The sequence below is a fragment of the Cyprinodon tularosa genome, unplaced genomic scaffold (assembly GCF_016077235.1).
Source record: "Cyprinodon tularosa strain WSP-4 unplaced genomic scaffold, ASM1607723v1 ctg710, whole genome shotgun sequence".
Classification (NCBI taxonomy): domain Eukaryota; kingdom Metazoa; phylum Chordata; class Actinopteri; order Cyprinodontiformes; family Cyprinodontidae; genus Cyprinodon; species Cyprinodon tularosa.
The window spans coordinates 34,594-106,682 of record NW_024039464.1 but is presented as its reverse complement, the minus strand read 5'-3'; the positions used below and the strand labels follow the sequence as shown (position 1 = coordinate 106,682).

The 72,089-nt window shown below is 35.9% G+C and overlaps 3 protein-coding genes across 3 annotated transcripts; 1 reads left to right on the top strand and 2 right to left on the bottom strand.

The window, feature by feature from the left end:
• The first annotated feature begins 2,453 nt into the window (after positions 1 to 2,453).
• On the top strand, positions 2,454 to 4,999 carry LOC119772505 (piggyBac transposable element-derived protein 3-like). The gene is made up of 3 exons (XM_038268946.1): positions 2,454 to 2,572; positions 3,379 to 4,870; positions 4,982 to 4,999. Exons 2-3 carry the CDS (start codon positions 3,380 to 3,382, stop codon positions 4,997 to 4,999), a joined length of 1,509 nt encoding a protein of 502 aa, XP_038124874.1. The 5' UTR covers positions 2,454 to 2,572; position 3,379.
• Positions 5,000 to 45,989: 40,990 nt separating this feature from the next.
• On the bottom strand, positions 45,990 to 61,091 carry LOC119772514 (ceruloplasmin). Its single transcript, XM_038268958.1, has 24 exons — positions 60,793 to 61,091; positions 59,560 to 59,804; positions 59,258 to 59,470; positions 55,894 to 56,067; positions 55,703 to 55,794; positions 54,897 to 55,059; positions 54,641 to 54,779; positions 54,406 to 54,545; positions 53,952 to 54,092; positions 53,813 to 53,857; positions 53,501 to 53,715; positions 52,943 to 53,093; positions 52,525 to 52,737; positions 51,837 to 52,041; positions 51,164 to 51,303; positions 50,145 to 50,273; positions 49,907 to 50,013; positions 49,771 to 49,826; positions 49,603 to 49,674; positions 48,128 to 48,219; positions 47,281 to 47,420; positions 47,113 to 47,169; positions 46,156 to 46,261; positions 45,990 to 46,070 (listed from the first exon to the last, which is right to left on the bottom strand). The coding sequence occupies exons 1-24, from the start codon at positions 60,945 to 60,947 to the stop codon at positions 46,045 to 46,047; spliced, it is 3,216 nt and encodes a 1,071-aa protein (XP_038124886.1). The 5' UTR covers positions 60,948 to 61,091; the 3' UTR covers positions 45,990 to 46,044.
• A 2,032-nt stretch (positions 61,092 to 63,123) lies between these two features.
• Positions 63,124 to 70,906, bottom strand: tm4sf18 (transmembrane 4 L six family member 18). The gene is made up of 4 exons (XM_038268948.1): positions 70,603 to 70,906; positions 65,787 to 65,855; positions 65,063 to 65,205; positions 63,124 to 63,950 (listed from the first exon to the last, which is right to left on the bottom strand). Exons 1-4 carry the CDS (start codon positions 70,780 to 70,782, stop codon positions 63,752 to 63,754), a joined length of 591 nt encoding a protein of 196 aa, XP_038124876.1. The 5' UTR covers positions 70,783 to 70,906; the 3' UTR covers positions 63,124 to 63,751.
• Between the last annotated feature and the right edge of the window lie 1,183 nt (positions 70,907 to 72,089).

Genomic DNA, 72,089 nt, shown 5'->3' with positions numbered 1-72,089 from the left:
TGCAGTAGGATCATTACACGGTATTTCTATAAATGGATATTTATATTTATATATATAATTATTACACTGGGTGTCAAATATAGAGAAACAGGTTTTTGCACGGGGTATCAAATAGTAAATTGCACATTATATTATATTATATTATAATCATCATCACTGTATAAGTCATTAGGTTAGGGGAATGGAAGGAATGGGAAGGTACCGAACAACCTGAATAGATATTATATTTTTATTGATAATAAACACTAAAGATAATCTTTTCAAGAGGCAGTCTGTGAAAAGGGGATCCAATGTCAATGATCCTGATGCAAAAGATCCAGCAGGAAATAAGATATGATGGATGTGTCAAATGTTTACATGTGACAGTTTACACCCACCTGCTGTATATGTCACCGAGGTATTAGGGCAATCGGGAATAGTTTTTTGAGCTCATCATTATTATTTTGATACCATAGTTGATATAATCCACTCTTCTGCAACTATATCATTTCCCTGCTACACTTGGAATAAATCATCTATGTTAGGTTTAAACACCAAACATTTTATTCAGTAACCTGTACAAAGAAGGACACAGAGAATTTAGTATAATTTACTTGCAAGGAGAGGGGGTCAGAAACTGCATTCAGTTACAACCTCCAACCCACTCTGAAAAAGTCTCCGCTCTACCAAGCTTTTATTAAGGAAACGCCCTGGCTACAATGTGGTTCCGACTGCTAAGGGGAGGGGGAAGGTTGAAGCCAGTCGGAACCAGAAGTTCTGCATCACATCATACAATATCATGAGATAAGAGCTTTCACTCCTTTCTCCGGTGTTAGTGAGTGCATTTCCCCGTGTTTTCTCCTTGCTGACCTTGAGCAGCCAGCACTCCATCTGCACACACTAATAACAAGCATTAGAAAGACAGCAAGTGAAACATTTCAACACTTTGTTTAATACAAGTATACAGGAATATGCAAATGTGTAAATATGAATGTATAAGTATAATATGATTAAAGTAGAATAACTTGTACAATTAATCCAACAATCTAACAGTTGTTTATTGTAAGAGGACGTGATATTTTAAGTAGAGACAAATCACTCTAGATATAAAGAACTGGAAAAGCCCTGGAGTATAAACACCCTTAGGGGGCCTAATTACTGTACAACATTGTTTTATTGTGGCGCAACGCAGCCAGGAATAAAATTATTGGTCAACTTAATGTTTCTTTTAGTAAATAAATTAATGAATTTTTTTTTTTTTTAAATATATGGTATCTGCGAAGATAAGATTGGACATTACATATATGTTTACAGCTATGGTTCAAAGCTGCTTCAGCCCCTTAGTGCCTAAATGTATTATGTATCTTTTTTTTTTGCTATTAAGCATCTGTTAAATGAGGTAGATCATTTATTTGAATATAGCTCATACAATAGATTCTAAAATTTTCATATCAGTTAAATTAGGGATAATTATGTAGAGCTTTGACCTCTAGAATCAAAATACATCCAACATAATCCTTAACTGTGTGAAAAATCTCTAAACCAGCATTAATTGGATGCATTAGCAAGTTTGACGTTATTAAGAGTAAGAACTACTTAAAGCGAGTTTGCAGTGATAAACCGGATATGATAAGATGCCAGACGACAATTGCAAAATCACTGAAGTTTTCTTGGGCTGTATAAAAAAGAAGAATAATTATTCAATGGTGTATAACCTGAATAATTAACCTAGAGAAATTAGCATTTTGAATTAATTAACTATATTAATTGATAACACTGTATGATGATTGTGATATCATTTATAAAAACTAAAGTTCTTTCTGTTCTAAATTAAATATATAGGATAATTTTATACTTTTATGATCTCAATTATAGTGTTTTATTTTTGGGGCACCATGAAACTATGATATAAAGTTATTATGAGCAATGAATAAGACATATCTTTTATTCATAAAACTTCTGTACAATCTAAGAAGTGGTTTTACTGGTCTCTGAGCAATAATTTTTCTGTATAAATAACATTTACTCCCATTTTAGCTTTATAATAACTCCTATTATTAATTCCCTTTGTTATTGCAGATTGTTCTTTCCTCTTTACCTCTATAAATATACCTCTATATAATATAAGTTTTATAAGCTTATATTCTATAAAGGCATACTGTAGTTATATGTGTATTTGGTCCGTAAGCATCAGTAGAGTCAAAGACTCACAAGGACATACAGTTATGGGGGGAAAAAAAATATGGAATAAACTATTCACTATTAAAAAATTTACACGAAATAGACGTTGAATCAGTGTGACTCAAAATTATATAGTTTCCAAAAGGTAAATGTACTTTTTAGGTAGCTTAACCCTGTAAGACCCACTGTTGCCGAATTACAACATTTTTTGTCCTCCCAAAATAAACCTTTTTTTTTTTTTTGGTTCAACTGCATTAACATACTCATTGAGTCATGTTGTTTCATCTCACAATGCTATTGGGTCCTACATTTGTATACAAGGCCTACCCTCAGGTGAAGAAGTCACACAACCTCCAGATTTTTGCTTGAGCATCATCCCCTCGATTTACTGGACTGGATTTATCTAATTGAAGTAAGTAAAAAGCTTTGCATATTTTTTTCTGTGTTTATTACAGTGTCTACAACATGTAAATATGTAGTTATTGTGGAAAATGTGCCCTACACTTTATCTAGAGCTTGTTTTGTAATTGTTGCAATATTACAACATTGGGTGAATGTGGTAGTCAAAACAACCCTGTTTTTGAGAGGAATGTCTTGAGAGGAAGTTTTCCCAATATAACTTTGAACCACACATAATTTACACAGTCTAGCCCTTTGCCTTATATTGAATTATATGTATTATTGTGTTAGAAGCTAATATACTAAGATATATTGCCATATCTAATCATTTTAATTTACTTATAAGGATTTCTAACCACCTTCAACACTTAGTATTTTTCCCTTATCACAGAAGGTAGGGCTTTCTAACATGTCTACAACACAACAGCCATGTTGTGCATGTCTGCCCTTTGTCTTGGCTATTGATAAGGTAATGTTCCAATCAATTCATAGTCAAAGCAGGTGTGGGGATGCTTGGAGGGGCCTTTGCATTACATTGCTCTGGAACAGGGGTTGATGTTCAGGAATGTAAGGTGTGGCTGTAAGTTGGAGGCTACTTGGATTCCTATTTTGATGATAATCAGAGTTTAGAATTGGTCGGCCACACAGTATTGTGTGACCAGTGAAATGTGTGAATGGGTTACTTCAGGGCAATGTGTAAACACTTCAAATTAACATCAATCTCTCCACCACCCAGTCTTTTCCTGCAGGTTATCTAGAATCTAAGTATGTGTACTATTTATATATACATTTGTTTAAATTTTATCTTTTCCATTTCAGAATGCCAGCAGCCAGGAAAGATCCTCGGTACAGTGTGCAGGATATCATTGCAATCATCCAAGATGGAGAGAGTGATGTGGACGTACCCCTTGATGACACTGATGCAAGTGATGAGGAGTCAGACAATGATCCCTGTGTGGACAAAGAAAACCAAGAGCCGTCTGACTGCCCAGCCAATGTGGACATTGAGCCCCAAGAAAATGAACGCATCATGCCCCGTGACAGATATCGCTGGCAAAAAAAGGATTTTATCAGTCCCAATACTGATTTTTCTGGTCCACCTGTCACAGACGATGTAACCTTCCTCCACACACCACTCCAATACTTCCAAAAGTTTGTGTCAGAGGACATGATTCAAGCTCTGGCTACAAGTACAAATGAGTACAGCATTCAAAATGATGGAAGATATGTTAACACTAATACAAAGGAAATACAGAAAATGTTGGGCATGTACCTGAGGATGGGCTTGGTACAAATGTCTGGAAGCCGTATGTACTGGGAGACAGATACACGGCACCCCCCTATTGCTGATGTGATGCCACGCAACAGATTCCAATCTCTGTTGACAAAATTACATTTTGTCAACAATTTGACAGTGTCAGAGATTGAAAAGAGGGACAAACTCTGGAAACTCAGACCATGGCTTGAATCATTCAGGGAGAAATGCCTGCAGGTGGTACCAGAAGAGCACAATTCTGTGGATGAAATGATGATTCCTTTCAAGGGGAAGTTCAGCAGCATCAAGCAGTATATGCGAGGCAAGCCACATCCATGGGGGTTCAAAGTATGGGTGAGAGCTGGAATCTCTGGCATGATGCTTGACTTCGATGTTTACCAGGGCAGCAAGAATGGAAAACGCGTCAAATCTGAACTTGGATTGTCAGGTGATGTTGTATTGAAGCTTGCCTCCACACTTCCTAAGGGTCAGAACTACAAGATCTATGCAGACAACTACTTCACCTCTGTTCCACTGGTAGTGAAGCTCCTTGAGCATGGAATTCATTATGTGGGTACAGCCAGGCAGGTGCGGCTCCCTAACTGCAACCTTGAAGATGAGAAGAGCTTGAAGAAGAAGGGTAGAGGAAGCTTTGACCACAGAGTGGAGGGGACACACAACATCTGCGCTGTGAAATGGTATGACAACAGGGCAGTCACACTTGTGTCATCCTTCACTGGACCAGAACCTGTGCAGGAGATTCAGCGCTGGGACAAAGCCACCAAAACCTACATTGACGTTGAAAGATCTTACATTGTGGCTACCTACAACAAATACATGGGAGGTGTGGATTTGTTGGACTCATTTACAGCAAAATACAAGATCACCCTGAAATCCCGCCGATGGTACATGTACATCTTCTGGCACACCATCACCCTCGCCGTGGTCAACGCCTGGCTCCTCTACAAACGGCACTGTCAGGCTCTCGCAATGCCAAAGAAGGAGATGCTAAACATGAGAAAGTTCCAGGCACAGCTAGCATCCTCTCTCATCCTGGTAAGAATCTATTTCTGCTATTTGCCATGTTTTGCGATATCTGCATGCATTTTTGACACGTGCATGAATTGATTATTAATATTAATATTGATTCTTCTCTTTTCAAATCAGATGGACATTTCCCCATGAAGGTCAAGAGAGGACGCTGCAGACATTGCAGTAAAGGGTATACGAATACCCATTGCTGCAAGTGCGATGTTCGCCTCTGTTTTTCAGAGGAAAGGAACTGTTTTTGGGACTATCATTGTAAATAAAAAGTTCTCTTTGCTGGAATAAATAAAAACAAACTGTTCATAACAACATGACTGAAGGTATTTTTCATGTTATACTGTTCTGGGATAAAAGCAAAACCCTGCAAATTAATCCGTAGTCCTATATTGTTGTTCAGACAATGAGTACACATACAGGAAATTCTGCTCCCCATTTGGCCCAATGTTGCAATATTACAACATTTCTGTAAAAAATTTCTAAAACATAAAATTTTTGAAAACACTTCATTTTCAGCCTCAAAGGCCTCCTACAACAACATCTAAGTGGTTTAAAAAAAATTTTTTAGTGTCTTTCTATATTTGGGTTTTACAGGGTTAAATGACACATGGAAATTAAGTCATCATCTAATGTATTATAATAACATTTCAATTAGAAAGTGATTGATTATATTATATCTATTCCCCAATGATTAAAAAATGAATTGCCTGTTATTAATCACACATATGCAATTACTTATTAACTAAGATTAAGTAATTACACATATGATTTAAATAATTGAATTAATTCTCAAAGGGCTGGAGAATAAACTGAAAAATAAAAGACAGCTATTTTGAATAAAATGTTAATTTCAGTCAAGTGGATCAAGTTATCAAGCCTTTGATGGCTCGACTTGTGCTGCTTATGGGTTCAATGAATTGAGTGGTGAGAAAATCCATCTCTGAGACTTTCTCTGCCATCTCATTTTATTCTCTTCCTCCAAGGCTCATTCTTAGAGGCATACACCTTACAGTTATTGTTGTTTTTTTACATATACAAGAAGAAGCCACTTTTTCTATTTTTACAAAATGTTGTTTGTTTACTTTTTCAGAGGGAGAAAGAAAATGCCCCAGAGAGAAATGATGAGCACAAAGAAACCAGAGTGCTCTAAAATATTCTTAAGAGTAATAATGTACAACGTTAAATAATTAAATTAATGCATAGGTAAACTCAGGATACGTTTGTGTGTTTCCTAATGGTACAAAATTCAACATAAAATACCATTACCATCTGCATCAAGGATGGGACACAAACTCATAGTTTGATAACATCATCTTCAAAGCCATGCCTGAAAATGACTATATGAGAACATTTCCTAAAGCTGTTAACAATAACAACAATGCAAAGAAATAATACAGAACCTTGCAGGGCATCTTTGTACATCTGGGTCACAAAAGGAAATACCACTATTTACAACTGAAAAATAATTTCGAAATATAGCAAAAGAACAGTCTTTGTCCAAAAGGCACTTAGTTGCATGCAATGGTCTGAGGTGTCAAATACTTTGAAATACTGCTCAACTTTAATCATTCATGTAAAAAGCCTACATAAATTCATTTAAAACTTTAATAAAAGCAGTCAAGTTGCTTTTTTTTTTGTTTTAATGCTTATTAACAGACAGAATGTTATTAGAACATCATATCATTCAAGGTTTTATAGCTTGAATGATAGTTTTGATTATGAGTTTTGATTATAACCCATAATTTTAAACAGCATTTAACATTGAAATAACCATATGTTTATGCATCCATGTTATACATTGACTTTTTAAATAAAACAAAAATAAAAAAAAGGAATATTTTTCCATTTAAAAATCTAAACAGTTTTTTTTTTTGAAGTAGAGAACAACAATCTTTCGGTTTGGTATATAGACATTTCCTGATTCACATATTTTATAAAAAAAACCAAAAAAAAACCGAACTGACTGTTTTTTGTTTTCTTCCTTTTTTATGGCTTAATGAGAGAAGTGGGCTTCCAGCTGCCATGCTAGTTCTATAAACCTAGGTTTGAATGGCGACAAAGCCATTCTCAAGCATATATCAAGGTGCTTATTCGTGAGCTTGGATTGATATTTATTTTTGATTAAGGTTATAGTGGGGAATCCTACTTTACAGCAGTAGTTTGAGCAAAACACACTCAAAATAAGCAGGGTCATCTTTGAACACGCCATTTCTATTTTCTTTCACCAGTTCACCGTGTTTCTTCCAGCAGTCCACACTTTCTCTGCTGTCTTTTTCTCTTCGTCTTCTCCTTCTTTCCCATCGCCCAGCTTGCCCTCTTTCTTTATAAACTTTTGAGCAGCACAGACACTATGACAGCCCTCATATGAAAAAAAGAAAAGAAAACAGTAATGAATTCTAAATTGTCTCTTTCTGGGACTGATTGAGGTCCTTAAAGTTGGCTGCCCCAAAAAAATTAAGACGGTTTAAACAATAAATTATTAAGACAATTTCATTGAGATAGATACATTCTGTTCAGATAATTCTGTTATGATACTCTCATATGCTATCTCCACTGATGGGCAACCAAACTACGGTACTTACAACAACCCATGGAGCAGCAAGTTTCATTAGGTTTTTATGCTGAAAGCAGTTGAAGCAGGGACGTGATAACAGTCATAGATATTATACACGTAGACGCCTCGTTGGACAGGGGTCCGCCTATGCTGCAGATGGGTCAGAGCGTCCACCATGTCAAATATGGCAAATCTGCTCAGAGACTACTCAAAGACTCAGAGACTTAATTAAAGCAGTATCAGAGGGACTTTAATCTCAGAATATACTTTATATTTGCTAATGAAGATTCTCCGTCATCCAGGTCATAGTCATTCCGTAAAAGTAAAAAAAAAAACTCCACTGGACTTGGATCTGCAGTGAGTTTGAGTCTTTATATAGACAAGGCCTTGTATTGCTTGGAAACAATACCTCCTCATAGACAGGTTTCAGGTATTACAGGAGACAATCCCCCCCCCCCCCTTTAATGACAACCACTTTAACCACAGACCTTCAGAATCATAGACAGGTTTCAGATATTACAGGCTAACAATAGAACCAAACGACCCACTTATCGGGTTCAATTTGCATGTTTCCAAGCAATACAAAGCCTTGTCTATATAAAGACTCAAACTCACTGTGGATCCTGACAATTGAATTGAGAAAGCTTCCTGGAGGGGAAGCGAAACGTCTTCAAAACTTGGAAACCAAGTCCAGTGGATTGTTTTTTAAACTTTTATGGAATACTTTCTATTTGTAATACTTTTATTTGTGTTATATTACAGTCACAGTTGAGTGGAGTTTTTTAAGGACCCAGATGCAGAGACCCTAAGAAGAAAAATACAAAGAACCAAAAATCCAGAAAACCTCAGGAAAAACTCACGTGGGTAGCCAGAGATGAGAAAGCAGCACTAAGTGACTGCAGAGGTGGTATATATATGGGGGGACAGAACAAAGGATGGGCTAATGAGCTGAATATGGATCAGGTGTGAGTGGAACTAACTAGAAGGAAGCCAAGGGCAAAGGAAACAAGCACAAGGGGGCAACAGAGACTACACAAGAACTAAACACTGACAGGAAACAACTACATATACAAATAATACAAAGAAACTACAGAGAAACTTAAATCTGAGGGCAGAACACTGGCAATTACAAGTGTATTCCTTTGGGTTCATTCTCCTGACTTTATTCCAGTAATGTATAAAAATAATTAAAAGAATCTAACCTGGACTGAAATGGTTGTGCAAACTGGGACCATTCTAGAAAGTTCCCCCTTAATTCTTATAATATGCACATCAAAAAACAACAGTCTGCACTACTGTATATGAAAGCTAAAAACTTCAACTTCAGGGCTTCAGTAGACAAGCCCCCTTTTCACTCGGTACACGCCTCTGAGCATAGCTTCAGATGGCTCATCACTACCTTCTGCTGAAGGTTGGTCCCCGGTTACACCTCCCCTGGTGTCTGCTTGGTCCTCACTTGGCGACCCTGTCAGCTCCTACCAAAGCCCTCCTTTCTGGATCCTCAAGAAACAAACACACCTGCCTGTTCAAACTCCAATGTACTGCTGAAAACAAAGAAAACTTGATCACTCCACCGATGACTCGCCTCCTCCTCTGATCTCACTCTGTCTCTATGGATACTATTACCCCCACCCCATCAGACTATTTCCAAGCCCAGCAATGTCCGCCATCTCTGGTTATCTTATCATCAGTTGGAACTCAATACTCATCTCTGTTGCCTGTTTTCCAGTGAGACCTGCATTGGATTTCCTGCTGTACACGCCATGTACTCTACTTTCCAGCCTAAGCTTGAATAAAAAACTTTTCAACTAAACTACTGTCTCCTGTCGTACATAATGGACACATGGAAAAAGTAGGTGCAAGTAAAAGACCTGAAATGTTATTCTGGCTTTGTCGATCTAAAACCAATTTCCCCTTATCTCTTCAATCAGAGAAGATTGAGGTTTTCATTGATACAAAGAGATGGAATGTTGTGCACACCTTAAAACAAATAACCACCCAAATTATAAGATAAACTTAACTTGAGATAACTATCTTACTTTAAGGACCCTCTGCCCCAAAAAAAAGTGATTTAACCAAAACAACTGAGGACCAGGGCCAGAGATTTAGTTGTCAACCAATGTAGTTGTAACACACTTCAAGCACCCTTTTTGCAGCTGTAATGGATGTGTTTCAGCTGGACTAATGCTTACCTGCATCTCATATCTAAAACCTTTCTTCTTGTACATCTTAGGGAGAAAAGGTCACAGAAGATGTTCTGCTTCAAAGCACTCACTTGAACTTTACTATGCAGATTTCCTAAGTTCACCTAATCCCTGCTTATTCTAGAGTGAAATTATTATTATTAATATTTACCCTTGATTTCCTAGTAATCACCACATCGATAAATTAGTGAGGATTTGTTATACACAATTTTATCACAATAAAACTCAATGACTTCCATAAAATACTCATACTCAATTATATTTTTCATCTTTTTTTTATAAAACCATATTTAGTTGAATGCATTTAAATTATATTTCATTGTTTGAATACAGCTGTTAAAGATAGTTCTGTGTCTACACCTTGAAGCTTTCTCTCTCTGGTTCTTTTTCCCGAAAAGAGATAACTCGGGAAAAACTCTTTAAATAACGCTTCATAACTTACAGTATATGCATTAATTAACCATGATACATGACAACAGATCAGAGAAATTGCTTAGAGTTATAGAAGGCAGCTGCATACCCCCGGGCTCATTTTCGGGAAGTGGCCCCGATTAACAGTTAAAAAGGCATTTTATACAATTCCAGTCTGCCACATTATCACATTTTACATCATAGACGTTAGCAGATGATTAGACATCCATGGCTCCAGCCTTATCAAAACATTACACTTTGTTCTTAGCTGAAGGACACCGCTTTCAATCCATTCCCAAATATTTGCTGTATATTCGGACAGAGTAACTGTCTTAATTAGATAAACTGCTATTTTTGCTCACTCATTTTCAGATTGCTTAAGGTTTTCTAAATAGATCATCGCAGGTGCAGAGTTTGAATATTATAACACATAAATATGCTGTTATCTTAATTATTACATAGTAATTTTCATTAGGCCAAATCCCATATTGCCCCTTCTCAATTATTATTGGTGCTCTTCTTTTGCTTTGTAGTTTTCGTCTGCCTTCAAATATAATATTCCATGCATGTGAAAGTAATCCCATCTCATCTGAGCAAAGCACCTTCTTAGATGTCTGCTGTATCTATAAAATGGATGAGGAAAACTTTAATATTAACCTATATATTAATGCTGTACCCATATGCTCACACTTGAGATTTAGTTCTCCTTCAGATAAATAAATGATGAATCACTGGAAATCAATTTAAACTCACTGTAAGGATAGTAACGTGTGGAGGTGTACAATTCTGTTGGAAAGGTTAGAAAAAAACTGTTTCTTACTCCACTATTAGCTCAAGGAAAAAGCAACACGAAAAAAATAATTAACATTGTCCTTCTTTTTTTTACTCGTCCTGAAATGACAAGGGTCTATGGAAAATGTTTAGTGAGCACTGACAGGAGAAAATAAAAGAGAGAAATACTTACAAGACCTGCTGTGCAGTCTCTTCTGGGGTTAGAGGCAAGTTCTCAGGCTCAAGATGAAACTGGGGCTTGGGGAGAAAAATAAGTATACAGGTGGAAATAGTCTGGGTAAAAGGAAGGGGTTATTGGGAGCCTCTGGCTAAGGAGTGTAGGGCAAAAGTTGGAGTTAAAAAAAAAAAGAGTAAAAGCTTGTGGGGGGCAGAGAATTGATGCTGGATTCAGCCCGAAAACTTTAGATATATTTTGTGCACTGTGGAGTGAGGCTTACAATGAGCTGTCAGGTCTCTTAGGGTGCCTCCACCTGCAACAGTAGAAGGATATGTTTCTAAAATCTTCTTTTCAAGATTTCTAAATGCATAGCCACAATATTAACAAGTTACCTAGAATTTTTACAATTCTAATATATCACAAAGAATATTTAACTTATGAAAACATGTGAATACAGATTTCAATTGTATTTATTGTCCAAAGATAAAAACTATGAAATAAGTGTCTAGTTGAAGAAAAAATATAAAGTTCTTTTTTTTTTTTGGTTAAAAAAAGAATCTGAAAAACACGCCAGGTCATTGTAATAACCCCCTTTGAGGCGTTTTAAATCTTTTGTTTGGTGAATTCTCAAATTCTCACTTAATCTCAAAGCCGTTGGGTCATACCACCTTTGCATACAGTATTTATGTACTGAGATTTCTCGTTTTGGGTTAGGTGGTTGCCAGGAGAACTGTACTTGTTTGATCGCATTGTGTTAAGTGAAAAGATAAGATATGATGGCAATAGGAAGATAAAATCTTCCTATTGCCATCACATCATATATTTTATTGCCATACACCATTCATCTTTTTTGCTGAGGATATTAAGATTACTTAATTGATAAACCTTTAAAAAATCATCCTGTTTAAAGTTTACATTGTCCCCATGGCTTGTGTAGACTTTGATTAATACATTTATTGAAGAGGTCTGAACATTAAAGTGCTTGTTAAGAACCAAATGGTTTATGTGAATATATAACATTTACCTTAACTCAAGCTTGGATGAAGGGAAAAGTAAGGTGACCAGATTTTTTTAATGAAATCTTGGGACATTCCCAGATAAAAAGAAATGCTAATATAATCAATGGAGAAACTAAGACATTATAGTTTAATTTATTTCTACATATTCATTAGTATTTGAATAACAACGATCAAGTCTAAAAGCCAGGAGAGTGTCTTTCCAAATTATAAGTATTTTCTAACATTAATTAACAAATCAATCGTTAGTGTTATTAATAGAAAACTAGATTACAGGTTGTGTGGAGGTTTTTAGGACCCAAATGCAGAGAGGAGTAGGCACAAATGAGTATGGATGATTTAATTAAAGTATACTGGAGGGAAGTGAGAGACTAGAAAGCCATGAAACAACATCTACAACACAAGAAACCAGCACTGAGTAAACGCTCTGCAGCTCTTTTAAGCCCAGCGCTCTGATGAGAAAGATTATTTTCACCTGTGTAGGCTACCCAGGTTCTCCACAAAGATCCTCTCTGCAGGTGATGCATAACTCACCACAGGAACCCTGACACTGGAACTGTGTCTTGTGACAGTCTAATGACAATAAAAGCCAGAATAAATAAAAAATAATATATGGATTGGATCATCCTGGATTTCAACCTTTTTTGTATAATGTGTTATTTTTATATATAAAAATTTTAAATAATCTAAAAAATAAAATGCAGGATATTGTTTCAATTTATGTGGCACTGGGACAGAAGTAAAATAGAAATCGCACAGATCTGGATCTGATTACCGTGCATAGAAGAACCTCTCTATTCACTAAAGTCATTGCAGCAAGTGGTGTAATCCTGCTGTAATGTTATGGAATCAAATATTCCTGGAAAGCCCTAATGTACATTATTGTTGAATTATGTTTTCAATCTTTTATTCTATGTAGGGTCTATAGTAGGTAGGTCAAAAACAGTTTGGTCTATACATGTCATTATCATAGTAACTAGTCAGTTGAGCTGTATTGGGTCAGTCTAGAAAAGACAATGTGTTTCAAGATTAACAGGTCTTCTTTGACATTCAGCTAAAGATGACTTCAGCTTAGTGCACAAATCTGTGATTTTGGTAATTTGCTTGTTTCAGCGAAATCAGTATCAATATTTTCTTTTCCCTGTGCATTCTCTAATTTGCCACTGCAGGTGAACAGCTAATCATGCCTAACTATTTTCTTCTACATACTCAATAATTATTTGCATTTTTTTCTTAATCTGTTTTATACATGTTAATGCAGCTAACTCCGTTAAGTTATTCAGATTCCTTTCTGTGTGATTGCCTAAATTTTTATATCTAGAATTTCAACAGCCAATAATTTGAAAGATTGTTACAAAAGAAAACATTGAAAATTTAAAACCCTGTTCTCTTAGCTGTACTTTCATATTTTCTGCCCTGTAATCATATATCTCTGCAAAACGATGCACAGTAGAAACACATAAGATTTCCATTGATCGTGAGAAACTCAATCTGAGAAACATAACGTCACACAGTTCCACAGCAGGTATCTGCCATCTAATCTACAAGCAATGATCCCTGTTGAGATATAACTTAAGTCTCCAACTGTGCCTTGTGCTTTATTCCCCAGGTTATGCTGATCAAAACAATATTCCTGGTGTGCCGAGCAGCTCATAATTAATTTGTGTTTTCTTTGAAATAGTTTCTAGTGGGAGAAAAGTGATTATTTTTCAGTCAGTACCCAACAAACAATCTGAGTTGTTAAGTAAGAAAACAAAATATGACCAATTAAATCTAAAAGCCTAGTTTCTATCTATGGTTAATTAATTGAAACTTCAACTCACATGATTAAAAGTAGTACAGGGGTCTGCTTTAATATACATAGTACAAATTAAAACTATTCCAAATGTAAAAGAAAATGCTACGTATGGGTTACGCAAACAAGCTGAATTGATCAAACAGAAAACTTTGCATTATTATTAAACAGGAGAAGCGTACGTTTCCCTTAATTTGTCAATTATTAGCAAATTAGGCAAATTACTAGATTCCAAAGCCTCCTAAAAGTCTTTGTCCTGGGTAGAAACACTCCTGGACGTCTCTGAGTGGGTTGAAGCTCGAGTCAAAAAAGAGAACGAGAGGAACAAAAAGTTTGAGAGATTTATTTATTCTTTTTAATCATGATTTTTATATCTATGTGGGTAACTTTTCGCCCAACATGATATTTTCAAGTTAAATATCTGATTTTTTCTTAAAGTAACAAGTCCAGGGGTAGCTATAACACTCCTTATTCTAAAGGTTTAAAACTGGTTAGAAGCTGTTTAAAGTCCAATAAAACTGCAATCAGAGTTCATTATGGTATTTCGTCATATATCAAAATACTTTCTGGTGATTCAGACAATTCAGGAGTGTTGTGTATTTGGAATTAAAATGTAGAAGTGTACATACAGTAATGTATATGATTGTAATGAAACTTATTTAAATAAAACTGTTAGATTATTAGGATTAACAGTACAAAATTTATTGTATTAGTGATATCTAGTCTCTATTACTTGATTAAGCTGTTTAAAGACAATGCATTGAGCAGAGCATTGTTTTCCAGTTTATGGGAGAATAAATATTTTATGCCAGACATGAGCTGACCCATGATTTGTTTATAACACAGGAATGAGTACAAATATATTTTATTTTTAGTTTTTAATAATATATACTGCTGAGCACATACAGTATGCGTGAGAACTGTTTAGGAGAAATCTATATGAATGTTGCATCACTTCTAACAACCCTGCCTTATAGTTGTACTGACAGTTGTGTATTTCTTGTGCAAAGTTTATATCAACTCACATTAAACTGCGATTTCTTGTTATATAGTTTGATAAAGTATATGTTCTAAAAGTCACATATACTTTATCATACTAATTGAGCCATAGGATCATCCAAATACTTTTGTTTTAAATATTGTGGTTTGTGTCTGTAGAGTTTTATCTTCATTGCCGAAAATCCTACGCTTTTTTGTTGTTGTCTACAGTGTACCTTGCATATATGCATTCTGGAACCCAAACAATGATCTATTCTTTCAATATACAAAATTACGCTATTACATCTATTACACCTTTGTTTATTGATGTTGGAGCTTAGCCTATTTTTCAGTGTAGTCATTTTTCTCTGACTGTGACGTACTGTATGTACACACTTTTATACTCTAACAGGAGAGCTGGCCCAGAGCTCGTCTGCCTGGCTCTGTGTTTCCTGGATGGGGCCGGCTGTGGAGCAGGTTGACAGTTGCCTTTTGTATCTCTGCTTCTTTTTCTATGTCTGCTTCTGTCTCTTTGAACCCCAATCAGACTCAGCAGATGGCCGCTCATGCTGGTTTTACAGGAGATTTCTTCCTGTTAAAAGGAAGACACCAAAAGAAATATTTAATTAATTCTAGTGTATTTAGGGCACATACATTAAATGTATCTACAATTACACTACAAAAACAATGCAGCCTGATTAAAAACATCACATCGGTATGTGTGAAATTATCCAAGCATGGGTTCCTATTTAATTAAGGCATATAGTACACGTCATTGTATCCTTCCCAGTTTGTTCTCCACTGGATGACAAAAAAGGCAACAATAAAAATTAATTCAGAAGTTTACTTTGAAAAGAAAAAGATAAAGCCATAAAATATCCATGACATAATAGAGAGTGAATTAAAAGAGGAGTCATATGAATGAATTGCCTCTCTCACTGTCATAGCCACACACACAACAAACCAGTCATGCGATTTTGCGAGAGCTCTTTAGTATAGTCAGTAATATGACAAATTATGGCTGATTAGAATTGTTAAAAAATTTTTTAACAAGCCTGCATGTCTGAGATAAATGTTGGATCAGATTTCCGAGCAGACATCTATAACCAAGTGTGGCTTTTGTTCTAATGTTATTTCTCATTTTTACACAAATGTATCTACTCCTTCAATGACTCCTCAAATTGTTTTTTTCTTTAGATTTAATGTTCTGCCCAAAGTATTAGAAAAATGTTTCTCTGATCATATGTTTAAAAAGCACTGCAGTAAAGAAGTAATTTAAAGAGACAAATAATTTATTCTTGGTTGATTTATTGAAATAAAAGCTTCAAGGCGACAGTGTTGACTGTTTGAAAATTAATCTGTGACCTTATGAACAGCTACTGAAGTTGAAGGCCTTTCCTCCTAGGAATTATTGCATAACATCAAGAAGAGTTAAATAACAGCAATTTGGTCCATCTAGAGCTAAATTAATCAATAGCATTTAGAAGTGTCTGCTGTGTGATTGAAGTTTTATTTCATTCTAACACTATGCTAGAAGAAAGATGTAAAGCAGGCACTGTAATTTTTACCATGTTTTTAAAGTTTAGCCCTTAAAGGGGTCATAGAATGATTATATAGGATATTTGGTGCTGGTCCTTAAGGTCTATGAATAGGGTATGTAACATTGGTTGGGTTGAAAATGGCATATTTTCTGTTCTATGGGCCCTAATGCAAGCCGGGTTAAGAGCCCCAGAATGAAAAAACAGTTCTTCTTTCTTTCTTGTATGGTATGCTCAGGAATATTTAGATGAGCTGTGGTCTGATTGGTTGGTTTACAACGAGCAAAGCTGCCGAGCAAAGACGCATCATAGCAACAGCCACTCACTCGTTGATATGGTAGGGAGACCAGAAGTCCTCTTTCCTGGACATGTCCTACTTTTCATATCTAAAAACATGTCTGGGGGGAATTTCAAAATTATCTGGGATTTTGGTTGACTACTACAGCGCAGGAACCCCCCCCCCCCCCCACCCCCACCCCCACAGCAAATGAACAGCTGAGCATCAAACTTTGCAGGGATCGTCTGATAGACAAAAATAGCCCATACCTGTCGATTCTCCGGATCCTTTCTCCATGCAGCCTGGAACACTGCATTTATGCCCGTGGTTCTGGCTAATTTTCAACAGAGAAACTGCCTGCTTTGTAATTCTTGTAGAAGTAAACCCAACTGTAGGCTAAACAGCTAAACTGGTGTCTTACGTCTACCTCTATTCATGTTCTTTGGCCAGTGAACCAGTGGGCTGGACCAAATAAGGCAATAAGGCAATTGTCCGTTTTAGGGTGGAAGTTTAGAATTGTGAGATTTGCAGAGAAAGGAGCTTCTCTGTAAGTACATTTCAACCCCTGAACTACTGTTATTCATCTATGACAATGTAAACTCGGCTTTGCATTCTATTACCCCCTTTAAGCTTAAATTTTCCATCACTTGAACTGCTTCAAACAGCATTTAAACAAAGTAAGATTAATATCAAAACAGCACAACATGATTACTGTAGGTGAACAGCTTAGTTGTCATTTGTCAGCTGAGTTTATCTGTAATGAATTGACCTGACTGTGGGGTTAGTGGACTGTGTGTTTTTATTGCCTTGCACCCTTCTCCTGCATACATGTAGCCCATAAGCTCATTCAGTCAAAGCACAGGAAAAACCATTAGGACTTTGAGCTATAGTCATAATTTATTGCCTCTTTATGTCTGCAGTAACACAGCTTTTTTAAGTTCAACTAGCTTACAACAGCATGACTGTCTAAACTTCCTAATTTTCAACAATGCCTTGGAGTTAAGTAAGGATAACTATGGTCACACTACAATCTTTTGATGCCTTTCATTGTGTTATTGCTGAGAAGAAGTTAATGTTGCGTGTTGCTGTAAATTGCAATTACGGTTGTGGTCAACAGCATCAAAATCCTGGGCATGCACCTCCCGGCCCCCCTTAACTGGAATGTAAACACCACCTCATTGATCAAAAGGGCACAGAAGTGTTTCGTACTTCTTGCAGAGGATGAGGAGAGACCACCCGCCCCCACCCATCCTCACCACCTTCTACAGAAGCACCAAATAGAGCGTTCTGACATGATGTCTCACTGTGTGGTGTGGAGGCTGCAGCGCCTCAGACTGGAAGAAAGTGAGGACAGCAGAGAAGATCATTGGGGCTCCTCTTCCCTCCGTTTCATCCCAGCGCTGCGTGTCCCGACCCCGTGACATCATAAATGACCCCTCACACCCCCAACATGGACTGTTCTCCCTGCTGCCCTCGGGGAAGAGGCTTCGAAGCATCCGATGCAGGTCCAGCAGATTCCAGAACATTTCTTCCCCACTGCCATTAGACTGCTGAATGTTATGTAAAATGGGTTACATATAAAAAAAATTTAACTATACAGTCATATGTTTACATTACTGTTTTTCATTACAAGATTTTTTTTTATCACTCCTGCTTACCTCATCAAGCCTGCACTTTAAAAAATGAAATAGTCTAGAGAGCTGTTCTAAACAAAATTTATTTTTGTTTAAGCTTGTTTATATAAAATTACAAAATAAAATCTGTCTAAGTCTAATTTTAAGAATTGCAAATAGGAGATGATGCTGTCTGCAAATTTGTCCGTTTTTATTAGAGTACCAAGGCTGAACCATTTCAAGCCCTACTCTTGAACTAGTACTAGACTTAGCGTGGTTCAGTTGTGTCTGGCATGGTGCAGTTCAGTTGTGTTGCATTTACACCCAACAGTTATCTCGGTTAACGTGTTTGGATTGTTCTTAGCACAATTTCAAAAGGGTAGTGTAAATGCCGCTTATATAGCAGATCTCTTTGCAAATCAAAGATTTCTTCACCTGTTCACAACACAGACTTCTTCTCAGCCTATTACTGTAACAATAAATGGCATCAAAGTAGCATAGTGTGATGTTGAATGATGCTGAGACCAAGGCTCTCATTGAAATTCTGGCGGAGGACACTATCCAGGCACATAAGTTCCTGAATGTTATGGGTGCTGCAATTTTTGTTTATTTAAATCCTGCTTTGAAAGCTGTAGTATTGTGGGTCGCCGATAGGAGGCAAGAAACCATGCTAGAGTGAAGTTTAAATGGTCATAAGAACCAAGCTCGGCTAGGTTGTAGGATCTGAGCTCAGTCCAAACTCGGTACGGATCGGTTTCAGAGGGGTGGTGTATATGGGACTTATGTCTGTCAGACCTACTGTATCATATCTATGGGATTCATGTGGTTTTGTTATCCTCTTACACCCTAAGGGGGTATAAATAAATTTCTGCCTGACAAAAACACACAAAAGTAAATAACTTATAGCCTCAAAGCTATTAGATTTAAGAAGAAACTTTTGGTACGTCTGTAAAGGTAAGATGTCATAGAATGGTTTTCTGGTGTCAGCACCATTGTAGCTTTGACCCTGCCTGAAATATTAGGGACAAAATACAAAATATTTTGCATTTTTTGAACCTCGCCAAAATTTTCTTTGAAATAAACATTGCAAAACACTACCAAAATATTATTTATAACACAAAAAAGTAGTACAGACTTTTAAATCTAAATGTTGTGAAAAAATATACCAAATTTGGACTCAATCAGATGAATCATATTTATTTTAGAATGGTATTAGTGAGAAATTTCTTAGGCGGAGAGGCCATTTTGGCACATTTATCCATAAATGTCACCAAACTGTGCCAAATATGTTTTTTACATCAATACTGGGGGTTTGGTAAAATTACGAGGTCACGTAGCAGCTGGACCCACCGGTGGGTCCGTAGGGTTCAAGGGGTTATGGTAAATAAACTCAAAGCCTTTTGTTTAAGAACAAACAGAGCAAGATGAAAATCTATATCTTAGAAAATACCATAAAATAAGATGGTGCATTTATTCAATTCTGAAGACATTTGTATACGACCACATAGTTACTGACACAGAGACTTTTAAGACTTTAAATATGTGGCTATGCCCCCCTAACTTAAAGAAAATAAATATTCATCCATATTTTTAATGTAGCCTGTGCAAAACTTTTTTTTTACCCCCTCTGAACTCTTACACAGTTTACAACCTTGCAAATAAAATTCATTCTTTTATCATGATTGAGAGATCAGCCAAAACAGTTCACAACATATAAATGCTTTTTTAACTTTTTTTTTTTTTTTTTACAAATAGTGTGTCAAATTCAAATTGTTGCATGTATATCTGTGTTTAATTTTAATTCATGTTTAATACAGCTGTTGCATAAAGGCTTTGGACGTGTATTTGAGAACATGAGAAACTGCAGGAATAGGGAGGCTTTTCAAAGTAGATAGAAAGGTATATAGAGTAAATTCAGGGCAAATCTGTTAGTAAATTCTAAGCAGTAGGAAAATACCTAACACTAAGATAGAAGACTTTTTTTTTCCAGGAAGACTAAGACCCAGAGCTACAATGGAAGGGTTTAAATTATAACTGTGCTTAAGCTATTTTTCAAAGATCGAAATAATATGTATGCTCTAGATTTACAAAACTGGTTAAATAAATAATATAAAGATAGCCCAGAATTCTTGGAAATGTAATTTCAGTGAGGTTCTACTTTTAAATAACCCATGGTGAATGAATGTCCTTAGAATTCCTTAAGGATTTGCTTATCCTTATCACTTATTTATCATTTACAGTAAACTGTTCTCTAAATATTATTATTTATTTAAACCAGGCTACTTTGCAATGGTTTATGTATTAGAGTCGAATGTTTAAATACTCCAACATGACATGTATGGGATTTCTTTAAATCACTCCCAGGAATAATTTTATTGGTTTAAAATAGGCCCAAATGTCCTCAAAAGTAAATGGAAAAAGTACCTCAATAGCACATAGAATTCACATTGGCACAAAAAGCCTTTTTTTCGTATTGTTTTTTAGTTTTATATTCCGAGAGGGTTGCATAATTTAAACAGTACAGAGTATGAATACTCTAGATTAAAACATCTGTTAAGCATGCGTGCACACCCATGAACTTCCTCCATCATCCATATTCAACAACATGTAAAACACATACAAATGGTAAATGGTAAATGGCCTGTACTTACATAACAGTTTTTCAAGTCAGGAGACTTGACCATTGCATTTTACACTACATTCAATCATTCACCCATTCACACAAACACTGGCAAGTTGCAATATACAGTAAAATGTCCCCACTTTCCTTGATAGGCCCTTAGCTGGTCCTTGGCAGGTCCCCTACAATTCATTTTTAAACATCAATCTTTGTGCTAAAATATTCTTTCTGTCATGATTTGTGGACAAAGACTGGAACATTTAATATCATAAAAATATTTTAGAGGTGCTTTCTCAGATGAACTACCATTTGAATTGAATTCAGATATATTAGCATCATGAACAGCTTTAATAAGTAAAATAAAAACCTGACCTGCCATTATGAAGTTAAAGGAATAGTACACCCAAAACATGATTAGCCTTCATTTTCTACTCACCCCCATGCTGAACAACACCCTGGAGTACTTCTTTGATATCTCAAATGAATCTGGAGATCTGGGAGGCTTCTTGCTGTCTGCTGACATTCAAATAATGGAGGTGCCCAGCGCCCAAGGCAGAAAGGTCCATAAAAGTCCACAAAAAACGTTTCAATATTCCTCCATACTGCTCGTCCAATGTATTCCAAGTTTCCTGAGTGGGTAGCATCCAGAATTTACTCGAAACGAAGTCATTTAGAATGTTTTTAGAGCATAAACAGTAGTGTATAGGATTTCCTGAAAGCGCGCACATGCGCGATCCCAACGCTACGGAAGCCGACAGACCAAACCAGCGCATTCAGCTCGGCAAAGAACTCATGCTCTTCCTCAACACTGAAGTCCTCAGACATTTTTCTTTCGTTGTTTCTTTCTTTGCACAGGTAAACGGCACATTTCTTCTTCTACGCTTGCATTATTGGAAGAGCAGACGCTGAATGCGCACTTTCATCTGGTTTGGTCTGCCGGCTTCCGTAGCGTCGTGATCGCGCATGTGCGCGCTTTCAGGTAATCCTATACACTACTGTTTATGCTCTAAAAACATTCTAAATGACTTCGTTTCGAGTAAATTCTTGATGCTACCCACTCAGGACACTTGGAATACATTGGACGACCAGTATGGAGGAATATTGACACGTTTTTTGTGGACTTTTATGGACCTTTCTGTCTCTGGCACCATAGACCTCCATTATTTGAATGTCAGCAGACAGCAAGAAGCCTCCCAGATCTCCAGATGCATTTGAGATATCAAAGAAGTACTCCAGGGTGTTGTTCAGCATGGGGGTGAGTAGAAAATGAAGGCTAATCATGTTTTGGGTGTACTATTCCTTTAATGGTGACATTGTAGTCAATTTGTGATAAAAACATTAAATACTATCCTTAGGTTAAATAAGAGAAGAAAAAAAACTTTCTGCAAAATATAACTGTTATGTTGAATTTCAAGTGTAAATCCATTGGTTACACTAAAATTGCTATAATGCTAAAGATCACAAACCAAGAGATAAAAACCTTAAAATGTATGTATATTAATTCAAACATCACTGTTACCTTCCCCTGCAGACTAATTAATCTTTTTAAAACATCCTCTCATCTAAAAGTCTTAAAAAAAACTCTTGAACTGCAAGTAAATATTCTGAGAATTAGTTCAGGTTTATTTTTATCAAGTACTTCTATTATTAGGAAAAAGTCTGAACAATGATAATGAGTGAGGCAAGGTTTGAAGTTAAATGTTGATTTCATTATAGTCTAAATTTCAGCATGTCATGGCATCATGTATGTCACACCACTCAAGATTGGAATAAACATTTTTTTCTAGATTAAAAACTATAAATGTTCCAACGTTTTGTCTATACGAAAATTAATCTTGTTTGTTTTATGCAGCACTTATTTTTCCCTCTGCTAAGACAGTATTTTATTAAGTCCTGAACAATTAACATGTAACCAATTAAACCTGCTGTGCTGCTAAAAATATTCCATTGTTTTCAACTTGCCGTCCAGTCCCCACAATACTAGAAAAGACCCATTTATATGGAAGGTTGTCAGCATATTTGGAAAGTTAGCTAAGCTTACTGCTCAGGGAGAAATTGCATCTGGCTTCATTCTCGACACACTCTCACTTGATCAAGCCCACACAAAGCAGTTTGGTTTTACTCTTAGAATGTAATTAGACATTGGCCTGGTTCACATTTCTATTTATCGCTACTCTTAATCACACACTCATAACCAGTGGCACCAGATTGCAGTCTCTGGGCCGGATCTATCAAAGGTTTGCGTGTATAAAAACGTGAGCTATTTCACTGCGCACGCTAAAAAATGTACAAACTGATCTATCAACAGCGTGCTAAAAGGATTTGGTCTTTAAAACGTGCTAAATAGCGCCTCTTATCCATTTAGTACTTTTTCTGCAATGAATATGCAATATGGGGCGTTTACACGCAAAAGTGCGTCTTGTAGGAGGAGAACATGTAAATATATTAATTTAGCACTCGCAAAGTGATTTATCAAACCTGAAAGCAATTTTGCTAACGGTATCTGACTCTATATTTAACACGTTTCAAAAGAAGGTGCAAATGGTCTGTATGCGTAATTGCGCACAAATGGCAGCGGTTATTGCAACACAGTCTCACTCCCAACTCGCAAGAAGGAGACATCGAAATGAAGCAAGGAGACGCAGAGAACGCATTTTTTCACTCCGACTGAATATTTTTGGAATGAACGAGGAAACGATCATCAAAACATATCGTTTATCCAGCATTGCCATTTTGGAGCTGTTGGGGGAACTCCGAATGGTTTTGGAGCCAGCCACAAGGAGGACCCACGCAATACCAGATATCACAAAACATTGGATCTCCCAATCTAGTTTTTCAGAAGTGCTGTCTGTCGTTCTAAATGACATGTCGCCCTGACACCGTAAAAAAAAAAAAAAAAAATAATATTATATATATATATATATATATATATATATATATATATATATATATATATATATATATATATATATACATACATATTGGAGGGTGTGGGGGTGTCACTGTAAGATTTAAATTTCTTAATGCACTAGTTTGTACAAACTACTTTGCCGCAAACCACAAAATGCGCAAAACCATCATTTAAATAGGGCGTCTCCAACAGTTTTGCACCTGCCACCAGTTACGCAATCACTCTTGTTAAATCACCCGCAAACCATGGTTCAGCCCCTTGCGCAAAATTCCAGTTTGCGAACGCAAATTACTGCACGCAAAATTGGATCTTGATAAATCCGGCCCTCTGTCTGTAACATATTGCCAGTTTATTTCAGCAAACAGAAAGCTCTGGAGATTGGTGAAGGAACGAGTTCTGTTATCCTAGAATTAACAAGGAGTTCTGAGGGCTTTGGAGATGCTAAGTCCTTAGAGATCCAGTCCTCAAAAAGAAAAGGCGTGTGCAGCAGGAATATTTATGTAAAATGCAGAATTGATGCTTGAGATATTACTTTAGATCTAGTTTTTAAAGCCAGAGTGTTTTTAAACTGAACTGTCTATACTTTTACTTACTGTAAGTGACAGATGTATGTACTTTTGACACCACTGGTTAAATGACAACAGTAGAACTGGAGATGTGGCTTTTGATTTTTTTGGTTTATCTGAGCAGTTTAGGCTCTGACCTTGAGGATACTTTGCTAATACATCCATTCCAAATTATCTTGAGACATGCTGCTTAATTATTTGTCTTTTGTGAAAAATACCAAAATGGCCTTAGAATGAGATCAGCCTAAGTACGGATACGTTTTATACTATTTTCGTCAGTCTAAAACAACATAAGACTCTAATAGATTCCTTTGTCTTTTTGTTATTTGAATTGATTTAATGGATGGATGGATGGATGGATGGATGGATGGATGGATGGATGGATGGATGGATGGATGGATGGATGGATGGATGGATGGATGGATGGATGGATGGATGGATGGATGGATGGATGGATGGATGGATGGATGGATGGATGGATGGATGGATGGACAGACTGTCAACCATGCTAAAGGTACCATCTTAAAAAAATGGTTCAGACTGCTAGTTTTCTTTTAATTCATGTGGTAGGGGATTTTTTTTTAAGCGTTTAAGACATCTCTAAGCAGTTAACTCACACCCCTGCTATTCAAATAAAAAAATACATTAAGAAGCAACTGATATATTACAAAGCTAAAATAAAATGTTCTAGTTATTCATATGCTTTTTTCCTTTTTCAGTTTTTGTAGATGTTGATAGCTGTAGGCAGGAAGGATTCTTACGTGGTCTGTCATACACCAGATCTGGAGGAGCGTCTTACTGAAGAAGATGGTAAAGATTGTTCATAATGTTCTATATTTTATGAAGAATTCTTGTTTAATAAATCATCTCTAGATGTATCAAAAAGTTCTAGACCAGAGTCGGCCTTCTTTATAAGCTTTTTCAGATTCTGGCGGAAGAGATCACACTTTCTTCTACAGACTGGAGGACCGAAGCTTCCTCAAGAAGTAGTCTGCTCTGTCCCTTTTTATAAAAGACTTCTTCGAGATATTATGTCTCCAGCGGAGTTAGCTGTCCAGGTGAACACCATTAATGTAATAGCCTCTGACATATTTCTTCTGAAATCTACAATCGTCCATAAAAAGCTTATTATGCACATGATATAAATGCTTGTTATACTTATTATAAAAGGCTATCTCCATCTATTCTAATATACCTCAATCTGATGTCAAATACGCTACAAAAACTGATTCACCCTAAGCAATTATGATACCATAAATTACTGCAGAAAATGGGCACAATTAAAATGAATTAGTGTGTTAGATAAACAGTATAACCATTCAAAGTAGTTGAAGATAAATTTGTGTGTTGACCTTTCAATCAGACTCTAGACCTTCTCCACTTTTCTGAAAAGATGTGCACAATCAAGAAAAAGTTTGCTACCTCATACTGTTTCCATGACTCGCAATGAGGAAGTGTCATCAAGTGAGAATTTGTGACCAACAGATCGCCTTGGGCAGAAAAGGACAGCAGAAGCATAGCAAATCTGATGTATTTGTAAAGTGTGGAATATTAAACTCTTCAAAAATGAGTAATGCATTATTGTCCTCTCCATGGTCTCCTTGTCTGCTATTCTTACAAAAGCACTTCTTCTTACACACCTCAGTAGATATGAACATGTCTCATCTAAGAGCAACATAATGCAATAATAACCTAATTTTGCCCTTTGCTGTTTTAACAATGGGGATAAAAGCAGCTTTAAAGAGGAAAAGGCAGACTGACACTTTTTCTTTCAATTGCTTGGTTTTCTAGCGTGTAATTAATCCCATTGAGACAACGTCTGACTATCCTTCCAAGCAATTGCAAGGTGAGGCTACACGAATAGAATATACAACATATATTGTGCTGCACGCAACATAGAATTACATATGGACCAAATGGTGTTATGTTATTATTCAATATTTGCTGCTTTTAAAAACAGATATGCAACTTCAAAGTTCCTCCAGCTTTCACATTTAATTGGAGTAAAAGTTCACAGTGAAACCAGACCTTTGCATGCTAAAGTAATAAATCGCTTTAACAAAATGAGGTGAGATGTGGAATCATTAGAATGAAGCTGGTTATAGAATTTGGTTAAAAGCTTGAAAATACTCTTTTGCTTTAGGGGTTAATGTTTAAGAGGCAGTGTAACTAAGAACTATTTGATAAAAGTTGAAAATATGTGTGAAGTTCATCCTCACAAACAACTACAGGTGCTAGGCTTCAGGTACTTAGAGATTCACTTCCAAACAGAAACCCCACATTCATATCTTCAGGTAACACAGAGTACATGTCAGACTTAATATTACTTTAGCGATAGTTTCAAGGTGTTTGCTTTATTGTATATCTCGTACCATGTATTTTGGTTGTGCTGTTCTTTTTTTTCATCTCATTGCAGGTGATGAAGCAGACTGAAAATGTTTTGTCATTGTCTCCTTCCTATCTCCTCTTTTTTTCATCTTTTGTCCTTTTTTTCTTTTTCCTTCCTCTTCTTCTGTTTTTCTGCTCTACCTACATTGCAGTGTCCATATGAACTGTAAAACTCCCTGCTTAATTATAATAAAGCAATTTATATACATGAGACAATTTGAGCAGTATGGCAATTGCGATACCGCTACACTTGTGAAAGTAAAATCTGTTGGGCTCCTTTTGGCATCAAGACAGTTATTCTTATTGCCACCTTGCCAGACAGGACACTGTAAAAAAAAAAAAAAAAAAAAAAAAAAAAGAAAATATCTGTGAAACACTGCAAAGAAAGATGACATATTTTCTATTCACACTTAAAGGTATAGAGGGCGATCTTTTATTTCTGGGTGAATCATCTAAACAAGTGGTCCTCCTAATTGTCAATCAATTGTCAATTCCCTCTTCATTAGAAACCTAGGTACTAGATAAAACTATTATTAACATTTTTTTGTTATATTTAGAATATTTACATGGTCATGGTCTCACACACAAACCAGATACTGAATTAATTTTATACTTTGTTATGGTCGATATGGTTTTCTAAAAAAAAAAAAAAAAACAATAAAGCAAAAAATTGATATGTAATGCAACACTATCCAGGAAAATAAGAATAATAAAAATAATTTACACTAAGCTAAACCTTTGTCTTATTTACCTCCGCTTGCCAGGTTCGGTGTTGAGCTTTTAAAAGCAGTGCAAACGACATTTACACTCATAATAACTTAGATATGCTTTACATATAAGTAGGAGAAAGGCTAATGCTGCTGCAGCTATAGGCCTACTTATGTGCCTCTGTTTTTTGGGACTAGATTATCAGCCCAATTGATGTAAATGTAACTTTAAATTTGATTTCAAATGTAGCCGAGTAAAGTTCAGCTTTTGTCAACTACTTAAAGAAGTAAGCTACAAAACAACTTATACTAAATGGCAGTAATGGGGGAAAAGATTATTTGAGAGTTCAGTTGGCAAGAGGTAGTTTGCAGTTTAGAAACATGACTAGTCCATTGCAGACCAACACAGACACTCAGGGCGTCTTATAATTGGGGTCTAACCAATTATACAGGCTGACAGTTGTCTGGAGTTGCTACACAAACACAACAGCAGACACAACCGCACTGTGGCTGGGGTCATCTTTCTATCACAACAGAGATGAAGTGGCAAGGATGCTTCAAATGGAACAACAAGTTTGCAGAAATTTGAGGTGGAGTCATGATGCCAATTTTTAAAATAATGGTGGTCAACGCAGCGGAGGCATCAAACAACAGTTAGGTAACAAAAAAATACAGGGTTACAGAGTGTAATCACGAAAGATGCCAAGTTTAAAAAGACTGGAAAAACAGCATTTTTCCTAGTCCATTGCAGACCAACACAGACACTCAGGACAGACAACAAAGCATGCTAAAAATAAGACATTACTTTTCTCCATCCATACTAATGTACTGTATGGATGGAAAAACATGCAAACCTCTTGCAGAAAAAACTGTGGCTGAGATTTAAACCCAAAACCTACTTCCTGCAAGGTAACTGGTCAACATATTGCCAACCTTGAATTAGTGGCAGCTGGCCAATAGAGGGCGCCGCACCACCAGCCCAATGACCTTTATTAAGACATAAAAAAAATTTAATTAAGTAAATATGAAACATGTTGATATATATTTTTAGATGTAAATGATAAATATTTAATCTTTAATGACAAGTGTCCGACCTCGGTGCAAAAATATTTGCCTATTGAATCTTATTAAAAGTTGTACATGTGCAATAGCTCCTTTGCAATACATCAGTGTAGGAGAGTTCTGGGCGCTCCAAAGCTACGCCCTTAGGTGACAGGAACTCTTGTCATAGTTGTAGTGCAAGTGATTGACAGGCCAAGTCACGGTAGCCAAGCAAACTAACCAAGAGAAGCTGAAGGTAAAACTGTTTGGACCTGATTAGCCGGACATCAAAATTAATCAGCAGTCCAAAAGACAGATGGAGATGGTACACACTGTCTTTTTCCTGGACCTGGTTTAGCTACAACTTGCCTTGAATGCCTGCCTACTTTTTCAAGGGTCGGTATCTGACCCAGCATAGGTAAAGACAAGTAGGACTGATTTACAGCACTTTTTATAAAAGGCAAAGAAGAAAGAACAATCTGGGATTCACATGGAAAATAATATAATATAGTGTACTTTTTCTAGATGTTTTTTAATTTGCATAGTTGGTCTTAAATAAACACATTCTCAGAAAATAAACATTTCTTATATATATAAAAAAATAAAGCTGACTAATAGCTTCTCCATTATTAAACTAGTACATTTTTTGGGGGGGTTTGTTACACCATATTGGACCTTGCAAAACACAGGTCTTGCCTTCAGAAAACCTCAGAAGGGCAAGATTTATGTACAAAAAGTAAACCTGTACATTAAATTATGTTTTGTTTTTATAAAGTGTTTTAATAATATTTTTTGTTGTCGGCATTCATATAAATATACTGGTAGGATAACTTATATACGTTTAATTGGTTTTTGGTATATGTCTGTTTTGAATTTATAGCTTCCCCTGGAATAAACTCCAGCAGCCGCCACTACCTCAATTATTATGACAGAACCACAGTTCTCCGTCTTAACATTATCTTAGCTAAAACTTTTTAAGTCCTTACGATGGCAGTGAAGAAAACCCAAGAGTACAATAAAGGTTAATACTGAACTCCATATCCTTCATAACTGGAAGTTATTAAGGATGGAAAAATCTGAAAATGTATTACATAAAGGAAAAAACGTACCTTTAGTGCCATACAATTAAATATGTGAAGTCAAAGACTTCTCATTGTGCTAAAATACCAAGAGATAAATCTTATCTTCTCACTTTGATGCCAGTGTGTGTCTCCCCAAAGTCTCATATTTTTAATCACCAAGAAAAGGTTACTGAGTGCACTTTTTATCTGCAAATATCCTTTTGTTGCTTTTTGGATAGCTCATTTGTTTCTTATACATGGTAGATACAAAGTGAAAGTGTCTGATGCTGCTGATGTGAAAGGTTGGCACTGTTGATTAGCAAGGCTGTCAAGCTCTTTGTTGACCTCTGTTCCAAGGGATCTCAGTCCAGAGCAAATCTAATTCTGGGAAACCAAGTGAAACTGATAAATAAAAATCCTGTCTGATAGAAAGAAAGAGTTGCAAAACAGGACAGAGAAAATCTGGAAATTTTCAAGCTGGTAAACATAGATCTTAAGCAGGTAAAAAAAGAAAAATGCAAACACCCAATCGGCTCATTCATCAAAAAGACAGTGACATGTAAACAGTTTTTTGGATGACTCTGACAGTATTTAGCTCTCTGTGTACCTCTGTGCTGAAGGCAACATAGTTTTGATGAATTAGCTGTCCAAGTCACAGAAAGAAAAGTAGTAAAATTGTCCAAAAATAAAGTATATACACATGAATTTGCTAACTTTTTGAGAAAGTAGTTGGTTAAGATAAAAAAGTATTCAGTTTCTTATACCTTAATAGAAGTAACATTTGTTTCTGTTACATTAAGATGGCCTAAATAAAGTTTATTTTCATAAAAAATTAAATTCTTCATTGTCATAAAATACTCTCTCAGCCCCTGCATTTTATAGAACTGAAACTGAAAGAAGCATACTTTTTAACACTTCAATTTGATTAAAAGTTTCTATTAACCCTTCGATGAATATAGGGATCACAATGCATTGATTAAGTTTTTTTTTATTATTATTTAGTAATGACCAGCATTATTTTCCATTTAATTTCCAATTAAACTGGAATCTTCGATTTTTATTTCTGTTCAGAATAGAATAGAATAGAATAGAATAGAATAGAATAGAATAGAATAGAATAGAATAGAATAGAAAATCCCTTTATTGCCCCAGAATTGGGAAAACCTGGTGTTTAAAGTAGCAAACAGATTGTAGAAAAATGGTCACACATATGTGGACCTTAGAAAAGTGTATAAGAATAACATAATACTGAAGATTTAAAAAATAAAGAGATGAAATACTGTACTGTTAAGTGTTTTAACAATATAAAACTGTGCACCTGGAGAATAAATAACCAATATACAGCTATGGACATTTTTACAGTAATGGGTATTTGAAAAATAGCTGCAACATCAGAGATGTGCAAAATGACAGCAACATGTTATTTAAATGAATAAGATAGAAACTGTGCGAAATCAGGATGAACATAACAACCTATTTAGGTTACTGGGAATAGTGGTGGTTATAAAGTCTTACAGCTGCTGGGAGGAAGGATCTGTGATAACGCTCAGTGGTGCATTTAGGTGACTTAATTCGAGTTCCATATACACTAAGCCCAAAGAAGGAGGCATATGCTTAGTGACCATCAGAGCCCCCAATGGTTAGTGCCTCCAAACAATGGCTAGAGAGCGCCGGGCTGAAGTAAAGCACAGAAGCACTGATCATAGCAGCATAGGAGCAGGCCTTGAGCACCAGAGCAATAGAGGCCCAGATCTACCATACCAGGCAATATCCCAGGAGGAGGGTATGAAAAGACCAGAAACCATCTCTCAGCAGGGCCTAATATACTGACAGGAAAACAATACATGGAACGTCATAACGAAGTGGCTTGTATAGTGTACAGAAACATCTGTGCAGAATATGAGCTGGAGATTTAAGACACCCTGTGTCAGATGAAGCAAAACAATCTCAGAGCATAAAAGAGTCTCCTCCATGTTTCACAGTAGGGACACTATTCTTTCACGGCAACTATATATTTCACTTTTCCTTCTGGTATGTTTTAAAAAAAAGTTCAGTTTGTGTCCCATCTGCCCATTCTCCAAGAAGCTTTGTGGAACACAAAAATGTGTAGTTTGCCAAATTCCAGCCTGGATTTTTATTGTTTGTTTCAACAATGGTGCCCTCTTTCGTTGTCCCATTAAGTCCACTTTGTCTCACAAAATTGTGTTTTTCACATAGTTGTTAAGAAGGACTAAAATCATGGGCATAACAGAATAGTTTCACATGCAACCTTTATCCCTAGCTCGCATGCTCTCTCTGCCTTCTTTCTGAGGGTCTCTTCAATAACTCTGATTCCCCTTTTCTATGGGCTCTCCTAAAGCTGGGCATGCACTGTATGTTTTTTTGCCCTTTTCGGGCCGATTCTCCAGTCGTGTGAGAATTTTTCAATCAGGCCAACTTTCAGCCTGATCGTGCGTCATGTAGGGGGTAACGAGGGGGGATCAGCCTCTCACGACCACCTCCCGATCAGGAATCGTAAGGTCGGGAGAAAATCAAACATGTTTGAACTTTAGTCGGCCATCATACGGTGGTCGAGGGCAAATCGCTAAGTGTGCATGGGCAAACAAGTGCCGTTTCTCAATATGTGTACTTGTGCGTTCTCATGTGCCCGTGTCCTTGTGAGACATCATCAGCCTCAGCCCTAGTACTATTCCATTTCACAAGAACAGCAGACCGAGAACAGACAAAGTCCCCGGATTTGTTCTCGCCCCTCCATATTTACAGAGTATGCATCAGAGCAGACTTGTCCATTCTTGACATTGACAGCTGTCCCAGCATGCACTGCGGCAGCAGCAGCTTTCAATGGAGTGCTAACAGAGCTCAGAGTATTAAGATAAAAGTTCTCTTTTCTGTTGCTGTTGTTCAATAAAAGCACGTTTTAAGATCATTTGAGGCGAGAACATTACACTTTAAAGCGTCACTATATGGCCCATTTAACGATTTAATGCTTAATTTAAAAAAAACGTTCCAAAGTTAAGAGGACCACGGCAACCAGCGGACTTCAGAGGGTAACAGCAGCCAGGTCTAATCCTAGCCCGTTTGCAGCAGCCCTCTTTTGGAATAGCTGTGTGTGAAGTATTGCTGGCGCTGATGTCGAGTTGGTTTTAATTGACAAAATGTTGATTTGATTTGTGTTTATCTGGCCGTGATAATTATCATTCCCTGACTAAATGAAAAAAGTAAGAATTTATTACCATCTAGAGACTATTAATAACAGGAGGTGAAATGCAGCTCTAGGCGAGCCGGGCATGTGATGACGTCACGAGTACGCTTCTGTTCCAATTGACAACTATTTATGCTGCATGCTCCCATTCTCCCCAAGTCCACTCTTTTCTGTGTTCTTCTCAAGAATATACTTGGCGAGAACACAAGTCCTACTCGAGTTCTTGTGAATTGAGAAACAGTAAAGGATTTTTCCTCTTTCTCTTCCTCTCAGATGAAAACACAGCAGTATGGCGAGGGTGTGAGTGAAATGGTGTTCTTTCTCTAAAATTGACAGACCGTAGTAGCCACGTTTGCTTAGCCAAATACGTCATCGCCTTTTCTTTTTTGGGCTTTTAGCACACAAAATTGCACAAATTGCCAAGGCAGAGCGTTTCACTATAGTGAGCCTCATATTCCTCTTCTACTTGTTTGGCTTCCAGATAGACGAGTTCCAGTAAAGCCATCTCATTGCGGAGCTGAGTCCGATGTAGTTTTTAAATGTGCAGGGTGAACAAGTAGATTGCTTAAGAGCAAAAGCATTGGGGTTGCACTGTGTGAGAAAATACATTGTGAGTTGTAAACTTTTAAAGCCTGCGGTTTTATTGTACAGCGTGAGCTGCAGCTGCGTGCAACGATTGAGAAAATTGTACGGTGTATTCCCGGTTTAAGGCACAATCCACTCCACCTACTGTTAATGACTTCTCAGCAGGTAGAATAAAGGAAGCTGAGTATGGCTGAAAGGTAGTGCTGAAGGGTCTACCTGAGATTGGAACCACACAGGCACACTATCACAGAATTATGTACAGTCTGACTAGCCCCATGCATTTCAATGAGATGAAATTGCTCTGATTTCATATACTATCATATGCTGAACATGAACACTGAACATGACACTAAATCATGTTCAGTGGATTTTGGCCTTAATGAGAAAGTTACAAGACTGACTTGATGTCTTACATTGTTTAAAAACATTAAAAGTTAAATCGCTTCTATCGTGTTGTACATTAAACTTGATTCAGTTAAATATATAATATAATATACAAAAATGTGTTATAAATTATTCACATAAAAATTACTATCACACAAGTCATTTTTACTCATCTCAATATAAGGGTTAATATAAAAAAAAAAACATAGCTAAAAAAGTAAAATTGTTTTTTTTCTGCAGTGTTTAGAAAAAAATCAATCATAAATGTAGTTTAAGCACTAAAAGAAAAAGACTTACTGCCTGTATGTGAGGTTAGGAGGAGTTTGTCTTCCTACTGCTGCTTATTCAGTGCATTAAATGCTGGCAGCTAGCCATACATCTATTGTTTTTGTTAGAAACTATGGAGGCTAAAAAGATTTAATAACAGAGTGAAAGTGTAACTGTATGATCTATGAGGCAATCTATACAGAAGTAAATGTAAAATGGGTTACCCCAACATATTACATAGGATTAGGAAGAAAATGAGTTGTGTCTTGGGTATTTCTCATACTGTAATTACAGAGACTTTTGGGTTTCCACCACGCCTAAAGCTGGATAAGTTTAACAGAAATCCCCAGAGTCTTAATGATATATACAGTGGGACAAAAAAGTATTTAGTCAGCCACCAATAGTGCAAGTTCTCCCACTTAAAAAGATGAGAGAGGCCGGTAATTTTCATCATAGATATACCTCAACTATGAGAGACAAAATGAGAAAAAAAATCCAGAAAATCACATTGTCTGATTTTTAAAGAATTTATTTGCAAAATATGGTGGAAAATAAGTATTTGGTCAATAACAAAAGTTCATCTCAATACTTTTTTTTATGCCCTTTGTTGGCAATGACAGAGATCAAACGTTTTCTGTAAGTCTTCACAAGGTTTTCACACACTGTTGCTGGTATTTTGGCCCATTCCTCCATGCAGATCTCCTCTAGAGCAGTGATGTTCTGAAGCTGTCGCTGGGCAACACGGACTTTCAACTCCCTCCAAAGATTTTCTATGGGGTTGAGATCTGGAGACTGGCTAGGCCACTCCAGGACCTTGAAATGCTGAAAGACCCAGCTACGTTTCATCTTCAATGCCCTTGCTGATGGAAGGAGGTTTTCACTCATAATTTGACGATACATGGCCCCATTCATTCTTTCCTTCACACGGATCAGTCGTCCTGGTCCCTTAGCAGAAAAACAGCCCCAATGCATGATGTTTCCACCCCCATGCTCCACTGTAGGTATGGTGTTCTTTGGATGCAACTCAGCATTGTCTCTCCTCCAAACACGACGAGTAGAGTTTTTACCAAAAAGTTCTATTTTGGTTTCATCTGACCATATGATATTCTCCCAGTCATCGTCTGGATCATCCAAATGCTCTCTAGCAAACTTGAGATGGGCCTTGACATGTACTGGCTTAAGCAGGGGGACACGTCTGGCACTGCAGGATTTGAGTCCCTGGCGGCGTAATGTGTTACTGATGGTAGCCTTTGTTACTTTGGTCCCAGCTCTCTGCAGGTCATTCACTAGGTCCCCCCGTGTGGTTCTGGGATTTTTACTCACCGTTCTTGTGATCATTTTGACCCCACGGGGTGAGATCTTGCGTGGAGCCCCAGATCGAGGAAGATTGTCAGTGGTCTTGTATGTTTTCCATTTTCTAATAATTGATCCCACAGTTGATTTCTTCACACCAAGCTGTTTACCTATTGCAGATTCAGACTTCCCAGCCTGGTGCAGGTCTATAATTTTGTTTCAGGTTTCCTTTGACAGCTCTCTAATTTTGGCCATGGTGGAGTTTAGAGTGTGACTGTTTGAGGTTGTGGACAGGTGTCTTTTATACTGATAACGGGTTCAAACAGGTGCCATTAATGAAGGCAACAAGTGGAGGACAGAGGAGCCTCTTACAGAAGAAGTTACAGGTCTGTGAGAGCCAGAAATCTTGCTTGTTTGTAACTGACCTGATACTTATTTTCCACCATATTTTGCAAATAAATTCTTTAAAAATCAGACGATGTGATTTCCTGGATTTTTTTTTTCTTGTTTTGTCTCTCATAGTTGAGGTATATCTATGATGAAAATTACCGGCCTCTGTCCTCTTTTTAAGTGGGAGAACTTGCACTATTGGTGGCTGACTAAATACTTTTTTGCCCCACTGTGTGTATATATATATATATAAAAACAACTATTTGTATCTCATCTCATTAGTCTAAGCAAAATAAGAAAGTTTTACAAAGATTTTTTTTCTTTTATAATTAGTGAGTGATATTAGTTTTAAGTTATTTGTCTATTTTCAGCCACAGCATCTCAACATTTTAAAGTCTTAAGAGTCATCTTAGGAGTCATTGGAAGAGTGAGCTGTCAATTGTTTAATTTATAATTTGGGTAAGTGATCTATGCAGTTTGACTGGCATCCATAATTTAGACACTGAGGCAAGTCTAGATCCAGGTGTATACGTGTGTTTTATCAGTAGCTTTCTAGGGAAGTTAGATGTGCTCTGCTTTAACTTATGATATTAGTTTTGTTAGATAATGTTGTTAGCTACATCTCCTGCTTTTCATTTTTTTGATTGTATATGATGACAAAAAATAAATCTACCAAAGTGTATATCAGCCACAAACAACAAGCACAGACCAGAGAGAGTCAGCCATTGGTTAAAATCTTGGGGACAAAGGACTGAGTTAATCTTTTATATGTTTGAGTCCATCTGTTATGTATTCATGGAGAATGAGGTTGTTAGAAAGGACTGTAGTTTTAAAATTATATTTTTGTTATATTAAATATTGGTTTTACATTAAGTCCCAGCATACCTTTTATGTGAACGAAGTAAACATGATTCATACCAAATATAACAATACCATGCAAAAGTCTGTTTATTCCTACAATTTCCACTGTACTTCTTGATTTTTTTTATGGCATGGATTCCGATTTTAAATGGCATAATAAAATGCAATTAAATTGTGAAATATAACAAGACTGTAGAAATTCCCAAAATATGCATCTTTGTCCATACTCAAGAAAAATAACTAATAAATATTCACAAAATAAATGGAAAAAGAGTGTAAATATCAGCCTGGATGTAATATATTGGAAGAGGAGTGGTTAAAAAATCTATTATAACACTCCTTTTAACACCTAGGATGAAGCAGTCTTACTGAAGGAACTATCCAGTTCAACAGCTTTGTGCATGTGGTGGTAAAAAGTGTTCAACAGAAACGTCAGATGCCCGCCTTGTTGAGATCACAGGTCTTTTACTTGCAGCAAGGAGTTCAGCTGATAGACCACAGTCTGCCCACTAACTCCCCAGATAGAGCCAAAGTTGAAATGAATAGACTAATAAAAAGAATCTATTCCTTTTTATTTACTCTTCAGTCCTCCTCCAGGCTCCTACCCAGATGCTCAAATGCAAACACCCCCATTATTTGTCATATAGAGGTGTCTGTTCCCAACACCCCCCACCAAGGATTTAAAATCCTCAGTGGATTAACATTTTGAGGATGCCAGATTTTCTCTTTTAAATTTCAGATTGTCTTGGAATTATTAAAAATTATAAAACATCTTGAGACATTTTCTATAATTAATGAATTATTATAATAATTGATTTTCAAATTACTATTAAATTACTATTTATACTTGATTTATTATTGATGCAGGTTAAGGATGGCATTGCTTTTTTTGCTTAATTAAAATTCAAACAATGTTTTTTTTATAACAGTGAACACATAAAAAAAATTGGATCATGTCAAAGTGTCAACCAAGAATCTTTGTACTGATGAGGTTTTCCTGCTGTGTGCATGCTTTTTCTTCTTTATTTTTTTGCATAACACATTAAGTACTTTAAAAACTTAAACTTTGAGATGAATATCAATGAATCACTGGGCATCATAAGAAAAAGATTTGCTGTAAAGTTGGCTTCCAAGAAATAAAGATCGTTAAAAAACAATATTAGAAAATTATAAGTAGCATCCTATGTACTGTATCTATTGGCACCCCTAGTAAAAAAGTAAAAAAAAAAATAAAACTCTTTAAATAAGCTGACCAGGTGACCACATGTATTCACTCTACCCTACAGTTCTCTGACACCAAGCTTTAGGGACGTCAGCATTTTTTGAAATGGTGATTTTGGGAAAATTAATGTGTAAAAATAACTGCTATGTAATCTTATAACTTACAACTATGTCTAATAGGGAAAATTTGCCTGGTGTGATTAGTGATATGTTATTGTACCTCATAATTTCCCCATTGAGGAGCAAAAAAGGGATTTTTTCTATTCTATTTATAGTGCTGCTGTAGACTAAGTGGAAATAGAAAAGACCCCGCTCACTGATTTCAAAACTGAGACTTTGCACTTTAGCGTCATTATTTTATGTCATATTGGATTTTCTGAAGCATAGCCTGAAGGACGAAAATGTGCATAAAAAGGCTTCATGCCTCCACTACAGTTTCTTTTTATTATAATAATGTGCTGATAAGGTGTGTATGGCAATCTACGAGAACGTCTTTTCCAGCTGAGTGCATTTTTATATAAAATCAATATGAAAGTCTGAAAAGGCTGAGATGAATAAATACTTCATTGGTTATTTGGTAGAAAGGAGTGCAGCCATTGTGCTTTGGCGTGCAAAACAAGTTATAAAGTTTTTCTTTCCTTCTGTGCCAATTATAATGTTTATTTTATGTGTATTTTTGTATGATTGTCTAAATGTTTGTGTATTCTATAGCTGATTTTTGTTTTGGTTTTTTTTTAGCATGAGCGTATTGAAAGTTGAAGAGCCTTTTTGGTCATGAAAAAAAACATGCACTTGTGATCATTTCCCACTTTAAAAGCTGCATTGAAGGCATTATTAAAAGTAAAGTATAATTGTGCAATTTCCCTAATTTCTTTAGAAACTTAGTACGTATGTGAGTTAAGTTATTATTTTCTAACCCAGTTACTTTAATTTTATTTTCATAATTTAGTCAAGACTTGGCTGTAATTAGCTGTGAGAATCCCCCTGGTTCACATCACTCCCTGCAGATTTATTTCAGGACATACTCAAACAGAAATATTGTTATCTGTAAGCAATTCAATAAGTAAAGTAATATCATAATTTCCATACTGTAACTGGATCTCACCACATTTTGGGCAAAAAGATTAAATGGACAAAAACCTTTGTAAAAGTGCGTATGTAGTAAGATTATTTTTGGTAAGACAGTGGAAAAAGATCTCATGTTGGTTGTTTTGGTTAGCAATGCAGCATACAAGTATATTTGCTTTATAGTTTAGTTAATTTTTCAACATATGCATTTTAATCAAAGACTCATTTGTTTACATAAGCCCTTGTATAGATTGTATTTTAATCTGCTCAAACTGTTTGTCAGTCTGTCAATGATCACATTCTGTTATTCACTTGCCTGCTGTAACCCAAAAGTGTGGACTATACAAGTAAAAATTCTAATGATTATCTGCATGTTTTACCACACTGTAAAATATTTGGGCTCAGTATAAGTGAATTTTGAAAAAACATAAGAAACAAATGTTGTTTTGGCAGTACTGTAGAGAAAAGTCTTCCTGAAAACAACGGCTTACTTTACAGAGTTTACCAGCGACCATTTAAGTTGCACAGTTTACAAAATTCTCATTCTGGAACTACTCTGTCTTACCTGGTTAAGAAGATACATTTATATAGTGGTGTAATAAAAATATATTTTTGATTAAAAAAAAGAAGAACGATTGTTTTGTGGTGTTTCTGATTATGAACAGTCGCCTACCGTATAGACATGGATGTCAAAATGATAGACTCCAAAAGCTCATCTAAAGCCATGCGTATGCATGAAAAACTTAGAGTATAATGTTTTACTCATAAGTCGGTATGTATACACAGGAAGGCTTAAAGTAATCTATAAAAAAAGTATAGAACCTGATGTTTTTGAACTGGACTGATGTTAACTGTAAATCCCCCGTTTTTATATGTGTAGATAAAGCTGAGCATGAGTATGTGCACTGAAATGCATAAAACAGATGTAAAAAGCACTTTCATTCTAACTGGAAATAAAATGGGTCCAGATTGGCAGGTGTGATCATGATTTTATGATAAACACGGTGTTGAGAATTTCATGCAAATCAGGATGTATGAGAAAAAGATTCACAATTTTTTTTCCCTTTTTTATCCTTTGTTCTGCATTTTTTTATAAATTACTTGCTAACCTTTAAGCTGCACTCTGTTTTATGCATAACCCCACAGTTTATGTTTGCTGCTCTGATTTTCTCGAGACCAGATAAAGGTATTATGTTTGAGTTAAGATATAAAATGACAACAGATAGGACTCGTCTAAAAAAACAAAAACAAAAAGAACAAAAAAAGCAGCTGAGTTAAATTGGAACTGCTAAATAAATGCCAAATCTCTAGCCTGCAGACGGATACACATGGGGTCAGGTTGATTATGCTTAAAATTGCTGAAGTGCTTTTTCTTCTTGAATGTTGAACTTTCCCCAGAGAGTAAGTACATTTATCTTTAACCAATTTTCTTTTGCAGACAGCTTGGTGTTGACTTCACTCATGCTAGAACTAGGAATACATTTATATTGAGCTTGACAAAGATTCCAGTTGATGAAGTGCAGAGATGATACATTTCACCCGATGTTCTCCTGTTATTATTTTTCTTTTCTATAGAAACATGGATTGACTTACAACAATTGATTACATTGATTGATTGATTGATTGATTGATTGATTGATTGATTGATTGATTGATTGATTGATTGATTGATTGATTGATTGATTGATTGACTTTATTAATCTAACAGAGGTAAATTTGGTTCCACTTGTTTCTCTTCTCTGCAAAATGTTTGTTTCAGTTTACATTTTTTTTAGAAGTAATGTATACTTGTAAAAAGTTGCATTAAATGGTCTGATCATTTACATATCTGCTATATTAAATTTCATTTGTAATATGCAATTAAATATAGCTTTGTTTTCAAAAATACACCAAATATAGAGCAGAAAAAAACCTAAGTACATAGTTTGTTGGAAATTTTGAGTTTGATTTTAACAGGTGAGCAGGCTGATGAGCTGAAGCCAGCAGATGTGGAAAAGCAGAAGTATCCGTAGGAACAATCCAGAACCAGAGTCTTAGTAGGAGAGGGTTTCTATACCAGAAGATCAAATGTTCGAAGAGGTGCCGAAGGGATATCCAAACCGAGGTCAGAAGACAGCTCCAGTGTAGTTAGCAGGCAGAATTCCGACAACAGTCTGAAAAAAGATCAGACAACAGAGCAGAACAGGGGCAACCAAAAAATCAGAAGTTCGGGAACAGAAATACATCAGGAACATGAAATCAGAAACTCTCAGATTGCTAGAAAACTCTCACAATCAGCGCGAATAATCTGGCACTAATGGCTGGAAAAAGGGCAGTATAAATAGGAACTGGAACAGGTGGATCAGATGAGAGGTAATGAGCAACAGGCAGATATAGACAAGTGAACGGAATGAGCAATTAAAGGACAAGATGATTAAAGGACTATCTTTTATTTCCGGGTGAATTATCTCAATAAGTGGTCCTCCTAATTGTCAATCATTCTGGTGATATGTTTACATAAGGCCGTCCTACGCACTCATCCCATTATCCATTTTTTTCTACGCACTTTCAGGTGTAAGTCTGTGGTGAGCTGCAGTTTCAGACAGTCATTGAAGTTCACCTTTCTCACCACAGTTCTTTGAAAATAGTGGAGGGTCGAAAAAGCAAAGTGTCTACAAAGTGTATGAGAAGAAAAGAAAGCCTCAGAGGAGGCAGATATATCCTGGAATGTTTTGGGCGTAGACTGATGTCACAGCAGCCTGCTGTAGCCATAGTCTGTCACTAACCGACAGTGGTGACTAATAACAAAGATGGTTCAGGCTCCATGCAGTTGAGAAGGAGTTACATGACCAACGGGAGGTAAAAGCGAGTGATCATCTGTCTGAACTGTAAGTTAACTGAGTTTGCTGTAATGTCCACTATATGGTTCCCACTCTATATACTGATTGAGAGATTTAGGGGTAAGGGTGCATGTTTGGATGCAGTAAGCTTGTAAGAAACTTTTAAACACAGCATGTGAGAGCGTGCACAAGCCCATTTCTCCTTGTGCACGCTCTCACATGCATTTCCTCTCCGGAGCAGACACAGGGTTGTACAAGAGTTTGTTTTTTTAAGCGGAGAGGGCGGGTCTTTTGATAAAAAATCGTGAAAATCCTCCATAATACCTTCTTGATCATGACACAGAGGTACATCATTAGTTTTGTTTAAGCTAACATTCTCATAGAAACAATCCTACCCACTTTCTTCAGTTACATTTGTATTTCTTAGAGAGTGCCCTTAAATTAAGGAACTAGCTGCTACTCGTAAAATATTTAATAAAACTCTGCTTTGTTCTGAAGCTTTTACCTTTCTCTTGTGTGCCAGAGTTCTAAATGGGCAAATCCCGAGTTTTTTTATGTTAAAAATCAGTATAAAGTAGGAGCATGATTGAAAGCATAAAATAATGGTGACAAGATTTTACAAGTAATCTCATCCTCTTAAATATGGAATTAGTGCCCATGTCTGTGTGCATCTATGGATATCAGATCCTTAATTAAGCCTATGTTGAATTTACCCAGATAGACTGGTAAGGGTGGATTTTTACTGCGGGCACTGCCAGCCATCTGCTTCAAGTACTCTGATATCACAGCTGATCTGTCCTGCAAGGCCAGTAGCTCTTAATAGGACTAAAACAAGCATCCCTTTTACCATCCACTTGCAAACATTATAGACAGTGCTACAATGGTATAAAGTGGGGTCAAAATAAGTAAAAAAAATATGGGCCTATATATAAAATATATATTATATTATATAAATATATAAAATATTCACAAAGAATCCTACGACTAAAATTATCTCGTAGTGATGTCAATGTCACATATTCTAGGATTTTTATTAGAATTCTACTCAGGGAAGCCATTCACAAAGCACTCTGGGCTTTAGGATGGCTTCTAAAATTATAAAAACAAATATAACTATGAGGTAGTTATTCACAGAAACTATAATATCAGGTGGTTTCTAAAATAAAGAGCTGAAATGTTATAACTTTTAACCAATTTGGTGGTTGAATAACCTAAATAGTTGGATTTAAAACCAACTATTTAGGTTGTTCAACCATTCGATTGGTAAAAAGTTCATTACTGCTGGAATAAGCTAAATAACACACAGAGAACCTGTGCATTCACAAGAGGAGGATGTAAACTCCATTGGAAATGTAAACTCCAAATAATCTCTATTCAACATCTTATAACTGAATTATTTTTCCCTTTCAATTTTTCAGCAATAACAACATTTGAAAGAAAAAAAAACAGCATCTTTATACAACTCTTCCTATTCCATTTTTTCTTTTTTTGCTTTGAAAGCCTGACCTGTAGGGTTAAATGAGCCCCAACGGTTAGACAGCTGTGCCTTGATCAGCTGACGTCAATGCAGCAAGCAAGAACAGATGCACAACAATTTGCCAGAAAGCCACCATAAAGTTCAGAGTCACATGACACGCTGAACAGGACAGAGATGATGGCACATAATTAGGACTCCCGACAGGTTTTGGTCAGAGAGGTCATTATTTGGCAATTTCATGCTCTAAATCTTTGAAATTTTTACTTCCCTGCCAGTTGGAGGAGGGCTGCAGGTGGCTTTTCAGAACTCAGAGTGTCATGCTGTACAGTGTGGGTTAAAGACACACAAACACAATATACGTGTGTAGATGTCGGTTCTTAGCTGAATGTATTCTGGTTGTATATGTGATGGTAATAATTGCCAGAAATAACTCATTGCTTTTTGATTTGTCTGTTCCCTTCTTTGTACAACACAGCAATCTATAAGCAATATATTGCCAGCATACAGTGATCACATTGGCCTGCCAGCTTAGAGTCTAGTTGTGTATTTTTATTCTAGATGCAAATAACCTATGTTTTTATTCACTTCTAGGAAACGAAATACAATGCAATAAATCCTTAACTGACTTTAATGCAAGTTTTCAACAGAGTAACATTAGTATATTGTGGAATGTGGAAAAACATGAAAAAAATTAATTGGGAAATAATTTGGGTAAGGGGAAACCTATATTGTTTTTATATAAATAATGTATTTATTATTTATATAATCTAGTTATTTCTTTGTAATGTTAAAGCAGTCCTAGAAGCTGATGTTATTACAGGGTTTTTTTTGACTGCATGCTTGTAATTGCGTTTGTGAGGCCAGTGAAAGGTTACGATAGGTGGTAGAAAAGCAGGCCTGCGACACGTCTTCTTTTCAACTTTATTCCCATGAAGGCCATTCAAATGAAAAGTTTCCAATGGTTTGCTGTGTCCATTAAATTCTGCATTACTCTTATTTTCTTCTTCTTCTCCAATCCAAGTTTTTCAGGTATTATTAGATTCAATCCAATGCTCGACTCTACAGCCTTCAACAGTCAGTACATATTTCTTTATCTGAGCATTGCAGTAAGACAGGATGTATGGACACTTTCTTTGGTACTGTGGTTAAAGCTCAAGTCCATATGAGAGATGCTCCTTTCAGTATTCTTAGTATATAGTAGTTCTGCTTGGTCTTTGTTTATAAATTGTTTTAAAGATATGGGGCAAAATGTCAAACTATAGGGCATATAGCTGTTAAGTTTAACGAAGCTTGCTGCTATTGATCCTAAAAGACAATGAAGAAACAAAAGTTTTGCCCAACACTGATCTAAAAAACGCTTTGCCGTAAGCTTTGAATATGTGTGTTAATGAAACATCTTTTCATTAAGATGTCCAAATTTAAGGAAACACTTAGTTCACCTTAAAACCTGTCTGTTAACTGAGCTGCTTCTAAAAATGAAACCAATCAAAGCATATGTGAGCATTTATGTGACAATTTTGCCACCCTGTGTTGGTTTCATGAAAGTACCACATCAGTATTACCATTTTGTTTTTTTACTTAAAAGTAAATATGTATTAAAAGAATACACTGGAATAGAATCATTCTTTATTTGTTCATAAATGTTTAAATTCAACTTAATTGTAGAATTTAATTGCTTAAATTGAATGCCTACTTGAACAATTAAGCACTAAACGAGAAGTCTACCACTTAAACTTTACACCCTTCTGTTTTCTAAGAAAGATGTTTTTTAAAAGGTGTAGTTTTTCCCTGGAAATAAAAAAGGCAAAAAAACACTTGTGCCATATCATTGAAATATGGTACTATTATATTATTTTTTTGTTGGACTCAAATGTTTATTTTAGAGGTATTATGGATGGAAAAAAACTGTTGGAGGTCTGTAATATGTAAAATTTTGATCCATATTGACCCTTTCAGCCCAAATGCAGTGTTTGGAAAAAAAAGTTTTGCAAAAATAACATATTGAAAGCAAACAATGGCGACAGGGAAGTTTATATTTTCTTTTTGAGATGTTATCTATCTCCCTAAATTTTGAATGAATCGCCACAACCGAACATAACACAGCTATTGTTGAGTGTTGATGTGCTGTCAATTTGCATTCAATATTATAAATCACCTCATAAATACATGATGTATGGTTTAGGTCAGAGTTAGTGGCGGTAAATTTTGTTTTGGAACGTTTGTAAAAATACCTGATTTGATTACTCTACTCTAAAGCCTTTATTTCATGATTAAAATAAAAAAAATAATTGTCATTTTTAACCCTTTATAGCTGTGTTTACATCTGAGTTTCCCATTCCTTGCACTCTTTTCACTCTTCTCTAGTGCTATCTTTTAGTTCCATTTTAAACGATTCAAATCACTGCTTTACTGACGACACCCAAACATATCTGCCAGTGATTAAAATGGCTATAGACCCAATAAACACCTTATTAGTCTATGTTTGTTCACTAAATAAATACCATTTGGATGACCAAAATTATTCTTTCTTCAATTGAATTAATTGTGCAAAGTTTAACACAGTCAAACAAGCTTTTCTGAAATCTTAAAAGGGGTAGTTTATGACAAAAAAATAAAAAGTGTTTTGAACCTTTTCTTTTTTTCAGCAGGTGACTGTAGTAAGTTGAAACCCATTTGTCCTTTTCCTTTTAGACCAGGTGTGTCAAACTATATTCCCCAAGGGACTAAATTAAATGACTTAGTTACCTTACCTAATATACACTGAAGTTCTATGGAGGTTTGGCAATGTTTTCAGACAATAAAAAAATACCAGCACAATTATGTAAAAATCACTTTTTATTTGAACATGATTAGTTTTGGGTGCAGATTCTACCAGTCACTATTTACTGTACATTGGAAGTCTGTTATCAAATAGTCAGTAAACTGGGCACAAAAATTAACACTGAACTTGGTTTAGTTAGGTTCTGTTTGGATCAATGTTCATCAGCAGTTCAACCAAAAAGTCCACCCCTTTTTGCTGTGAAGGAAACAAAGAAAATCAGACAATTAGTATCATCTATCTTTCTTCCTATTGTTCTTCCAAGCATGATTTATTTGAATACCTTTTTCAGTGACCGTATACATTGCCTCCATTCCTGCTGAAATGTGATCAGTAACATGACAGTGGAGCAGCCAGGTTCCAGGGTACTGAGGGCGCATCTTCACTGTCTGATAAAAGAAAAGAAACCAGACCCCAGATATTACATGAGTCTGCTTGAACAAGTGTAACATTAGATTTCATTTATTGTAATTTTTTGTTTTATCATAACTGTACAACTGTATAAGACATGCAGAACTCTTTTTTTTTTTTTTTACTCAAACTGTGTAGTACAGTCAGATCAGACTAGCTAAGTATCACATGCTGCATAATAAACAAGGTGCAAGTTCTGCTTAACACCAATATTTCTTCTTAAGGTCCTGGAAAATTCATTAACTTTGACATTCCTAGACATTTTAAATAAAAATTCCCTGGTCTTAGCCAGAAAAGGTACAATACTTTAAGAGTGGGTTTAACAATAAGATAATGATAGAAAATACAGATCATTGGAGAAAGTATATAGAATCTGAAAAATACCATCCATTCAATGAACATTAGAGCCCCCAGACCTCAATACTATAGTGTAGTAGTGGCAAGTTGTGTCCTATTGGCAAACTGGAGCTTAACAAAGCATTTGCAGTTATTTTTTTATGTATTAAGATAGTTTGATTTTTTTATATAACATTTTTTTAGTTTTTTTCAGTTTTTGAATTGTTTTTCCTATAATTATTAGTCTGTAACATTAGTTAACAAAGCATTTGCAGTTATGTTTTTATGTATTAAGATAGTTTGCTCATATATATATATATATATATATATATATATATATATATATATATATATATATATATATATATATATATATATATATATATATATATATATGTGTTATTTTGTCTGTAAATGTGTTTTCAGATTCAAAACCAAATTCATGCAACTAAAACAAGCATTTACAACAATTTGAAAAATGTTGAGATTTTACCTGAAAGATGGCTGGGAACAGCTCATACGAGTCAACACGGTGAGGTCCTCCACCCAGCTGTACAATAAACACAATACAGCATCTGACTTTACTGACAAATTCTTCTCAATCTGTGTGTGATTGTTTACGTTAACCCCCTACATTATTTTTCCGATTACTTTTACATACCTTGTATTCCACACTATGACCATGCCAGTGCACAGTGTGTATATCCACTTCATTGCCCATTCCCATCAGGTACCAGTACACCTTATCTCCCACCTCCATGATCAGTCCATTCAAGTTGGCATACACATAACCATTAATAGCTGTAATCAGGCAAACACAAAACATCACATATATTCTACTTGTTTCATTTTGTGTAAGGACCAATACCTTCACCTTTATTTATCTGATTAATTATTTCATCTGAAAGCACTTAGACTTTAATGTTTACATTTCTGGTTTTTAAAATGTACTTGTTTGAAATTCCAGGATAAGTAAACTGAGTGATGAGCCAAAATAAATATTGTCATCAGGGGCATGGAACGAAATTTCAACACAGATAATGGAACAAGGCAAACTATTACAAGCTGTAACTGGGACAGTTCCTATAGTTGATTATTAACTGACCCATCTGACATCAAGCCGACAGAACAAACGAGAACAAATACGTACCCCCAAGAATAAAATCATTACTAATGCAGGGGATGCATCTGGTTCAATGTGCCTCTAGTAAATCTAATTTAGAAACTTATCAAGCTAATATATATATAAAGGTTTGTTTATAAAAAAAAAAAAAAAAAGTATAACCATTGAACTGTTTTTGTTTTGTTTTTTTATTTTGAAAAGTTTCTGCGCTTCTCTCTTAAAGTGCGACTCCAAATATGAGTCCAACCATTTCTAAATACAAACTTTAAAACATATTGAGACATTCAGGATTTTTTTCCAATGTATTATCAACTTAATTTGGATTTTGCTTTGTTGTGTTTTGGTTTTTATTTTCTATCGGGTTTTCTGTGTGTTTTTGTCTTACCGTGCATTTTGTTACTCTCAATGAAGGTTTCATCATCCTTCAGGTTTGGACGGGGATTCCTGATGTGCCTTCTGAGGTTTTCATCCAAATACCTGAAGTGTAGAGTATATCCCTTTTTAGGGCAGTTGCAAAGATATTTAATGTCTACTTTAACAAGAACCTCTTATGTGGCTTGCAACTGTTTGAAAATGTTAAATGTTGAACCACATTTTCAGATGTTTGAACTACAAATCTTTTAAATATTTTAATGAGGTTTTATGTTTTAAAGCAAACAACACATTAAAAGTCAATAATAAATACAAAGGAAAAGTAAAATAATTTATATTTGGAAAGACACACTTTATATTGTCAAAAGAAGAAATATGTGGTATGCATTTATTTTTAATTCCTTCAAGCCAACTACGTTTGTTTTAATTTAAGGCAATGAATGTATGCTATTTTTCTTTGCTGGATAGCTTAAATTCTGTCAGATTAGAAGGACAGTGTCAACATCAAATTTTATGTTTTCCACAGACCTTCATCTTGATTATGGTCAGGAGATTGACTTGGTCATTCTGGCAACTGAATAATCATTTTTCTGAGCCAAGATGGCACTTTATTTTGCTCGGTCCATCTTCTCATAAAATCTGGCCGAAAAAAACCCAAAAACAAACCTAAAGCGCGATGTTGCTGCCTTCATCAGGTCTGTATGGGGTCATGTTTAGTGTTTGTCCTGACCAAGATATTTCCTTTTGTGTAATGATTCCAGATACCTTTCTCCTGCTGTGTTAACTTGTAGAAAAATCCTAATCAGGGTGTTTTTAGCTTTGTTTTCAATAATGGCTTTCTTCTTACCACTTGTGCAAATACAGTATGTCAGACAGTTGTTCTGTTGACAGAACCTCTCACCTAAATTGTTCTTGCAACTTCGAGAGTTACAATGAAGCTCTTTTACTCCCAATCTAATGCATCCCTTGGCAGGATGGGCAAGTCTTGTCAGGTTGGCTATTGATCATATGGTTTTGTTTCTGTTTAAGTTTCTTTTTGAGTATTTTTTTTTTTAATTTGTGTTATTCTAGTTTTTTTGGTTTTATTTGAGTTCTTATGTATTTCTTGTTTACCCTTTGTTTCCCTCTTGTTTCAGTCTCCTTCTCCTAGCTCCCTTCTGTCCACACCTGTTTCTCGTCTGCTAATTAGTCCTTCCATCGTTTCTGTCCACCATTATACTCCTCCTCTTCATTTACTTTTTGCTGGTTCCTCGTTGTTTCTTAGCTCCTCATGTGTGTTTTCCCTGACCTCTCCTGGGTTTTGGTTTGTTTATTTTGTATGTGGACTTTTGCTTAGGTTTTCACCATTTGGATAAATTAATCTGCAAGAAACCACCTCAGTTTCCTTCTCTGCATTTGGGTCCTCTAAAACTTCCACACAACCTGACAATTAAAGGCATACTTTTTCCTCTTTTAAATAATGTATTAAATGTAAATTATTCTACCCACCAGCTTTCATTTTCATCAAAAACCAAAAAAAGTAGTGCAAACTCTTCTATTTCCTTCTTCAGTCCAAAAGACCTAGAAGCAGAGTTTTGTCAGAAACATGGTGTTACAGAATAAAAGCATGGTAAGCATTCATTTCCAAGTGGTTGTAGACACAAATTGAATCCTTACCGTGCCCAGCTACGGCGGCATATAACCAACGGACCAATGAGTCCACTGTACAGGTCCTAGAAGGCATGAAGAAAACATAAGAATGTGTTAAAAAAAAAAAAAAAAAACATTGCAATTTAGTACTTTTTAAACACACCTTGGTAACATCAGCAGTAGAGTAATACGCTGACACAGAGCACTCTTCTTGATCTGCAGTGGGTCCGGTGTTTTTGTTGACGTACCAGGTGTACGTGTGAGTTTCACCTGAATAATAAATTAGAAAAAATACATTTATGAACTCGTCCAATAAATACATATCAAATGAGCATGCTCCAATTTTCTTTTTACTTTAAACTCCATTCATAAAAATGTGATGCTTCTATCATTTCTTGTACCTGGTTTGGTTAGGTAGACATCAGGAGATTCTGTCTTCACCCCGTGGGCATGAATAGAATAAGGCCTGGATGCCATATTCTTAAAAACCACCTTAACTTTGTCACCAACTGAGCAATGAATCATTGGACCTGAATGAAAATGATTCAGTTAGATCAAAAATTGTCACCGATTAATCAAGGCAATCACAAAATTATAATATTCTATTTTTTTTACAGATATAAACTCAAAAAAAGAGCAAATGAGAACCACTGAAATAACAATAAAATAGCCGACACCTTTGGGACAATGTTTGTAGTTTTTTGGGGGGGTTTTTGTTTTTGTTTGTTTTTATATCCATTATCTATTACCTGAGCTTGAAAGTGGACAATGAGTTCAGGTTTAATTTTTTTAATATTTCTCTAAGATGAAAAACAGATACATCTGTCAAAATTAAATATGTTTTAGCAGATTTGTAGTTTTGAGAATTCCCCAATAGAAATATTTTTTCTGCCATGTCATATTTATACTCCATAGAAAGCAGTAGTAAAGGAGTACTTCTTATTTACGCTTAGAACCCTAAACTTTATCAATAGTATTATAGGAGATTTTGTACAAATCATCATGTGGTTTTATTCCAAACAAAATTAGATTTTTTATTTTATTTTTTGTTAGAAAACACTCTTTTTTTATATCAGTATGAGTAATATACTTTTCCTTTTAGGATTTTTTAACATCTTTGGCATTCATTTGGTACAAATAAATTACAGTTAAGATAAAACCTCCAACTATAATGAGACAATAAAACTGGATGCCAGCTCTACAAAAATATAACTTAATGTGAAACCACATAGGATAGATAACAAATATGTAAATATCCTAAACATATAATACAACAAAGCAATTATTAACTATCTCTGTTTAGTGTTTAATATGAGAAATAAAAGTTTTTTTTTTTTTTTTTTACATGCTTGTATAAATTGGCCATAATCCAGCATTGTTTAGTCCAAAACTATTCGGGTTCTACTTTAGTCATCCTTACCCATGATACCAAGATGGTCCATATCAGGTGTTCTTTCCACTTTCTTGGTGAACTTGTCATTTGTAAACTGCTGGTAGACGACCTTCTTGTAAACTGAACCGATGAACCCATCATGTTTGTCCAAAAAGACAGGAGCAGGACTGTTGCAAGAGAGAAAATGTTTTTTGGAAAAATATCAGCTTTCACTGCAAGAAAAGGGATTTTCTTTATCTCGAATTTCCATTAACCTTGGCTTTTCACAGTACAGTGTAAAAATCCAGGGTTATTAGCCATAACCTAACATGCAGTTATCTGTTTGCACAACCAAATAAAATTTTTTATAAATCTTTGCTATCACATAACAATTGTGTATCATTTTTGCTTGGGGTAAAAAAAAAGTTTCATAATTTATCTTTTATTGTGATAATATTTCATTAGCAATAGGTCATAATCCTAAAAACAGGCATGAATAAAAGCTTGAAATATACAATGATCCTCAAAATATGTACATTTTTGTAATTACAACATTAGGTGTGACAAAAAAAATAAGGCTCCTGGTCCAATCAGTAGACAAAACTTCTTTCATTTACTGTATAGCTAAAAGTTTGCTTCAGTAAGAATGAAGAACCTTTTTATGCACAAAAGAAAAAATACACAAAAGCAAAATTACAATAACTTGAATTTTCTGTCATACTTTTGATGGCCTTTGAACATCTCAGTCTCCCAGGTGCGGTTGGGTGAGTAGTCCCAGTCCATTTCCACAGCAGCAATGTAGTAAGTCTTTGAATGTAGCATCACTTCAGACTGACGCTGAAACATACTACACTTCTGTACTGTGTAGTTGGCTCGCATCCCACCTTTGTAGTGGTCCACTGTGGCAGAAACAACTTCAAACTGACCTGAAACACAACCAATTTACAAATCAGTTTATTCCTAATCAATTCTTTGCATTATTGTACAAAAAATTTTTTACTGATTAATTTGTGTTAAATGCTCACTTTGATATTTCCAGAGCAGTTAAACGCTATTTATATATATATATATATATATAGATATATATATATATATCTATATATATATAGATATATATATTGATATATAGATATATATATATATATATATATATATATATATATATATATATATATATATATATATATATATATATATATATATATATATATATATATATATATATATATATATATATATATATATATATATAAAAAACATATAAAGCCCCCTTTAAACACTGCATTATTTTAGTTTATTTATTTTTTGGTATTTTTGGTGAGGTTCATTTCATGCATTATTGTTCATAGATATAGTTTTCAACTTTTTGGAAGTTGTGGGTAGGCAGAGCCTGAGCAAAACAAGCATACCCATGCTGTCTGGCTCCATAGTAACTGTGTGCGAGATGTGAGGGAAAACACTGATGGTGTCTCTTCTGGTTTGGCGATACAGAAATCTGTTTCCCTGGAAGTAAAGGGTGATTATGTCTGTCTCCGTGCCCAGGCCCGAGAGGTGCCATGTGGTTTTATCTCCCTTACACATCGTCAGGCCTGGCAGATTCCTGTACACAAACCCGTTGATTGCTAAAAGAGAGGGAGAGATATGTGGTTCAGTTTAAACAAGATGTTGGAATTCAGATGATACATGACTCTGACATAATAAGGAAAATAACTTAAACTGATAAACAGAAAAAATACATAAATAGAAATATTACACTCCTTGCTAAAAAAGAAACATGTTGCCAAAACTTAAAAATACCAAATGCAGAGACTGAGAGGCAGTACTCACCATGCATTTTATTGCTCTCCATGAAGTCCTCATCCTCCTTATTGACAGTGTTTGGAGCTGTGGTGAATGTGCGGATATTTTCATCCAAATACCAGCTGAGGTTCTCATCAAACACTGTGGCCATGAGGTGAAACTCTTTGTTATAGTTCTTCTACATTAGATGAGGAAAGAATATAAAAGAATGAAAAACTTTTCAGTAACATACAAGAAAATTGGCGATCCTTTACATCACAGAATCTCAAAGTTAGGAGGTTATCCCTAAGACTCTGTAAAAGTAACTGGTATGTTATTTTTTTTTTTTTTTTTACTTTATTCCAGGAAATTACATTTTTAATTATCTTTGTTTGTAATTATTTCTAGTAGCACTGCCTGTATCATGTAAATTACCAAAGTTTTGGAAAATATCATAGTGTTAATAAAAAAAGCTGTACACACAAAGCTCATGGATAATTACTGACTTTAAAACCATGAGCGGCTTGCAGTATGTAGAAACAGAAAAGAAATGGACATTTATCTCTAAAATTCTTCTCATAACGAATGTGATCATCATTCTTTTACCTGCTGTCCTTTCTTCAGAGATCCAGGTCGACAGACAAGAAGAGGTCCAACCAACCCAGAGCTTGTGTCTTTAACAAGGTTAACTGCAGAGTAGTACAGGTAGCTCAGACAGTCAGGTTCCCCTTGCACTGGACCTGCACCCACAGGGACTGTCCACTCATAGGTGTACACTGCCCCAGGTCTGACCAGAGCAGCTGGAGGAGGAGTCACCACCCCTGCAATCATTGCATTGTGAGTTAAAGATGTTGTTATCCAAAGTTAAAATATTGAGGAGACTTTTACTTCGGTTCTGTAATTCTAATCTGAACTTACTTGGCTGTCTCTTGAGTTCCCGTAATTTCTTTGCTGTATATGTCTCTGGGAAAATAGATATTTTGCACCCAAAAAGGGAGGAGCATTAAACAAAGGCCATAACATTATCAGGAACATTGGTAACAGCTGTTTTATTTACCTTCTAATTCATTATAGTAAAGTGTTCCATCCTGTTCAATAGTGTATTGAACTCCATGTGGCTGGATCGTGTAAGGCCGGCTGGCTTTGTTCTTAAAAATCACCTTGATTGTGTCTTTTTCCTCAGCTCGCAACACAGGACCTGTGAACAGTTAAAAAAAAAAAAAAAATCAAAAAGAAACCAAAAAAAATAGTGAAAATGTTCTTTTACTGGGACATTGTGATGAGAGATAGGGGAGATTTAAAGATTCACTGACGAAATAACAGTGAGAAAAAGAGGTGTGATGAGAAAGAGCTAAATAAACTTGTATTACGTATCGCCACACTGTCAGTTTCCTAATCAAGACAGACTTTTTATTCAACCTAAGTCAATTAATTTAGTCTTAATTTGATTGGATATAAAAAAAGAAGAAAAAAAAAAACAGCAGTTTGTTTGACTTTTCTGCTTGATTTACCAAGAATTCCTAGATGTTCCTCCTCCGGGCCTCGTAACATCTTTGTCATGAAAGTGTTGTCAGTATATTCCACATATCGAACCTTCTTATATCGGCTCCCAATGCGGTTTGGCCCTTTAGTTACAAATGTCCCTGCCTCACTTCACACAGGAAGAACAGAATGTAGTTGGAGAAGGTCATAATAGGTGAGACATAATTCTTGTATTAAAGTCTGTTAGTATCTGAATTAACCAACCTTTCACTTGGTATTGTGGGTGCATAATCCCAGACCTCTTCTTCAGCTGCAATGAAGTACTGCCTGAGCTCACCATGAGGACGTGGCTTATGGACATTTGGGAAACATTTCTTTATTTCAAACAAAGCCTGCATTCCAGCTGGAATCAAATTCAAAGCAAAAGACAAAAAATGAAGAACAATGATTTGAAATAATCACTTATATATTGTTATTAGAGTTACTGGCTCCATTTGGAGACTGGGAGAATTTTTGTTACCCATCAGGTGATCATTGACGGTGCAGGTTAGCAGCCAGTTTCCGGGGTTGTCAGCCACCATTTGAGCAGTGGTGCTGGAGGCAGGGAAAAGGCTGACCATGTCTGTGTGGTGGTTCAGGATGGTTAAAATCTGGCCATGGAAATGAACTGAGTGCATGTCCACCTGTGAGACAAGTAGCACTATAATGTTAAGCATGATCCTATACACACAATAACAAAAAGTTATTTTTTTCCTCACCTGGAAATAAACCACTTAAAAAATAATATCTTAATTTATTAGATATTAGAAAACCAGCTTGTGTGTGTGTGTGTGTGTATATATATATATATAATTATCCATATTAAACTGTATAGCTAGATTGAAAGCTTGAACCTAGATGTTTACAACTATTTGCAGGGATTATGTAGCCTGATAAACCAGACTAAATGTGAGATTAAATGTGTAACTCACAGGCAAATATAATTTTGGCTGCTTGCGGGTGGGGCTAGTTTACTAGGCTAGGGATTATGTTCAGCTGTACTTGAAAGTGTGTCTAATATCAGAAATAAGCTGTGAGAAATACTGTAAATGTCTTTATTCTTTTAATATGATTTTTTTTATAAGAAAATATATTACATTACTTGAAGATTAATTTGTGCATAACAGGAACTTTTTGTTAACATTAATTTAAAAAAAAAAAAATCAAATTTCAATACAGCTTGATAAACAAGTTCAGTTATGAAGCTGATGTATCACATTCTGCAGGTAACAGAGGATATAAAATAATTCAAGCAGACCTATAAAATCATTATAATGAAACCGTTACCTCATTGCCAAGGCCAATCATGTGCCAGTTGATCTTGTTGCCCTGACACATGGTCAGTCCGGGTAGATTACCATAAAGGTAACCATTTATCCCTGTGACATGAATAAGAAGTTAATCTTACATTTGTTCAACAAAAACTGGTGTTTTCATACAAAGATTGAAAATAACACTAACCCAGCACAGGGCCTCACCATGCATCTTGTTGCTCTCCATAAAATCCTCATTCTCCTTTAGGTCTCTGATGGGATTTGTGATGTGTGTTCTGATGTTTTCATCAAGATACCAGCTGAGGTTTTCATCTGACACCATGAACAACAGAGCATATGTGTAGTCGGCTGTCCTTTCACCATGGAGGTCCAGAGTTCCTGCAGAACAGATCAAATAAGATATTGGGCTAATCGTTAAGCAGTTGATTTTATCTAATTAAATTATCTTAAAATTTTCTTCCATTTGTTGAAGAATGCACCGTGTAATGTTTTTTTTTAAGTTAGACCGGGAGAGTTGTCAATAAAAAAGTGGTATTTTTCAACTTCCATTACTTTTTTAATTTTTCTTTTTTTGTGTGGGCTTTTTACTAGCCTCTTTGGGGTTATATTTAAGTATTGTTCGTATTCAGTCATTAATACACCATAAACGTATAAAAAAGTTTCCCACCAATCAGGTGGAATTTTAAGTTTTTCATTATATCCTCAGTTTAATGTCCTTGGGAAGATTCCTCTTTTGCAGTTTCAGATTTTAAGAAATTTTAAGAAACAAAATTTTTCAAATATATCTCAATCGTGTCTCTTGAACAGTTAAGGGTTTTCTGTTTCACTTGTGCTTTTAGACCTTGGTTCTACTCAGATAAGGATTGTATTCCCATTTCCTATCTAAAGTAGAACAATAAAACTGAAATAAATATCTGACCGAATGAAGTTAATTTGCTCAGATTAAAAGATTTGTTTCAGTTGCTGCTCCACTCACATGTGGAGAACTTCAACAACTCATCCTGTTCCCTTTCCTGTTTTCACAGCCTATATTGATTTATTCATTGGTTGATTGACTTTATTGATCTTACAGTGGGGAAATGTACTTGTTAGCTCAGCTCAAATAGGCAAAGGAGAAGAAGAATGAGCTAAAGGAAGAAAAAGGTGAATGGGATATTGTCAGGGTTTGGCTGTGGTTTGGAGGACCTAAATGCAGAGGCAGAGAGGCTGAGGTGAATACTTGTAGTTTTAATGATGAAAATGGTTAACAAAGGCAGGAATCCAAAAATCCAACTAAAAAATGTAACAGACCAGAACCATGGAGACGTCAAGGGAAAACATGTACAAGGAGCCAGGGAGAGACAAGACAACAACAGCAATGACAAGACCAGCAACAACAAGGAGTGGCTGCAGAGGGAGAGGGTGGCTCTTTTCGAAAACCTAGGACGCATCCTTAGAAGACCGGATTCGAAGGCCGATTACGTCATAGCGCGGCGCCGAGGTCTGGTCGGATTCCAAGAGTCCTCGTTATGCGGCCTTAAAATGCGTCCTTCTTTTTGCCCGATTTGAAGGACGGGTCCGATGTATCCTCGGTATTCTTGGATATCCCAGGATTCATTGCGAGACCAAGCAAGCTGTGATCAGAGGAAAGGTTGCTTGGCGCCGAACAGTGGTGGAAATTGGAAGTTCAGTTTAATATAATACAACTCTGTGAATAGTTCCGTCTGAAATGAATGAAAATAGTTGTTTTAATGGTTATAGAGTCAGATATGTGGCGGTAATGTTTGATTTATCTAAAGGTTTTTATCTGTTACTGTGTAAATGAGTTTGGCTGGAAATTAAGGACAGATTCTAATAGATCTGCAGGGTGGGGACTATAAATCTGATAGGATTTTTATCTTTTTATTGCTATTTTGCACAATATGCTTAACTTCCTATTTTTTGTTGTTGAATATTAGAGATTTTGCAGATATATTTTTTATACATATATTGTTTAGATTTACTTATATCTTTCTACCCCTTTTATAGAATAGAATAGAAAATCCCTTTATTTTCCCACAATGGGCAAATTTACAGCAGAAGCAGAAGAATAACATAATAGGGAAGAGTTAAAATATAAACAATAAAATACAGTAAAGTGTTTTAACAATATAAAACTGGGGAATAAATAACCAATATGCAGCTATGGACATTTTTAGAGTAATGGATATTTGAAAATAGCAGCAACATCAGAGATGTGCAAAATGACAGCAGCAGGTTATTTAACTGACTAAGGTTTCTATCATTACATTTGATTTGATTTGTTCCTGCTCCCGGTGGTTGGAACCTTTATTCCACTCTGGATTCTTGGGAGTGTAGTCTTTGTTCACCTCACAATAAAAAAGAAATAAATAAACAGTTTTGAAAACTTCTGTATTCATTCTTTTCCTGCTTTGTGTGTCAACGTTCACGGTTGCTAAGCAACAGAGCATACCGCGGTAAAACCCGCCAAAGGGTAGACCTGGTCGAATTCACAGCCAAAACTCTTCCGGTCTCCTTATTTTCAAGGACTTCGAAGGATCCAGTCTAGGTAGACCGCGTCCTTGGAGGACCCGTCCTAGGTTTTCGAACAGAGCATATATGTAGCTGACTGAGACAATGGCAGGGCTAATGAGCTTACAAGGAGCAGGTGTGAGGAGACAATGAGGGAGCCAAGGGGAAAAGAACACACACAAGAGGGCAACAGAGGAAAACAACAAAAAAACGTGAGAACTAACATAAATCTAGAAACTACAACAAAATAAGAATCAAACCAATAAAACTAGGAAGCATGGAGCAAAATAAAGAACCACACAACCAAAACCATGACAGATATATATATATATATATATATATATATATATATATATATATATATATATATATATATATATATATATATATATATATATATATATATGGTGCAGAGGATGGAAGCAGTTGTCCATGATGGATGTAAGCTTGGACAGCAACCTCCTCTCAGCCACTTCCTCCACTGAGTTCGGAGTGAAGCCCAGACTCTGGACTCAGTGGAGGAAGTGGCTGAGAGGAGGATGCCATCAGGATTAATTAATACCATAAACATGGATTTCTTATATTGTTGTACGAATGTAAGATAAATCTATCTGCCCACAGATAAAAAATAAAAACTGCAGAATAGTTAACATACTACAAAAAAAAAAGTAAAGCCTTCTATGCCAAAAAATATATAACGAAGGCCCAAAATGTAGTCAAGTCTGAGACAAATATTGTTCTCTAAGATTTTTGTAATCTCATTTGTATCTCTGCTCACTTGGACAGATGGATTTTCTTGCACGAACATTTAGATGAATAATATCTTTTGAGAAAGCATGAACATATAACCCATATAGTCCTAAATGGGATAACACCTCACTATTTAATATACAACTTGCTTTCACTTAGAATCTAGACCACTAAGAATCAAAGCTGTTATAAATGCGAAGGGGTGTGTGGCCTTTGTAATTGCATTGTACCCAATATGTATGTATGCTTAAGAATTACCAAGGAGTACACAAAAACATTCTACTGGTTATCTGGGTTAAAAAAGTACCTCTTTTACAGATAAGAAGAGGTCCGATGAGTCCTGAGTTAATATCTTTAGGGGGGCGGACATGAGAGTGGTAGAACCTGGTCATACAGTTACTATCCTCAGCTGTTGGGCTGTGGGATTCTGGGAGGGTCCATTGATAAGTTAATGTTCCACCAGGAGGTATGGCGTCATCCCTCTTCAGCTCTGGACCTGTGCCATCTGGGTACAAGGCTCCTGAGGGGAAGCACATGCAAACAAACTCATATTCTCCTTTTAGCAAATAGTTAAGGTTTTAGCTTTTCTTCTGTTTTCTAATCTCTCACCCTCATTATCTTTAGTGTAATTGAGTCCATGTGGGTGGATATTGTAAGGTCTGGAAGCCATGTTTTTAAGGTGGACAATCAATGTGTCCCCCTCCTCAGCCATCAGCAGGGGCCCCAGGTAACCCAGCCATTCTGGCTTCTGCACCTCCGTCCTGTAGGTGGCGTCGCTGTACTGTTTGTAAACAGCCTTTTTGTAGACTGGGCCAATGCGCTGGGGGCCTTTTACTAAAAACACAGAGGCATCTCTGCAAAGACAATTCGGCAGAAAGAAAAGTAGTTACTTATGAAGATACGGTTTGGACTTATCACTTTAAGAAATGTTTGATCTCTGGTTAATTTAAAAAGGAACATTATTTCAGGAGTGTTGATGAATTTATAGTAGAGCATGTGCGCAACAAAAGTGTGTCAGATAAATTTTTAATTATTCATTTCCTTTTCGTGATTTTTTACTTACTGTTACTCATAAGTAAATGTTTGTGGGGTCTAAAAAGTCTCTAAATGTTTTATTGCTTGTAAACCAGTAAAGTTCTCTCAATACTAAAAGCTCTCTAAATGCATACCGTACATACCTTTACCCAAAACGACATTACTGCTGATGATCAGTACAAAAAGAGTAAATTAGATTTGTATTCCCACAAGTACTGAAGAGGAACATATGGTTAAATTTTAAAGGTTTCTAGAAAGTGACAATAAATCAGTTTACTTTAGATTTACTTTTACTTAGTGAAACTCATTATATAGAGTATTTATACACAAACTGAGCCCTTAATTATTTAAACATAACAATTGCCCACTTAAATCTGATGAAAACTCAACTTTTAATTTCTTTGAAGATTACAACATATATGAGAGAAATGGCTAAAAACCCTGAAGTGCCTGTTATTCCTTCATCAAAAATACATGTAAATTTCAAGATATACCAGTAGAAAAAAATTTGCCATGTTGTTTTGCGTGTGGAAAACATTTGAGAAAATAAATTTAAACAAATTTAGAATGTGGAAATTGACTCCACGAAAACACGTTTTTCAAATGCTTTAAATTTAGCAAAACTGAATATTCTTTCTTTTAAGTGATAACATAAGAATAGTTTGAGCTGTGTGTATTTATTCACATGAATATTCTTGTTCCTCTTTTTCTTATCTTTTTTATCGAAAGGTCAATCTGGGCCTCAGTAATATGTTATTTTACAGTCTTCAGAATGAACAGTGTGAGAATTTGTATGGTTGTACTTACTCATCCTCCTGCAGTGTTACATTCTGGATAATGTTCTTCCCACTTGGAGCGTAATTCCAAGACACCTCCTCTATCCTGAGAAAGTATTGTCTGGTCATTCCAGCAGCACATAATGCTGTGCCAGCCAACACCAACAGAAATGCTACATTTTTCATTTTCAAACCTTGATGTTTGATTTTTTTCAAATCAACATCTGAGAAAAATGAGCAAAAAGAACTACTTGTGTTCTGTTACCCCTGAACAACCCAGCAGAGGATACTGATGCAGAGACAGACCACAGAGCACTGCAACATGCTCCGTGTCTTCCCTACGTCTTTATACTGCTGAGATTAGGCAAAAAGCTCAAGGGGTCACTGACCATTGGACAGCGGGGCAAACAACAACCAACTGTTTCCTCAGCGGGTTACACTTGCATAACGTCTGAAAACATCCAAATATTAACCATTCAACTGATTTCTCTAATTTAGCAGCAGAACATGATGTAGTTTAGATGACAGTCTTGTAATCAAACATGTCTTGTGAGGAAGGATTGTGTGAAAAGGCAGGAAGGGTGTGAAGATTTCATATTGAAACGACTCATTTCAACTGACACAAAACACTGAGTAGTTTAAGTTTTTTCCTTTGTTATATAATCACAGATATAAATCATGGCGACCACAGTCAAAATGATTTACCATGGAGGGAAAATACTTTGACTTTTGATTGAGCCAAAACTATTTTTAATTTCTTTGAGGCAATATTTATTATTTAGTTACAAAAATACACCTATCAGAATGATTAAACCCAATAACAGATTTATAAATATTTTTTATTTTAATTTGTCTGCGTAATTTTGTTATTTCCCATCATTGCAAAAAATACTTTGGACTCTAAATTACTGCAGGGGCTATCTTGTCTGCCATGGTTAAAGGTAAAATTTACTCAACTTGGGGCTAAACCAATCAATAGGTCATTTTGGAAAGTCCAAAATCAAAACATGTCTGGGAAAGGATCTCTGTTCACCAAGATAAGTATTTGCCTTTTCTAAAAACATCAGTGTCTATTGTTTTCCATGTAATTTCTGCAGAAATAAGGACCAAAATACTTTAATTAGAAAAAAAAGATTCAGATAAATAGATTATACAAACAGTCATAAAGAGAAAAATGAATATAGAAAGACACACAAACAAGTAAAAATATGCATTCAAATAAAAATAAAAAAATCATATATTTGTTGAAATATTAAAGAGAGAAGGCAGTTTAATTACTGGGCAACAAAAATCGGTATTCTTTTTGCTCATTAAACAAAAGTTATCAGCAAAACTGGGTATTTTTACTGGGAAGAAAACATAGATCCCAAACCACCGTTGACTAAAAGAACCTAAGTGAGAGCCTTCTTGCTGTCACCTACTATGTTCGATATCATTCTGAGAAAAGTTTGACCCACTCTGATCTTTCGACCTGTTGGCTGAGAGTCAAGCTGGAATCTATAGTGATGACCTGGCTGAGGCTTTCTCCAGCAAATCATCCACAAACCATTTCACCAGTTTTAATATTCATAGTTAGTATCCAGTTATTGATCTTGACATTGAATTGTGCATAATACAGTATCCCAAACTGTTCTGGGTTGAAATTTTAGATTAATCTATTCAAAGAAACATTATTCCAGCAGTCCTGATCCTGTATATGCAACTCTTGCCTAATTTTAATCAGGTGAGTTTTTTTAGAGGATATATATTCCAAACTAAAATGCTTTATTAAAGAGCATATGGTATAAATATGCATGTTTGTATTTCAATATTCGTATATAAAATCTATTTGTGTTGAATATAGGATATAGGAATATAGAATTTATGCCGAAATGTAATGTAATTACATAAATTCACATACGTATTCATGTCTATACATCCATCCATTTTCTGCCACCCTTATTCCAAGCAGGGTCGCGAGGGGTGTCCAGCTGTCTATGGACGAAAGGCGGGGTACACTCTGGACCGTCCATCGCAGAGCAACACAGAGACAACCATTCACGCAAACACTCAAACCTAAGGAGAATTTAGAGAATTAACTTAACAGTCATGTTTTGTAGACTGTGGGAGGAAGCTGGAGTACCCGGAGAGAACCCACTCATGTTCAGGGAGAACATACAAACTCCATGCAGAAAGACCCCAGGCCAGGAATCAAACCCGGAAACCTTCTTGCTGAAAGGCAGCAGTGCTACCGACTGCTCCACTGACCAGTTCATGTATATACATATTTATTTATGGAATTACACATTTTGTCTTACTTTATTTCATCGATGTTAACCAATGGTTTCTGATGACATTGTAAAAACCAGAATAACCCTACATATAAAATGTAAATAATTCATAATTCATTTATTCAAGGCACCGAAAAACACACAGGACTTTAAAAACTTCGCTAAAAACAGATATAAAATATCAGTCAGTAATGAATTAGCAACTGGTAGATATCCAGGAAACAGTTTACAACAACAGGTATTCAAAGTAAAAAAAAAAAAAGAAAAAAAAAAAGAAAAAAAAATCTAAAAACTTGACAGGATGATGCTGAAGATTATAAAATCATCAAATCAAATCATGGGAATGCTTACTGTCTCTTTCAAGAGCATTTCTAGACCCAATACAGCTCCCAATAAAAAGACTTATTTACACACTGCTTTGTGATAATGAGCTGACTTTGAAAAGTTTTAATTTTGACATGTGCAATTGAGAGAACACCCTAATGCAACATGTTCAGAACAGAGATATGTAACAAAGCTACACTCATTTCCATTAAATCCATCATCCCTCAACTTTAGATCATCAGTATGAAATAGCTAAATGCCTCTATTTTACAGTTGCCGATTCAGAACAATCAAGTGTGCAGACTTTAACATATATACAGGAAGTGAGCATTATTGTAGTGTTTGTGTGTTTTTCTGCTTGTTGTCTGTGCAGAATATACCTTCTCATGTTTCCTTCTAAGCATTAAGACTATACTCCTGCTTGTAGCAGCAGGGCCGGCAGATGGCATTCACTAAACCATTTCCAAGCTGTAAAAGACAGATAATGAACTCCAGCACTGCGAGGCCCAATAACACACACAAGAGAGTGACGTTCCACTCAACAATGTTCAGTGGCTGATGACACTGTGGCCAAATTTCAGGCTTCAGCAAATACCTGTAAAACACAGAAAAGACAAAGAGGGTATCACTTAGTAAATAAGAAACAAAAGAAGAAGTTTCAATGTTTTTGGGTTGTTCTGGCTGCTAGGTTTGGTTATTTTTAGCGAAAAGCAGAGAATGATTTAAAAAAAAAAAAGAACAGACATATGTTACAAAAAACACTGGTCTTGCAACTTTTCCTCTTGTATCTTAAAAAAATTAGGTTAAATTAAAAAACAACAATAATCATTAGTAAATTTTAACCTTGAAGAAGACAGTAAAAAACATGTTTTAAATTATATTTTTATTTATCAATGGAGGAAATAAATCGAATTAAACTCAATGTGAAAACTATTTCAAAAACCGTATAAGATTTGAATGAAATGAAATTAACCTTTTCAAAAAGCAAGGCTTATCTTATGCATCACAACCAGTCAGATTATTGTCTGATCTGTAAATTGAGATTCCTTTAAAAACAACCTGTTTAACAACACATAGCAATGTGAAAGATATTACCTAGCAACACATCCTACTCCATTCCAAATGAACGTTCAAGAACAAATTAATCATAAGTCATTGAACACTATCTGTATGGGAGGGTTACAAAGCTGTTTCTAAGGCTTTGTCACACCTGTGAACCAAAGTAAGCACCATTATCAGCACAGAGAGAAAACATTGAAATAGTTGAGAATTTTCCCAGGAGTGGCTAGGCTACTTATCCACAAGCATAACTTATCCCGAAGGTCAAGAAGGAAGACAAAATAAAACCCAGAACACCAAAAGCAAACCTCACTTGTTTCAGTTAAGATCAGGGTTCATAAATCAACAATTCTAAAGAAAGTTTTAAAGTACCAAATTACAAACTAAAAACAACACAAAGGATTGTCTCATACATATATATCTGCCAATAAATAGTTTGATGTCACCAAATCCTTTAGTGAATTGTTCTAGAGTGATGAGAAAAAAGAACGCTTATAGAAGATGAGCTTTAGTTCTCATATGACAAAACTCTATGACCACTATTAAAAGGTAATAGACTTAAGATATGTGAAAGAATGATTATCTTATTATTATCCTGGTGATGTTAATTTCCTTTATATGAAGTGTTTATTTATAGCATGTCCTTACCTGCCATACTGATCTGCAAAGGGGTATGACCACCCATAGGAGGTGAAGCAGTGGGGACCCTGCACCAAAGCAAGTCCTGATATGACGAAACAGTAAGCAGAGCCCAGGAGGCCAATGATAGCTGCCAGAACCGAGCCGCACATCTGTGAAAGCACAGCGGCACACAATCAGATTTTTAAAAAGCAATAAGAAGTGTTTTGGTTTGTCCATGAGAGTGTACTTTCTGTGTGAACGAATGAATTATTTGCTTATCCGTGTCTCTATGAAAGGCAGACACAGCTGCAACGCTCACACAAGCACAGGCGCAGCTGTGCACGTGGCTTGAATGCATGAGTCAAGCTTACTTTGGTGCGTGTGTCTTAACACTGGGAGCCTTGTTGTGATCAAGAGAGAGTTGGAATTAGCATTTTAACTCCACTTAATGGGACCTGCTGTTAACGTACTTGCTGAAAACTTTAGTATACACATTCGTTGAGTGGTGACAGCAAAATAAAGATAATGATACAATTTATAATAACATCATAACTGTTATCATAATAATAGCTTAGAAATTTCATTACTAGGAAATATAACGATTTACAGTAGCTGAACAAATAAGGATCAAACACAAGTGCTGGTTTTCTGATCATCAGAGTTTCTGGATGTTTAGGCTGTAAACAGTTTCTGTTGCTTAATGTTCTCACAGCATATTTTGAGCACTGATCCCACCATAAAGGTCTCCTACCATTAAGCTTTCATTCCAGCAGCAGCTGCATTTCCCCAGAGTGATGAAGGACACAGCTGGAATCAGCATCTGAAAGAACATAACAGTTCATGAACAATCACATATTATCATTACATTTTCATTTTCAGTATATCTCATTTTACTTTCATTTCAAGATAATCATTTATAAAAGAGTGTATGTGTAACTGTAGATTTAAGTTAGTGTCTTAAATGCTGGCTTTCCAGTTAAAACATTTGGTGATTTTTATGCAACTCATAAAATGTATCTTTAAATAAAAAAAAAGAACTGATAATATATAGACAGACAGAAGAACAGACAGATTTAGATATAGCGATAGAGATGGATGGATGGATGGATGGATGGATGGATGGATGGATGGATGGATGGATGGATGGATGGATGGATGGATGGATGGATGGATGGATGGATGGATGGATGAATGGATGGATGGATGGATGGATTGATGGATGGATGGATGGATGGATGGATGGATGGATGGATGGATGGATGGATGGATGGATGGATGGATGGATGGATGGATGGATGGATGGATGGACAGACAGATACTACAGTGACCTTAGAGTGGCCTTTGTACTCATTTCTATGTTGAGATGTCTTTGCATAAGGACAAGCGTGTTGCCACACCCTAAAGAATTGTATTGTGTTCTGATAAATATAGAGCAGTGTGATCATAAACATAGGTTTGCTGCTGGGGCAAAAGCTAGTTCTGGAACCAGAAGATAGTAACATTCTTTTGACCCCAAGATTAACTTTTGGAAACTGCTTCTGCCTATGTCACATAGCATTGCTGCTGCTGCTGCTAATGCAAGCTCATCAGCAAAAAAGCTTCTGCTGTTTAATTTTTGATGCTTGTCCACATTAAGGTCAGACAAACCTCCAGAGCTTTTTTGATGCTCCTGAGGTGCATCCAGTAAAGTGTGTCCAGATACATCTCTTTTTCAGGTATATGCTACAAACTGCAGGCACCGGAGTAATAAAAGCAAACATAATTTGTCAGAAGGCTTTGTCATTTTAAGTTAATTTTGACATTAATAAACAGTTTCAGGGGAGTGATCATAGCAAACTGCACCAGCAGTTATGTCCGTCTCCCTGCCAGATCAGCTTCTCTGATTGGTTGATAAGGCACGTCAGCCAGCAAAAACACATTTTTCCAGTCCAAGCATCTGCAGCTTGTGAAGTGTGTTGCGCCAGAGATGGGGGATCTGGAGGGAACAAGTCATCTCTATGTCATGTTTTTGTTCTACCCAGCCACTGAACCAGGTGAGTCCAACCTGGTTTATCCTGTGTAGATTGGACTCTCCTGGTTCAGTGGCCGCACACCTCAGATGCTCAGAAGCTCGTGAGGCACTGCTTCTGCTGCTTAAAGCGCACTGCAGGACCTTTTTATGTTTGCCTTAAAATATTATTTCACTGTTGGAGCTGCACAGACCTCCACATACCAGCGGTGCGCTGTCACTGGGAATCCCCATTAACCGCTGCCTAAGGCACGGTTGCCTCTTGGGAGGCTGGAAGTAGGTGTTAACATTTCAGGTAAGAAGAACCTGCCAGCTCCCAAATCAGCTTCTCTGATTGGTTGATGTGGCGTGTCAAGCAGCAAAAGTTCTATTTTTCCAACTCTAGCATCCGTTGCTTGTGAAGCACCTCAGATGTTCAGAAGCACACGAGGCACTGCTGCGGCTGCTCAGATGCGTCAAGATGCGCTGCTCAAGCTGCTCTAGATGTGCTGCAGGACATAGCATAATCTCATAATGCCCTTGTCTTTCCTTCCTTGTGTGCTGTTATGATTGGTGCTTGAAGCTGACACTGTGTGTCTCCCAGAGACATTAAATCCTGTTCTAACAAGAGGAAAGGAAGTTCCCATCGCTTTGCACATTCACAAAGCTGCTCAAACATCAAGGTTTAGTTAAGACACACATCCTGCATGTCAACGTAAAGGAGAGATCAAAACAGTCAGACGACAAAGAGGGAAGTCTACAGGCAGATGGGAGGGAAAAAGGGTGGGAGGATGCACATGGAGAGGAAGTTGGGGGAGCTGATGTAGATGTTCTCACAGGAAATCAGTTTGCTCCTTGACCCAAAAACTTTGTTTCCTCCAAAAAAAAAAAAAAAAAGAAATCTAGGCATGGATAAATACAAAAACGCAACATAATATTTAAGAGCATAAAAAGAATAAAAATAGAAGTTTTATTTAATTCTGTTTAATTTATAAGCAGTTGCAGAGTGAATTAAATGAAACGGCAACTCAAAAATCAGTATACCATAAAAATATTGCATAGGTCTCATTACTTTTAAATCACGGAATTGATTGTTCACAAATAATATGGATTTCCTTTCTCTTTTTGGGGTGTGGCCACATTAATCTGATTTTGACTGATTTCAATCTTTTTTAGGCAAGGTAAGACACGTTTATTTGTACAGCACAATTCAGTACATGGACAATTCAATGTACTTTAGATGAATTAGAAAATTTAAAAATAAAAGCTAAGATAAACAAATAAAACAATTGGACCACAACTTTATAATAATACATCATTTGACAGTTAAGAGTCAGTAAAAGGCAGCTCTAATTAAATGGGTTTTAACTTTAAATAACTCAGGCTTTCAAAAAAAGTCAAAGTCAAAAAGCCTTTATTGTCATCATATTCTGCAACGGATACAATGAGATTTTGGGACTTCCATATCAGCTACCGTAAAATAAATAAAAAAATGAAAAATAAGAAAAATATAAATATATTAAAAGGACACTTTTAAAGTTTTCAGGGAATCAGTTCCAGATAAGTTTAGCACAGGAATTAAATGCTGCTTCTCCATGTATGGTTCTAAATCTGGGTTTAAAGAGTAGGCTTGAATTAGAAGACCTGAGTGGTCTGGGGGGTTAATACAGTGACAACAAATCTGTTATGTATGGGGGTGCTGATCCATTCAATGATTTATAGAATAACAGAAGGATTTTAGTCTATTCTCTGAGTTACATGAAGCCAGCAGAAGGACTGCAGAACTGGGCTGATGAGCTCTACTTTCTTAGTTCTAGTGAGAACACAGGCAGCAGTGTTTTGGATCAACTGCTGCTGTCTAATGGATTCCTATGCAAACCTATAAAGACACTGTTAAGGTAAGCAACTCTACAAGAGAAAAAGGCATGAATGAGTTTTTCTAGATCCTGCTTAGACATTAGTTCTTTAATTCTGGAAATTTTCTTCAGGTGATAAAAGGCTGATTTAGTAAATGGATTAAAGGCCTTTAATCCAAAGAGGAAGAAACAAAAAGCAACTCCAGCTGGTTCTTGATTACTCAGGTAGGTGTTTGGAATCCCGAATAGGAAGGCATGGAGACATTGGATTATTTAACTGACTTAGAGTACTTTATTCTGGAGCCACATTCATCCTAACATATACACATAAGCAGACTAGTACTGTAGTCAGTTTAGGGTTAAGTAATTTGCCTTGAAGCAAAGCCACATGTGACAAACACGAACTGAAACAACTTTAAGATTGAAAATAGCTACGATTTTCTCTGAGCAAGACTCTGCCCTAACATAACTCTGATTTTATTAAGCTCAAAGGGCATATCAAAGTATGCCCTTTTGGCAAATGATTTTTAAAGACCAAAAATAGAGGTAAATGGTGAGAGTTTTTTACTATTTTACCTGAAAGTACACTCATTCCAATTTCCTGCTTGCTTCACTGATATACCTATGTTTTTATTTGTTTGTTTTTAGTTTAAATACAAAAGCTGCATTCATAAATCGGTCATGTGTGAATAAATTTTTTTTTAACGTCCTCGATCCAGCAGTGGGCTGTAAGCTGTCTACAATCTGCTTATACCTATGATCTGACCTGTTAAATTCCTTAAGTGATAGAGGAACACACTTTTTATACAAACGTATCTTCATTTGTGTGACTTATGAATGATATCGGTCTTTACCTAAAATACGGAAGCCTTCCTTTGGAAAATTGAAGCAAGATGAAAACAAAGAAAGAGAGAAGCACAGACACATGCTGAACACATTTTACACATACCAATAAAAAAGGTTTCTAAAAAAGAAGACTCTGGAACAGCTTTTTTAATTCTTCCTTTACATTGTGCAACAGCACTTTCTCTCACTAAACTTCTGTTCTTCTTGTTTATTTTTTATTGTTGTCTCATATCATTCTTTTATGTTTCATTTTTACTATATTTCAAAACATTTTAGAGAGTGCAACAGTATTTTCTCATTATGGACAATAATTTAGGTTGACTGAATAGTTTAAACAGAGATCATTTTAGCTTTAATCTATAATCTTTCTGTTTTGCCCTGAAAAAGCAAACATGCTAAAAGAAAAGTATCCTTTCTACTCAATTAGAGCAAAAACCCTATCAGATCAGGAGCATGCAAAGCAGACAGATTAACTATAGACGTACAAAACACGTCATTGTTCTTGCTGAACAACTGTGCGAGGTCACTTATACTGAATGGTGTCAAAGGGGACAAACTCTCAAAATTTTTTTTTTTCAGAGTACAACTCTTTTTAATTTAACAAAGAAATTCTTTCTAAGGCACATTTTTAAACAGCTGCACCAATGTTAGTCACTGATGAAGGAAGGGAGGGGACTCTTTTTGAATTAATGTTGAATTTTTAAATTCAACATTAAAAATTGTAAAAATAGATATTGATTGGGTAAATAGGGATGAAAAGTGTTGTTAAAATATTATATTTGTAAAAGTAAAAACATGCTCTGTATTTGGGCCTGAACTTTACCATTTATAATATAAATCAAACAGGTTTCTTATATTTAATTAAATTTTTGACTCACCAATAGACCTCCACCTCCTAGTCCACCAAAGTACCAGATGTAGCCAGCTAGACGATCCTGCTTAATGTAAGTGATTTCTCCCATAGGAAACAGCAGCAGCAGGTTAGCCAGGATACAGCAGACTGCCAGTGGCAGCAGAGCCAGGCCCATGGCCCGAGCAAAACCCACCGAACAACACATCGTTCACACCAGAAAGACAAATCCCAACCACAGGGTTACAACGAAGAAGCTGGAATGGGCTGAAGGGGAACTGAGAAGGAGTGGAGGGAAGTGGGGGCACAGCTGAAGAGACAGGAAACTGTTTGTTTCAGTGCTGTATGTGCAGGATCCAGGGTTGGGGGGTGAGGTGGGGCTTCTCCCATGACAGTACATTCATGAGGAAACACATTTACACTCACAAGAAAGCAGCTGACCAATACACATCTGTTACAAAAGAAAAAAAAAATCTTAAAAGATGTATGCATTTTTCACAGGATTTTAGGTAGCAGAACCTGAAAGGGTGAGGAAGAAAGTAATAATCTTCATCCATGTAAACCAGAGGAAACAATGTCCAGTTGATAGTTAGAAAATTTTAACTTGGTATGATATTTATTTGTATGTATGACTAAAAAAACAGGACTGCAATATTATTTATAGTATAGTATTTTTTTTGTGTGTGTTTTTTTTAAAAGGACCAGGGTTAATGGGGTAAACACTTGTGTAGAATTTTTCAAAAGTTCAACAGGCAACAAGAATGAAAGTAAGTGAAAGCTGGAACTAAACATAAGGGACACCGGGTTTTTAGCCCTTTCATTTGGAGCAGATTATGTTGCCTGGATTATGTATAGGTGGGTTTTTAGCTGAGTAAATGGATTGTACCAGGTTGGGTTTAGATCTGTAAGAAGATTACTCTAATGACAAAGTCCAACATGGGGAGATTTGGTGTTTAAGTCAAGACTGGTTAAAACAATAACAACCCCCTGCTAAGGCAGAAACTACAAAATTGATCTTTCAATTAGTAACACAGGGGTATATAAATATACAGCTGCTGTTTCATCTAATTAGACTCTCCTCTTCTTTGTTCTACATTCCCCCTCCTCTATCTTTCTAGTCTCATCGATGTTTGGTTCTCTTTGCAAACGGTTTTTTAATTTTGATTAACTTTGATTATTTCATTAAATTCAAGAATAGAAATGCATGGCCTGCCTCATGTCTGTGTTTCAGTCCTAAACAAGCACACCAACACTGGATTCCTAACCTGAACAGCAAGTTACCTTCAAACCAAAACAAGAACAGCAGTTCAAGCTAGTTTACCGTTACCTTATCCATTATCGAAATGTATTTACAATCAGCGTTTCTTTGTTTTTTTGCATCTGCCCCAGTCCAGTGAGTTTTTCCTCTCCACTGTTGCTGCATGCATGGTTGGTGTGAGGAATTGCTGAAGAACCCTGAAACAATGCTATTAAATATCTACTGTTGCCACATGCTCATCCAGGAGGAGTGAATCC

What these genes read in the sequence shown, in the direction of transcription:
- LOC119772505 (XM_038268946.1), top strand. Translation starts at nt 3,380, where the DNA reads ATGCCAGCAGCCAGGAAAGATCCTCGGTACAGTGTGCAGGATATCATT.
- LOC119772514 (XM_038268958.1), bottom strand. Translation starts at nt 60,947, where the DNA reads ATGAAAAATGTAGCATTTCTGTTGGTGTTGGCTGGCACAGCATTATGT. An exon ending in GGAGAGCAATAAAATGCATG is followed by an intron (nt 52,738 to 52,942) that starts GTGAGTACTGCC and finishes CCTCTCTTTTAG; the next exon opens with CAATCAACGGGTTTGTGTAC. An exon ending in TGTTCCCAGCCATCTTTCAG is followed by an intron (nt 46,262 to 47,112) that starts GTAAAATCTCAA and finishes TTCTTTTATCAG; the next exon opens with ACAGTGAAGATGCGCCCTCA.
- tm4sf18 (XM_038268948.1), bottom strand. Translation starts at nt 70,782, where the DNA reads ATGTGTTGTTCGGTGGGTTTTGCTCGGGCCATGGGCCTGGCTCTGCTG. An exon ending in TAGGAGGTGGAGGTCTATTG is followed by an intron (nt 65,856 to 70,602) that starts GTGAGTCAAAAA and finishes ATGTTCTTTCAG; the next exon opens with ATGCTGATTCCAGCTGTGTC. An exon ending in GCTGGAATGAAAGCTTAATG is followed by an intron (nt 65,206 to 65,786) that starts GTAGGAGACCTT and finishes GTGCTTTCACAG; the next exon opens with ATGTGCGGCTCGGTTCTGGC.